Source organism: Callorhinchus milii, unplaced genomic scaffold, assembly GCF_018977255.1.
Source record: "Callorhinchus milii isolate IMCB2004 unplaced genomic scaffold, IMCB_Cmil_1.0 Scaffold85, whole genome shotgun sequence".
In the NCBI taxonomy this organism is placed as follows: Eukaryota; Metazoa; Chordata; class Chondrichthyes; order Chimaeriformes; family Callorhinchidae; genus Callorhinchus; species Callorhinchus milii.
In genome coordinates, this window is record NW_024704826.1 from 5,919 (window position 1) to 76,702 (window position 70,784).

The 70,784-nt window shown below is 48.9% G+C and overlaps 3 protein-coding genes across 5 annotated transcripts; 1 reads left to right on the forward strand and 2 right to left on the reverse strand.

Annotated features, from left to right (window-relative positions):
* Window positions 1–3,095: 3,095 nt before the first annotated feature.
* LOC121851660 (homeobox-containing protein 1-like) lies at window positions 3,096–28,536 on the reverse strand. Of its 3 annotated transcripts, none has more exons than XM_042345732.1 (9): window positions 28,277–28,536; window positions 21,330–21,799; window positions 17,376–17,461; window positions 15,857–15,967; window positions 14,594–14,747; window positions 9,607–9,689; window positions 8,236–8,331; window positions 7,197–7,285; window positions 3,096–4,262 (listed from the first exon to the last, which is right to left on the reverse strand). In XM_042345732.1, exons 2-9 carry the CDS (start codon window positions 21,779–21,781, stop codon window positions 4,146–4,148), a joined length of 1,188 nt encoding a protein of 395 aa, XP_042201666.1. In that variant the 5' UTR covers window positions 21,782–21,799; window positions 28,277–28,536; the 3' UTR covers window positions 3,096–4,145. The 3 variants fall into 3 exon arrangements, with proteins under 3 accessions (XP_042201666.1, XP_042201665.1, XP_042201664.1); XM_042345731.1 differs by having other exon boundaries at window positions 7,197–7,288; XM_042345730.1 differs by having other exon boundaries at window positions 7,197–7,291.
* Window positions 28,537–29,064: 528 nt separating this feature from the next.
* Window positions 29,065–45,754, forward strand: LOC121851659 (integrator complex subunit 9). Its single transcript, XM_042345729.1, has 17 exons — window positions 29,065–29,122; window positions 30,766–30,893; window positions 31,307–31,367; window positions 31,849–31,911; window positions 32,398–32,537; window positions 33,008–33,094; window positions 33,769–33,889; window positions 35,787–35,921; window positions 36,063–36,174; window positions 37,764–37,944; window positions 38,411–38,471; window positions 39,504–39,675; window positions 40,480–40,604; window positions 41,081–41,248; window positions 42,222–42,320; window positions 42,969–43,106; window positions 45,530–45,754. The coding sequence occupies exons 1-17, from the start codon at window positions 29,114–29,116 to the stop codon at window positions 45,704–45,706; spliced, it is 1,977 nt and encodes a 658-aa protein (XP_042201663.1). The 5' UTR covers window positions 29,065–29,113; the 3' UTR covers window positions 45,707–45,754.
* A 7,308-nt stretch (window positions 45,755–53,062) lies between these two features.
* On the reverse strand, window positions 53,063–63,425 carry LOC103188516 (exostosin-like glycosyltransferase 3). The gene is made up of 7 exons (XM_007908550.2): window positions 62,758–63,425; window positions 62,118–62,498; window positions 60,574–61,683; window positions 58,512–58,639; window positions 56,090–56,234; window positions 55,156–55,284; window positions 53,063–53,402 (listed from the first exon to the last, which is right to left on the reverse strand). Exons 1-7 carry the CDS (start codon window positions 63,412–63,414, stop codon window positions 53,193–53,195), a joined length of 2,760 nt encoding a protein of 919 aa, XP_007906741.1. The 5' UTR covers window positions 63,415–63,425; the 3' UTR covers window positions 53,063–53,192.
* Between the last annotated feature and the right edge of the window lie 7,359 nt (window positions 63,426–70,784).

The window sequence follows — 70,784 nt, forward strand, 5'->3', positions numbered from 1 at the left end:
CACGACAGGGGGGGAGTGAGGGGGGAGATGCTGACAACCTGAGCTACTGTTTTTATATTAGATTTTACTCGGTAACCTGGCAGGAAGCTGGAATGACACTTCTCCTAATAGGCTTGTGAGATATTGCAAACTAATGTACATTGTAATTAATGACCTTTTCTGATTCACACAAGGCTTTTATATATATATATTATACCAGAATCTAAATCTATATATGTGTATATCAGGACAATGTGATTTTCTGACTCGATCGGAAGGGAAATATGCTAACAGCGGGTGATTAAACATTATCATTGATTTACTGTTGTTCACAGCGACTTTTAATCAGGTGGAAATCGATGGGGTAATTTAAATTTTTTATTTAAAAAAAACAAGTGTCTGTCTTTTGTTCTCGCTGCGGATCTGGTTTGTGAAATTTCAGTGTCTACTGAGCTTTGGGCTGTCGAGTATAAACATTGGTACGGACTGACTGGGCTGAATGGCCTGTTTCGGTGCTGTACCCGGGATAGTCCCCACGAGGATGGTGGTCTGTCCCTGGGTCCAAATTTGGCCTCGTCTTGAGTTCAGCAACAAACTGGAACAACATTAACATTCTAAACCAGATACACTCATCACAGAAACACAGCTATTAATCCCCACAACACGATTCCTTCCCCGGGAACTCCCAACATCAGCAACCGTGGAATTTTAAATTATACATATATATGTGTGGGATTTGGTTCACGAAACTATGGTCACCTTATCCTGGTCCTCTGTGCTGCTGTTACCGTGGTTTTATGGAGTCCCGTACCGGTAGTGGTTAGACACTTGTGCCTTCGTGGGCCTCGCAGGCAAGAGGACCTGGGTTTGATTCCCGGGTAGGACGAAACCTTAGGCGAGTTTCCTTACTCCACACATCTCTGTTTATGTAGCAGTAAGTAGGAACTTAAGTCAATTGGCAGATCACTTCCAGGGGTAAAAATAATCCATCAAAAAAAAAATGGTCACTCAATCCACAACTCTTTTGTGGGTCACTGGCTGTGCACAATTGTCTGCTGCGTTTCAGCCACAAAATGAATTAATTTTACAGTATATTCTGTGAAGCGCTTTTGAGACACTGCAATGACATGATAAGACGTTATATCAAATGCAAGAATATTATTATATCGTTAATTATATTAACCGTGAAACCACAGGACTGCCTCAGAGACAGATCAATTTTAAATTAGTTTATTTTTTCCTCTACCTGGAAAGATACAGAGTAATAAACGCAACATTTTTCTTTAAAAAATAAATTTGTTAAAACAAACTGTACAAACGGCATAAAGTAACTTTACATTTGTTTCTGCGAAAAGTCTATGTCAACACAAGCACTAATCCAGAGATCGAGAGGGACCACACCATAGGACCCCAAAGTAACTGCTCGATCCATAGAATTAAAAAAATAATCTAAGGCTTTTTATTTAAATCCCATTCACATTTTCTATTTTAATGTTAAAAAAGTTCCTGTGAGTGGCCTCCCTGATCCAGGCCGCCTTTACTCTGTGCAGTAACCACGACCAGGACATCATGACCTTCCTCAGTGCTAATGCCTTTCCACAGCTGTGGGTTAGGATGTGGATGGAGTGCATTGTGTCTGTGCCTTCGCCTCACTCCTTGCCTTCTCAAGGCATGTCTCAAAACCTCCTTCGAGCATGTCTTCGGCCACCCTCCTCCCTACCCTCCACCCCCAGCTCAGGTCCAAATCCCTGACTGTCTTGAGACATCCTCCTGACGTGAAAGGTGCTCTGTGCTGCCATGACTGAGATCCGCTAAGTCAACCCAACCCGTGACCTACCAGGGCTTTCTTCCCACTCAGCCGGTTAGCACAATGTTAGCCGTTAGCTCGTGGGGAGAAGCCGGTCATTGGTAATGGTGCAGTGGCTCATCAGCTGTGGGAGGGTTCACCTCAATTGATCAGGGTCTCAACTTGCTTCTAAATCTCCGCTGACAGGAGTGGGACATGGATCATGTGACTGCCCCATCCTGAGCACTGAATCAGTCAGCAATAGTGACTGTGGAACCAGGGGCCGTGAAACAAGGAGATCGGATTCCCCTGGTTTATGGCCTGAGTGGGAGGAGCGAGGGCTTCACAGATAAATGTAGTCAAGTATAGTGACTGTAATTTGTGTGCATATAAGAACAGAAAAGCCAACTTTCATTAAGACTCAATTCAGCGCAGTCATACATCTTAAGCGCCTGTTTGAGATGACCAACAGCTCGACATTTGGGGATTGAAGCGAAGGGGTATGAAGCTCCCCTTCTCTCTCCTCCCAACACTTCCCAGTCTCTGCTTTCTAATCAACTTTTACCTTGAGTTTTTTTTTGGTCGGCCAGGTGTCTGACACAGAAACCAATCACCGAGCTTAAGAGTATCCAAACCAAGCTGAGAATTCCCCGCTTCCCGCCTACACATGGAAATCCCAGAGATAGATTGTTGGAATGGAAAGCGCTCTCTCTCCCTGGAGGGATGCATCCTGGCTTACCTAATTCCGGAAAATATTAAGCGCAGGTTGGCAAGAGCCAATGCTTGGGCACTCCAGAGTGTGCGTTGGGGGGTAACTGCTGATATCACTGTCTGCAAGCTTTCCCGCTGCTTGTCCAGATGGGACCACCCTACCCATTAGTAGGGTTTACAGGAGCTGAGTGGGATGACTTCCTGCCCCCAGTGACTGGTCGGCCCTTCCAGGTCCTGCTGTGCTGTCATGAGCAGTGCCCTGGAATACTGTGGACCTGCCTGGCTCAGGAACCGGACTGGGAGACCGTCACAGATCGATCACTCCCTCACTGAGATTCCTGCACATTGTGGGAGTTGTGTGTAAGGCGTGTAAACAAACCCTTGTGCAACCGAGTGTTTTGTTGATTGTAAAGCTAAATTAAGGGCATTTTGCAATTCCCTTTGTACAAACCAGTTTACACAGCACATAACCTCCCGCTTTACACAGCTGTGTAATATGCCTGTGTTTACACAAGGCACATGATTCACGACAAATGATACTCCTACATTTACACATGGTTTACATACACACAATATACCCAGGTTTACTCGTGGTTTACACTGGCACACCACTAGCCCCAATGCTGCTGGACAAGGACTACAGAAAGCTGTCAGGGTTGGGCTGGCAAGATTAAGATTGTGTCCAGCCTGGCACCTGCCTCCACCAGCACCCAGGGAGGGAGCCCCATCACCACCCGGTAAAGGCACGGCCCATGCCGGTTACCAGACTTCACGGCTGGAATGCTGAAGCTGCGGCTACCAGGCAATGTTACCTGAATGATTGGGAGGGCATCGGATACAACAAAGTGGTGATGCTGAGAGTTCTCTAAAAATAACTCACCTCATCTACACACACTACAGTCACTCACTTCATCCCTTAACTGGTGAACAGTCCTAACTCACTGAGGACAACAGTTAGTGCGTTCGCTGTCCTGGATGCCTGCTGACTGGAGACCGTTGGGAGGCTGCCGTAGGCTACTAAATGGATTTAGTTTATCCCCCCCACCCCACCCAAGGAGCCAGGCTATCTCTCCACTCCACAATCCCAGCCATTCCGAAGGACATCTTTCCGTGATCCTCACCCCACCCAGATCATTCTCATTTCTTCGTTCGAAAGTCCTTGAGCCCAGACTGAGGGAGCACAAGCCAACGTTACTGGGCTGCTGATGGTGAGCGTCACTGGAGTGTGGGGTGAGGAAGGGTGTGAACTCGGGTAATAGCACTGTGCCAGTATTGGGTACAGCTTCATGGTTAGGAAACAGGTTCAAGTGTTTCACAGACATCGCTGTCTGCTGAAATCTTGAACACTGAGGAATGAAGAGCCAAAGCTTCAGGAAGCATTGCATCAAGACTGGCCTCAGGCGTTGGGCTGAAGACATCAGGTCCCCACTAATGTTTGACAATAAGACAAGCAGCTTCTTTGGCCAGAACCCCAGCCCTAGGGGACATGAGGCACATCCTCCCGTCCAAGGCACTGACTGTCACGAGTGGATGAGGAGAAGCTAAGCTCGCTGAAAACAAGATCATGTACAGATATATTGGGATTTACATTAAGGTTTGGTCGGTCCCACATTGCACCACATCTTGGTCCTGTCCTCCTCGCCTCAGTTATCCTCAATCACCTCAGTCTTTATCCCGCTGCCGCCCCCTGTCTGGCCAGAGCCAAGATGGTGTGGTTGACAGCAGCCATTTCCACTGCCAGTGAGATGGGATCCTGCTGGAGGTCACTGGGACTTGTGTTATCGTCCTGCGGTTGGGGAGAAGGGTTGGAGCGTTAGGAAAACAGCAACTTTCTCACCATGAACAATGCTACCAATGGTGCTCGCTCCCCCACTGGAGCTCTCTAATCTAACCCCATTTTCTGCTCTTTCCCCCATCGTGTCTGTGTAGCTACCTCACTCCCAGAAGCACTCTCTCCTGAACCTGAAGACTCCTATCTCTTTCTCAGTATTTTGTCACATTCTTCCTTTCCAAACGTTGATCTATCTTGAATGACAAAAATGGCCACCTCCAGGTCATCAAATCACCCAGGACATCACTTCCTGTGTGAACATCACACACTTCCCGTGGGTACCCTGTAGACCGACAGGAGTTGCAGTGCACATCTGATCTCTGGTGTGTATCACAGGTTCATGCCTCAGTCCACTAAATGGGACGTGGAGTCCTGCAGCTCAGTGGTTAGAGCACTCGCTTTGCAAGTGAGAGACCTAAGTTCAATCCCCGGGGGGTCAGGGCCAAACCTTGGGCAAGTTTCCTTACTCCACACAGAGCCTAATAATAATCCCTCCAAACAACAATAATAAATTGGTCATTTTCAATCCATGACTGTTTGTGGGACATTGCTGTGTGCAATTGACTGCCGCGTTTCACCCACAAATATACAGTCAACTCACTTTACAGCATATTTTGTGAAGCGCTTTGAGGTGTCGAGAAGACGTGAAAAGTGCTATATCAAATGCAAGGATTATTATTATTAAATGCTGAAAACGCTGGTGAGAATGGTTGCCGGCTTCTCGTGCTATTCGTGGCAAAACCATTGGGAACCTGTGATCCCAGAAGAGCCGCCTCACAGCCACACCGCAGACCCTGCACAGCACAGAGTCTGATCATATGGAGGAGCCAAAGTACAACACTTTACCACAGGGTCCCAACCCCTAATATAGGGAGCATTGCTGACCACCTCATCTCCAGCATTGAGAAGGAGTGGAATCCTGGGGTATAGTGGTTAGAGCACTCGCCTCGCAAGCGAGTGTACCTGGGTTCGATTCCCGGGCAGGGAGAAACCTTGGCATGTGGAATAACAACAAGCAAACAAATTACAATTATATAGTGCCTTTCACATCAGGAGGACGTTCCAAGTTTCCTTACTCCACAGGCCTCTGGTTACCTCGCAGTAAGTAGGAATCTGGTTGTTACAATTTGGTCATTCAATCCACGACTGTTTGTGGGACATCACTGCACAGTTGGCTGCCACATTTCACCCACAAAATATACAGTCAATTCACTTACAACATATTCTATGAAGCACTTTGAGACGTCTGAACAAAGTGATCAGGCGGTATGTCAAACGCACGGATTATTATTATTAGTGTCCTAAAGGATGTTGACATGGTTTGTTCTCCTCTTTGTAAATCCACTCAGGTTCTTATGTGCAGTATTTAAAAGGTGAGGGATTTAATGAGATAAATAAGGAGAAGCTATTTGCACTGGTCGGTGATGAGAGGGTGTAAATGTAAGATCATTATCATTTCCAATCAGACACGCAACACTCTAAAGGCACTGGTTGAAGCAGAATCCATTACAACAACAACATTAGAGTTCAAACAAAAATTGGGCAGATATTTTAAAAAGAAAAATATAAATGGAGTGTGGGGGAGAAGGGAAGGCCAGGGGAGTGGGACTAAACAAGAAGATCTTTCAGAGCACTGGCACAGGCACAATAGGCCGAATGGCCTCCTTTTGTGCTTCTAACATTGTATGATTCTTAATTGATTGAAACTGTTGGTTGAAGTCTGGAGATTGTCAGGACAATGTTTTTTTTACCGGGCGAGTGTGTTTGACACATGCGGAAACCCATCACCGGGGCTTAAGAGCATCCAAACCAAACCGAGAATTCCATGTATCCCACCAACACATGGAAATCCCAGAGTCAGAATGTTGGGATGGAATGTGCATTATTTCTCTCTCTCGTAAGACGAAAGGAAGACTGAAGGAAGTGAGGAGACCCATCCACTTAAGGGACAGTGAAAGGAGACTGAGTTTTGGGTTCAACAGTCAGTCTGTAGTACAGAGTAATAGTCTGTAAAATGCATAAACTTGGTCTCTATTTGGAGTTTAGAGGTTGAGGGCTGTTAGTTGTTAATCCGACTGAGGATCTTAAAATAATAAAGGGATTTGATAGGGCAGTTACAGAGAAACTATTTCCCCTGGCGGGGGAATCCAGAACAAGGGGCATCATTAAAATTAGAGCCATTTAGGAGTGAAACCAGGAGATAGTTTTCACAAAAAGGTTAGTGGAAATCTGTAACTCTCTCTCCCAAAAGATTGTGGATCCTCGATCCATTTATACCTTCAAGATTGAGGTGGTGAGCTATTTGTTAGGAAAGGGTATTAAGAGACACGGGGCAAAGGCAGGTAAATGGACTTGCGGTACAGATCAGCCATTAAAGAATGGTGGAACAGGCTCGAGGGGCTGAAAGGTCTACTCCTGTTCCTCTGTTACAGAGAGAGAGGGAGCACGGACTGGAGAAAGGACAGGGAGTGTGACTGGAGGGAGAGCTCTTTCGGAGTTAGAGAGAGAGAGAGAGCGGGCACAGACATGATGGGCTGAACGGCCTTCTGTGCTGTAAAGTTGTCTGATTAGATGTGATTGTGGCTGAGGGCAGGGAGATGGGGATGTGCTGTTAACTGCTTTCCCCCACCTCCTGACACTCACCAACATTCTGGCCTAGCCAGTGCGGGACGGGCGGGTTGGCCTATTTGGGCGAGGTCCCGCCGGGCTGGTAGAGCCCCTGGCACCAAGCGCCAGCGGGAGTGACCGCCCTGGGGACAGGAGGAGAGAAGAGAGAAGAAAACGGTGAAGAATAAATCTTGGCAGGAACCGCGAGGCAGAAAAGAAAGCGGTTCTTTTATAAAGTGCTCCAGAGAGTTTCACCCAAAGCCACACATCAACAGCCCTCACCTGCTCCAAGAAATCACTCCCATCAATGTCGTCGCTGTTGGAATGAGCTCCCGGGCTCTGCACATCGATGCCATGCGTTTCCAGGATTGCTGCTTCTTTGAAAAAGCAGAAACATCCATTAAAAATACATAATAATTAATAATTATCCTTGCATTTGATACAGCACCACATCACGTTGTTGAGACGTCTCAAAACACATCACCGAATATACTGCAAAGTAGATTGACTGTATTTCGTGGGCAAAACATGGCAGCCAATTGCACACAGCAGCGTCCCACAAACAGTCGTGGATTGAGTGACTAAATTGAAAAAAATGAACATGCAAAAGAACAACCTCTACTCAAAAGGGCAGACATCTTTTAGATTCTTTTCTTGCTCAAAAAAACATCTAAAAATTGTGATAGAAGTTCAGGAAACATAGGCCCCCTTTCTCGTCTCCGTCTCAAGACCTTCCTCTTTGACCGTGCCTTTGATCATCCTCTCATCCCCACTCCCATTGCCCTCCACCCCTTTTAATCCTAATCCCCAGCTCGGGTGCCAACCCTACACTGGCCAGCGCCATGGGATATTAATGGCTCCAGCACAGACACGATGGGGAGAGAGAGAGAGCAGGGAATGGGGTTAGAGTAGGGAATTCCGGCACAGACACGTTGATCTGAATAATAATGATAATAATCCTTGCATTTGATATAGCGCTTTTCACGTCGGGAGGACGTCCCAAAGCGCTTCACAGAACACACTGTAAAGCGAATTGACTATAGTTGTGGGCAAAACGCGGCAGCCAATTGCGCACAGCAATGTCCACAAACAGTCATGGATTGAGTGACCAATTTATTATTTTTTTCTTCTTGAGGAATTATTATCCGACGTGTGGAGTAAGGAAACTTGCCTAAGGTTTTTCCCTGCTGGGAATCAAACCCAGGTCTCTCACTTGCGAGGCGAGTGCTCTAACCACTGAGCTACAGGTCTACCACCACATTGAATAGACTCGTTCTGTCCTGTAAACGGTCTGTGATTCTACAACTTCCTTAAACATTACCAATGTTTGCTCTCTTCTTGATCTCCTTCCTGCGGTTGGCAAACCAGTTGTACACCTTCAGTGGGGTCACTCGCTCGGTCTCCGTTAGCTTCTTACCTACAGACAGAAAACCACACAGTAGCAGATCATGTCAGGTTTAGCCGCCAAAGCCCTGGGTTTGTGGTGATACCCGACAATGTGGACAGGCAATGATCCACTGCCGTGTGCCCATAAACATTGCTCTATGAAGAGACTTGCAATCCCTTCATGCCCTGGAACCTCCCTACCTTTCTGACCTGCTTTCTCCCCACTCCACTACCTGCTGCCTCTGCTCGGCTGGCTCTGACCTTCTGCTTGTCCCTCATCCCTTCCACTCCACCATCAAGCTTCTTGTTGTACTGGCTGAAAGCGTGGCCGCCGATGGTGAAGAGGAGGGCATGCAGAAGGCCCGAGCTGGCTGAGTGACGGAGTGGGTGCGAGCAGAAGGAGGCAGGGAGGTGCTACCCAGTGAGCGGGGCTGGCATTCTGTAAGTCAATCCCACCTGTTAGATTATAGAAGTTGTAGTCTAATAATAATGAACATTAAACAAATGTAGAATGGAGAAAGTACTGACGGTCATGGGATAGGACACATCTGGTTTGCTCTGTTTCTGAAGGAGTAACAAGGCAGCTGTGGAAAAGGGCAGAGGATTACCACTTATCAGTAAATAACAACAAGCCCACAGAGGTAACGGTCCAAGGTACCGGTCGACACAGGATCTCAGCTCAGCAATAAGCCGTTAGATTCTGACAGGCCCCGCATATACCATAGCAACAAATGAGCAAGTTGGTCAAACTGGAGGACTTTGGTACCATCCCAGGAATGTACTAATGGTTACACATAATAAAGTAACGAGCACCAGATACAGCCCTAAACCGATCAATCTCCTATCTTAGACAGGACAAAGGGAAGACCTCGTGGAGACTCGGTCAGGCTGGCACCAAGCCAAACGATTGATTAACCTGAGCACGTGACAGTATCAGAAGTGGGTAGAGGGGCCCTAGGAAGGACACTTGGAGAAAGGGTATAACTAGCCCACCTCTAGGTGAGAACAGTTAGAAGAACAGGAAGACTCCAGAGAGAGAGAGAGAGAGAGAGAGACGGAGTGTGGAGAGGTCCCTTTAAGAATCACAAGGAAGGTGTTCCATGATGTTGTGTGACTATCTTCAAATATAATTTGTTAGACAGTTTCAGTAACTTGTTAATGCATGTTGTGTTCACTCTGTTCATAATAAACCTGACTGCACCATATTTGGACTGTCGAGTCACATTTCGAACTATGGGATCGGAAATCCCAACACACTCCTGAAAGCTATCCCACCAGCTGTGTTTTATTTAAAGTTATGCCTCACCTGGCTTCTGTACCACTGCGTTGCAGGCGTTAGAGATCTCCTCCCTCTTGGCTTCATCGGGATATTGATTTTCATGGAAATAACTAAGTGAAGAAAAGCACACAAGATATTCCATCAGGTGACACCGCACAGCACAGGCCAGTCCAGAGCTGGCCATCAGTCAAACCTGCCTTAGAGAGAAATCACCTCATCACATCGAAAGGTCTCGTAAAAGCTTTATAGTCCAGTAAAACTCACATACGTCGTATCCCTCGGGTTTTATAACATTTAATATGACTTGCATGAAGTCCGAGTTGTAGACAAACTGTATAAGTCGTTGAAAATCTGATTTAATCAATGAACTACTCTGTGCACGTGTAATTCAATGCAGCTGGTAAGTGCGCATGTGGTGATAGATTAAGACTACATTTCCCGTGATTCAATGAGTCTTCACCCGTCACCACATGTGCACTTATCAGCAAGTGTTGGAATCGCAGGATATCAAGTTCTTTCTGCTCATGCGTCGACGGTCAGGGCTATGATTGCCATAATTCAGCGCAGCCGGTAAGTGCGGGAGTAATGGAAGGCAGGGGAGTGGCATTATGAGTTAGGAGGTGATTGATACAAGTAGTTTAAATCCGATGGCCTGGTCAAAGAGGAGAGTCTTGAGGCAGGACTTGAAGGAGGCTAAGGAGGGGGCGAGGCGGAGTGACTGGGGGATGGAATTCCAGAGGTTAGGGGGCAGAGTTGCTGAAGGCTCTCCCGCCAATGGTGGGGCGGGTGGGTCGGGGGACAACAACAACAACTTGCATTTATATAGCGCCCTTCCCCCAGGGTAGCGTCCCAGACCGCTATAAGCAAGGACAGGATATTTGAGGGTTTGCCTAAAAATAAGCAGTCACCACACTTTACAGAAAAACTATGAAGCGCTTTGAGACACTGACGTTATAGAGCCACTTCAAGTGCCGGGATTATTATTATATGGGCAGATTCAGGATTTGGGCAGATACATGTTATTCAAATTTAATGTAGAAACGGCAGGGGAGTGAGAGCCCACAGACAGGTTTTTATAATAATAAAATAATAATCCTTGCATTTGGTACAGTGCCTTATCGCATCGTTAAGAGGTCTCAAAGCGCTTCACACAATATATCGTAACAAGATAGATGAATTAGTTGCACAAATAGAGGTAAAAACCGGTATGATCTAGTAGCCATCACCGAGACATGGTTTGCAGGGTGATCAGGGATGGGAACTGAATATTCCCGGCTACGTGGTATATAGGAAAGATAAGCGATGTGGTAAACGAGGAGGGGGCGTGGCCCTGCTAATAAAGGATGGGATAAAAACAGTAGAGAGGAAAGATTTTAAATCTGAAAAGCAAGATGTAGAGTCAGTATGGGTAGATAATGTAACTTCAAGGGGCAGAAAACTATAGTGGGAGTAATAATAATAATCCTTGCATTTGATATAGCGCTTTTCACGTCGGGAGGACGTCCCAAAGCGCTTCACAGACCACACTGTAAAGTGAATTGACTGTATATTTGTGGGCGAACGCGGCAGCCAATTGCGCACAGTAATGTCCCACAAACAGTCGTAGATTGAAAATGACCAATTTATTATTGTTTTGTTTTGGAGGGATTATTATTGGGCTCTGTGTGGAGTAAGGAAACTTGCCCAAGGTTTCGCCCTCTGCCTGGAATTGAACTCAGGTCTCTCACTTGCGAAGCGAGTGCTCTAACCACTGAGCTACAGGACTCCACAGTAGTTTATAGACCCCCAAACAGTGGTCAAAGTATCGCTCAAGGTATAAATCAAGAGATTAGTGGAGCATGTAGCAAAGGAAAGACACTAATTGTGGGTGATTTTAACCTGCACAGAGACTGGGACAACCAAATTGTGAAAGGTAACATAGAAGAGGAGTTTATAGAATGTATTAGAGATAATTTTCTGGATCAATATGCTGAGGAGCCGACCAGGGAACAAGCCATATTAGACCTTGTTTTGTGTAATGAAATAGGGCTGATCAGCAAACTGGAACTTAAGGCTCCTCTCGGGCAAAGCGATCATAATATGATGGAATTTAGCGTTATGTTAGAGAGGGAAGTAGTTAAGTCTGAAGCAAAAGTCTTCAATTTAAATTGAGCCAACTTTGCTGGTATGAGAGAGGATTTAGCCAGAATAAACTGGGAGACTAAACTTTGACGGTAGACCAGCAATGGCAGACATTCAAGGAGATAGTGCAAAATTCCCAACGAGCACATATTCCTTTGAGGAATAAGAATGCCACGGGAAAGGTGGTGCAGCCGTGGCTAACGAGAGCAGTTAGGGACAGTATCAAATCAAAAGAAAAAGCCTATAAAACAGCGAAGATGAGTAGTAAACCCGAGGATTGAGAGAACTTTAGGGAACAACAGAGGAGGACCAAAAAGTTGATCAAGAGGGAGAAAATAGATTACGAGGGCAAACTAGCAAACATAAAAGCAGACTCCAAGAGTTTTTACAAATATATAAAGAGGAAAAGGCTAGCGAGGGTGAATGTGGGTCCATTACAGGTAGAGACCGGAGGAATTATAATAGGGACAAAGACTCACCATTAAAGTCATTAAACAAGTATTTTTCTACAGTCTTCACCGTGGAAGACACTGGAAACATACCAAAAATAGAGGACCAAGAAGACAATGTTAGCGAGCAACTGAGGGAGATTAACATTAGTAAAGAGATGGTTCTCGGTAAATTGTCGGGTCTTAAAACCGATAAATCCCCTGGACCGGATGTCCTGCATTCGAGAGTTTTAAAGGAGGCGGCTACTGAGATAGTGGATGGCATGTCTATAATCTTCCAAAAGTCTGTGGATACTGGAAAAGTTCCCATTGATTGGAAGATTGCAAACGAAATTCCACTATTTAAGAAGGGTGGGAGAGAAAATAGGGAAAACTATAGACCAGTTAGTTTGACGTCAGTTGTAGGGAAAATTCTTGAGTCCTTAATAAAAGACGTAGTTATGGGATACCTGGAAGACCATGAAAAGATTAGGCAGAGTCAACATGGCTTTACAAAAGGGAAGTCATGCTTGACTAACCTTTTAGAATTTTTTGAGGATGTATCCAGGAGGTTGGATAAGGGGGAACCAGTAGATGTGGTATATTTGGATCTTAGGAAGGCATTTGACAAGGTCACACAAAAGGCTGTTACTGAAGATCAAGGCCCACGGGATTAATGGGAAAATATTAACATGGATAGAAGAGTGGCTATCGGGTAGAAAGCAGAGAGTAGTGATAAACGGATCATTCTCGAATTGGCAGGAGATGTAACTAGTGTAGTGCCACAAGGATCAGTGCCTCGGCCTCAGCTATTTACCATTTACATCAATGATCTGGATAAGGACATTGAATGTAATGTGTCTAAATTCGCGGATGACACTACATTAGGTAGCAGAGTGAGCTCTCGGGATGATGCAAAAAGATTGCAACAAGATATAGATGGGCTCGGGGAGTGGGTGAGTAGGTGGCAGATGGAATTCAATGTTAGCAAGTGTGAAGTTATTCACCTAGGTAGCAAGAATAAAAGAACAGATTATTTTCTGAAAGGGGAGAAGTTAGATAGTGTTAGCATTCAAAGCGATTTGGGTGTCCTTGTACACCAGTCCCAAAAAGTTAGTTTGCAGGTTCAGCAGCAACTAAGTAGGCGAACGGCAGTTAGCGTTCATTGCCAAAGGTTTATAATATAAGAGTAGGGAAGTCTCGCTGCAACTGTATAGGGCTTTGGTGAGACCGCACCGAGAGTATTGTGTGCAGTTGTGGTCCTTATTTAAAAAAGGACATACTTGCCCTCGAGGGGGTACAGCGTAGATTCACTCGGTTAGTTCCTGGGATGAGGGGACTGACCTATGAGGAGAGGCTGAATAAACTGGGGCTGTATTCTCTATAGAGTACAGAAGAATTAGGGGAGATCTTATTGAAACATATAAGATTCTTAAAGGGCGGATAAAGTAGACACTGAGAGACTGTTTCCCCTGGAAGGAGAATCTATAACCAGGGGTCACAGTCTGAAAATAAAGGGTCAGCTTTTTAGAACAGAGTTGAGGAAACATTTCTTCACTCAGAGGGCAGTGACTTTATGGAATTCACTCCCCCAGAAGGCTGTAGATGTCAGTCCTTCAACATCTTCAAGGCTGAGACTGATAGATTCTTGAAAAATAGAGGGATTAGGGGATATGGGGAGAGGGCGGGTAATCAGAGTTAGGTGAGAAGCCATGGTCTTATCAAATGGTGGGGCACAGGCTCGAGGGGCTGAATGGCCGACTCCTGCTCCTAATTCTTATGTTCTTATACTGTAAACTGAATTTACTGTATACTTTGTGGGTGAAACACGGCAGCCAATTGCGCACAGTAGCGTCCCACAAACAGTTATGGATTGACTGACCACATTATTATATTATATAATAAAATATATATATTAGGCAGAGGAGATTGAGGAGATCACAGATGGAGGTGAGGAGATATTGTTGGGAGTTGAGGAGAAAAGCTTCCGTCTTGTTCATATTGAGCTAAATAGCACACACCTGTATCTGGGCAAAGCACATTATACACTATGTGTATCCACAGTTTACCACAACAACAACAAATTACGTGTATAGCACCTTTCAAGTCAGGAGGACATCCCAAGGCGCTGGACAGTTAAGGATTTGGATCCGAGCTGGCGGTGGGTGCGGGTTTGGTGGTGTTGGAATCAGGGGGGTTTGGGGCAGGGAGGGTTGGAGGGTGGTCGAATGCGTAGTTGAGAAGGAGGGTCTTGAGACGTAATTTGTGGAGGTGGAGGAGGGGGCCAAGATCAAGGGCCTGGGGGATAGAGTTCCAAAGGGTAGAGCAGAGAGGTTGCTGGCCCGACTGCTGATGGTGGAGAGATCCGGGCGGGGGACGTGGAGAAGGCCGGAGCCTGCGGGGCTAAGGGGGAGGCAGTCACCGGTGCGCTAGCATTTACATGCGGTTTACACCTGAAGCCGTACCTTTCCATGACGGTCAGACACTCCTTGCGCCAGGTGAAACGGCTGCCCCTCCGCAGGCGAAAGCTGCCAAAGCCGGTGCCCAAAGGTGTTGACGTCTGTTTCCACTCCAGCTCCTCGGTGGTGGAGGAGGCCAGCCTCATGCTCAGTGTGGCTCCTCAACAAACACAAAAGAAACCCTCACTCAGGCTCAACCAGAGGAGAACTGTAAACTCCTGATAACTCGTCACTCCAGGCCTTGGTCACACAGTGACCAGTTATCAGGAGCGGTGAGTCAGGCTCAGGCCATATTTTTTGGCCCAAATCATTTCCGACATCATTGTCCGAAGAGCAAATCCAGGCTACATGCAGGCCAGGCCCCGAGCCAATCAAGAGGCGGTCACCAGGGACTCAGGCACTGCCCGGCAATGGGACTGGCCAATCAAGAGGCGGTCACCAGGGGCTCAGGACTGCCCGGCAATGGGACTGGCCAATCAGGAGACGGTCACCGGGGTGTCAGGCACTGCCCGGCAATGGGACTGGCCAATCAGGAGGCGGTCACCGGGGTGTCAGGCACTGCCCGGCAATGGGACTGGCCAATCAGGAGACGGTCACCGGGGTGTCAGGCACTGCCCCGGCAATGGGACTGGCCAATCAGGAGACGGTCACCGGGGTGTCAGGCACTGCCCGGCAGTGGGACTGGCCAATCAGGAGACGGTCACCGGGTGCTCAGGCACTGCCCGGCAATGGGACTGGCCAATCAGGAGACGGTCACCGGGGTGTCAGGCACTGCCCGGCAATGGGACTGGCCAATCAGGAGACGGTCACCAGGGGCTCAGGCACTGCCCGGCAATGGGACTGGCCAATCAGGAGAAGGTCACCAGGGGCTCAGGCACTGCCCGGCAATGGGACTGGCCAATCAGGATAAAATATTGGTCTTGTGGCCGGTGGACATTTCTTATATCCGACGTCTCAAAGCCCTTCACAGAATATACTGTACAATGGATTGACTGTAATTTGTGGGCAAAACGCAGCAGCCAATTGTGCACAGCAGTGACCCACACACTGCCGTGGATTGAATGACCAGTTTTTTGGGGGAAAGCAATCCGCCAATCAACGAACAGCCGGGTTCCTACTGACTGCTGGTAAACAGCGGCGTGTGGAGTGAGGGGATGTGCTCATTGCAGGAGCTGAGCAAATAGGCTGATCATCGCTGTCAGCAGACAGTGGAGATAATGATCTAAATTGGAGTTTCCTACACCCAAGCCAAGCCGCTGGCCGTATTACCTGGGCTGGTCTTCTCCAAGAGGTACCACCTGTACAAGGCTCTCTTCTTAAGTTCACTCATATCAAGTCCCTGCTGCAACAGCCACTGCGAGATGAAGCTTCGGCTCATACCTGTAACCACACACACACACACACAGATACACAGAGACACATACACACACACACAGAGCAGCGATCAGGTCAGGCTGTGCCGCTCCACAACACGCGCTGGTCATACAATCGCTGGAAGACGTTCACTGCGCCGGTGCCGGCTCTCAGATAGAGCTCTCCCTACATCCCACTCCACATGCCCTTCAGCCGACAATCACCTGCGTGGAGAGATTAACTGTGGTGTCAGCCTGACTGAGCCGGCAAGACTTTCACCTCTGGGTGCTAAGCACTGAAGGTTTAAGGCACCCGTGGGGTATTCAAATTCAGTTTTGGCCGACAGACTTAACAGGGCGTCTGATTAAACCTGTGCCTTTGTAAGAGGGCATATGTTCAGCGGTGTGAATAATAATCCTTGCATTTGATATAGCACCTTATCATGTCATTGAGACAACTCTAAGAGCTTCACAGAGTGTACTGAAAAGTGGATTGACTGCATTTTGTGGGCAAAGTGTGGCAGCCAATTGTTTGCAGATGTGTCCCAGAAACTGTCTGGGATTGAGCGACCAAATTATTATTATTAAATTTTATTTTTGACGGGATATTAACTCTGGATAATGATCTAACAACCAGGTTGCCACTGAATGCTAGGCAAGCAGAGGTGTAGGGAGTAAGGAACTTGCCTAAGGTTTGGCCCTGCCCAGGAATCAAACCCGGATCCACTCGAGTGAGTGCTCTAACCACTATGGTACAGAGCTCCACAACTGAAATTGTTCAGACGATTTCAGATCAGACACCAGGAAGTATTTATTTAAACCCAAAGGGAGAACTAACAGCTGGAACAGGGTTACTAGGAAGGCTGGTTGAAGGGTCTAAGAAACAGTTCGATGTTGTAACAGGAGGATGGGATGGCGGGAACAATGAGCTCAATGGGCCAAAGGGACATTTTAGTTGTGATTAACCCAACACCCAGTGACAATCTAACTTCAGTTTAGACATTGAATCACGGTAACAGGAGGAAGCCATTCAGCCCCTCGAGCTTGTTCCGCTATTCCGTAAGATCATGGCTGATCTGTACCTCAAGTTCAATTTCCTGCCTTTACCCCATATCCCTTGATACTGTGATCTAACAAATGTCTATCCACCTCAGTCTTGAATATGTGAATGGATCCAACATCCACAGCCTTTTGGGAGAGAGAGCTCCAGATTTCCACTACCCTTTGGGTGAGAAACTGCTTCCTGGTTTCACTCCTAAAAGGCCTGGCTCTAATTTTAAGATTATGCCCCTTGTTCTGGAGGAAATAGTCTCTCTGTAGCTACCCTATCAAATCACTTTACTATTTTAAAAACCTCTCAACTAATAGCACTTTAGTCAAAGAATTGCGCTTGTATAAATGAGCTGTAAAGTCTGGTCTCGCCGGGGGACACTCACCTGTGACTTGTCCCACGATGTTCTGGGAAATCATCCGATTAGAGAGAAAAGCCTTGATCTCTTCCTTTACTGCAACGTTGTCCCTCCTGCAGGGCAGAAGAGACAAGGAACATCACTCCCATCATACACTGAGCTACAGGGCTTTCAGTAGTGAAAGGTGTTATAATTATTACCTGCTGTGGATATTAGAGCATTGAAAAACGCAATTAATATTAGTAAAGAAATGGTTTTAGGTAAATTATCAGGTCTTAAAACTGATAAATGCCCTGGACCTGATGGCCTACATCCTAGGGTTTTAAAAGAGGTGACTACTGAGATAGTTTGTCTTTGAACTTCCAAAATTCTGTGGATTCTGGAATGGTTCCCAGTGATTGGAAGATTGCAAACGTAACACCACTATTTAAGAAGGATGGGAGAGAAAAGATGGGGAACTATAGACCAGTTATTTTGACATCAGTCATCAGTACACCAGTCTCAGTTTGCAGGTGCAGCAGCAACTAAGAAGGCGAACGGCATGTTAGCGTTCTTTGCAAAAGGTTTAGAGTACAAGAGTAGGGAAGTCTTACTGCAACTGTATAGGGAACTTGGTGAGACCGCACCTAGAGGATTGTGTGCAGTTTTAGTCTCCTTATTTAAAAAAAAACATACTTGCCCTAGAGGGGGTGCAGAGTAGATTCACTAGATTACTGGATTACCAGATTCACTTGATCCTCCAGATTAAGCAGTTATTCATTTCATTGCTTTTTGAACAGAGAGCCCAGCAGAGTGAGGAGGGAACTGAGTGAGGGGGAACAGAGTGAGAATTCTGTTAAGGAATTTGGTGAGAATGGGAATTCTTGAGCAAGAGAGAACTAGAAACCAAGAGAGAACTCTTTCTTTTCGTAAAAGAGTAGGAATTGTTTCTTGAACAAGAGAGAACTTTTCAAGCAAAACAGGTAAACAAGCCAATTGGCAGTAAGTCACAGGCCGGGTGTTAGGGATCAGTTAATTAGTTAATTATTTGCTTACCAGTTCTTCTGTCAAGAGGAATTTGGTGGGAGTGGGAATTCAGTGCAGAGGGGGAAGGAGGTGCAGGTGAGAAAACCTTTTTCCCTCATATAATGTATATAACAATGGAATACTTTGTGCGTTGCAGAAGTTGTGAGATATTTGCCTTCCAGGCCCAGGTTTTGAATGAATTCATCTGCAGTAACTTCAAGCTGGTAGATTCACTCAAGGTGGTCAGCCTTTGCGAGCGACTGCACACACACCAAAGTATTAGGAAGGGAGAAGTATTTATTGATGATGTATTAGAGCAGACCTTACTAGGAGTAGACAGTAGGAGAGGAGTCCCTGTACCTAAAGGAGGAGATTAGGTCTCTGTTAGAAAAGGGGCCAGAAGTTGTGGTCGGCAAATGGACCAAGAACAGACATCCCTGAAGCTCTCCAACAGTTTCTCTCTGGAGAGCGATGTATGTCAACCCAAGTGATGGCTGAGACAGGCACGGTAATGCCGTGCACCAAGACAATCCAGCAGCCTGCCAGGTCTGCTATAGACCTCCAAGCCAGGTTGAAAGCCTCGATCTGGAACTGTGGGATGAGATAAGGAAGGCTATTAGTTAGAGATTTCAACTTACCCAAAATAGATTGGGATAATAATGTGTAAGACAAGGAAGGGGTTTTCTAGAGTTAAAGCAAGACTGTTTCATGACTCAGTAAAAGAGCCAATAAGAGGAGATAATATCTCGGAGTGGGCCTGGCAATGGGAATGGAGGACGTATTGAGTTCCATCAACGAGCTGATTATGAAGGCAATGGAACAATATTTACCCACGCGAAGCAAAGGTACCAAGCTTAAAGGCAAAGCAAATCATAAGTGTAAAAAAAAAGGCCATGAAGGAAAATGGCATGGAAATAATGCAGACTCCATACCGGAAGGCATGCCAGGACTGCAAAAAAGGCATCAAAATGGCAAAGAAAAGCTTTGAATTGAACATGGCAAGAGATGTGAAGGATAATAAAACTTTTTTTTTAGTTACATTAGGAGTAGAAGAGAAACAAGCAATGGAATAGGGCCACTGAAGTTGGGTTCGGGAGACAACATGACAAATAATGCTGCACAGGCTGCAATAATGCTAAATAAGTTTTTTTGCATCAGTTTTTACCACAAGGAGGAGATGTGTAACCTATCTGATCTGGAAAGAGAATTCAAGGATGTCACAGAGAAAAGTTGCAACACTATTCATATCACTACCAGCATGGTTGCCAAACAGCTGTGTGAACTTAAGATAAATAAATGATAATAATAATACTTGCATTTGATATAGCGCTTTTCACGTCTTCTCGACATCCCAAAGCGCATCACAGAATATACTGTAAAGTGAATTGACTGTATATTTGTGGGCGAACGCGGCAGCCAATTGCGCACAGCAATGTCCCACAAACAGTCGTGGATTTAAAATGACCAATTTATTATTGTTTTGTTTTTTGGAGGGATTATTATTAGGCTCTGTGTGGAGTAAGGAAACTTGCCAAAGGTTTCGTCTTGCGGGGAATTGAACTCAGGTCTCTCGCTTGCAAAGCGAGTGCTCTAACCACTGAGCTACAGGACTCCACCAGGGACCGGATAAATTGGATCTGAGGATTCTTAAGGAACTAAGGGAGGAAGTCGCAGAGACGCTGACACAAATCTTTCAAAAATCACTCAGTACTACAGATGTGCCGGGGGACTGGAGAAAGGCAGATGTTACTCCTATTTTTAGGAAAGGTAACCCAGGAAACTGCAGACTAGTAAGTTTGATATCCATTACGGGTAAAATTATGGAGACTCTTAAGCATAAAATCATGGAGCATCTGTACAGAAATAAAACCATAAATAATAGCCAATATGAGTTCATAAGGAAGGTCTTGCCAATCTAATTTACTGCTGTTCTTTGATGGTGTGACAAGGGAGCTTGATAAGGTTAAGGCTGTGGATGTTGTATGTCTGGATTTCAGTAAGGCCTTTGGTATAGTTCCTCTTGAGAGACTGGTTCCGAGAGTAAAGAAAGCGGGAGGTGCATTACAATGGATATGCAATTGATTGACCGGAAGAACCCAGAGGGTGGTGGTACAGGGAATGTCATCAGACTGAGAAAATGTTACCAGTGGAGGACACGGCCTGCGATTGAAGGGGATAAATTCAGAACAAATCCACGCAAACAATCTTTCAGTGAGCGAATAGTGAACCTGTGGAACAGGCTCCCTCGGGAGACGGTTGAAGCAGGAATGTTGATTCTTTCAAACACAGATTAGATAATTTTAGTTAGGAAATAACATTATGGGATACAGTACATAGGTAGTTTGGGACATATGTACTTGCAACTGCCAGGAAGGTGAAAGGTGAACTAGCTGGACCTTGATCTTTTTTCGGACAGCATTTGTTATATTCTTATGATATTGCTGTTCTTAAAATGGCTGCTATGTTGACCGATAAATACATTGACGACATCTGACCTCATTACAGCAAAGCACTTAAGAATTATCAAGTCCACAAGTACTTTATATAACCAACCGCTCGATGATCAAAGAACAGCTCAGGATAAATAGTATTTTCCAGGAATGGGTGTCTTTACTGGTGCTCGTCTCCCTCACTCCGTGTCTGTGATTCTCCCCACCCCATCACCGCCAGTGTCTGTGCCAATGCTCGACCCCCGCGCGCTCCTCCATCGTGCATGTGCTGGTGCGCGCTCCCCCATCGTGCATGTGCTGGTGCGCGCTCCCCCATCGTGCCTGTGCTGGTGCGCGCTCCCCCCATCGTGCCTGTGCTGGTGCGCGCTCCCCCATCGTGCCTGTGCTGGTGCGCGCTCCCCCATCGTGCCTGTGCTGGTGCGCGCTCCCCCATCGTGCCTGTGCTGGTGCGCGCTCCCCCATCGTGCCTGTGCTGGTGCGCGCTCCTCCACTTGCATCCAGGGATGAAACCTCTGCTGCCGCTCACCTCATCAGATCCTCCATCCTGTCCTCAATGTCAGCCTCGTCCTCAGGTGTCAGGTAACTGAAGACTCTGGGGACACAGTTACTGTGGGGACGGTTTGGTGACAGTGTGCCATTGGTGATGGCCAGACGCTCCCCACCCACACTATCCCGGCCATTCAGGTTGTTGGGGTAGAGCAGTGGGGGGGGTGGGGATGTGTCATGACTGTTGCTGGGGGAGGGGGAAGTCCCGCTGTACGGGGTCTGTGTGGAGGTGCTCACTGTGGAGGATACGGCTGTGGGAATGTTGCTGTAGCTTTGCCGACGCCCAAACTTTTCGGAGTGCTCCTGCTCCAGCCTCTCGAGCGTGTCCAGCGCGTGCAGCATATCACGCTTGCTCATCCTTGTCCGGCGTAGCCGCTGAAGCAAGTCAATCTGCTCGATGGTGAACCGCGGCTCGTCCGTGTAGTGAGACATGGCACCGCCAGGCCGGCGCTGTGAGCAAAACACACAAACAGTCACTACACTGGACAGTAACTGCCCACAGGTGGAGTCCTGTATCTTATAGCACTCGCCTCGCAAGCGAGGGGGCCCGGGTTCTTAAGTTATGGGAGTTATGATGAACCTTTATATAAAGCACTGGTTAGGCCACATCGAGAGACTGTGTTCAGTTCTGGGCCCCACACGTTAGGAAGGATGTCAAGGCATTGGAGAGGGAGCAAAGGAGATTGACCAGAATGGCACCAGGAATGAGGGACTTCAGTTATCAGGAGAGGATGGAGAAGCCGGGATTATTCTCCTTGGAGCGGAGAAGGTTAAGAGGAGACTCAATAGAAGTTTTCAAATTTATGAGGGGATTCGATAGGGTGAACCAAGAGAAACTATTTCCACTGGCGGGTGGGTCGGTAACGCGAGGACACAGAGTTAAAATAGTTGTTAAGAGAAATTTTTTCACACAACGAGTTGTTCGGATTTGGAATGCATTGCCTTCATGAAAGGATGGTGGAAGCCGATTCGATAACCACTTTTATGAGAGAAGTGGATAATTATTTGGGGAGGACAAGTTCGCAGGGTTATGGGGAGAGATCGGGGGAGTGGCATTGATTTGGATGGCTCTTTTCAATGAGCCGGCACAGACACAATGGGACGAATGGCCTCCTTCTGCGCTGTGTGATTATCCAGTGTTATACCATTGTAGACTGATGAAACTTTAAGTCAACCACAAAATTCACTTTACAGTATATTGTGTGAAACGCCTTGAGATGTCTCGGAGATGTGATAAGGCGCTATACCAGTAGGACAAGGAGGCAGAGGGAGCCCCGGTCACAGATAGAGAGGATGTCGTGTGTGACGTTCACAAGCGCAGTCTCTGTACTGTGGGCGGAAACCGGACTGGAGGGGTTCGAGGAGAGGTGTGCGCGGAGTTGATTTGCAACAACGCGTTCGAAGACTTTTGCGAGGTGGGCAGAAAGGAATGTAGGATGGGGGTCGTGGTAGGAGCTGATGATGGGGAGGGGGACAGAGAGGGGGTAGTGGTGGGTGACAACGGGCAGGTGGAGGAGGCTGCCTGGCAGATGTAGTGAATTTTACATGAAAAGAAGTCCATGACCTCCTCGCACTTGGCATTTAATATGAAGATTGAGGAGGCCTGAGGGGGTCACGGAGGAGGTAGTGGGTGGTGGAAAAAAGGATTTTAGGGTATGCGTTTAGCCTCCAAGTCCTGTAGCTCAGTGGTTAGAGCACTCGCTTTGCAAGTGAGAGACCTGAGTTCAGTCCCCGGGGGGTCAGGGCCAAACCTTGGGCAAGTTTCCTTACTCCACACAGAGCCTAATAATAATCCTCCAAAACCAAAACAATAATAAATGGGTCATTTTCAATCCACGACTGTTTGTGGGACATTGCTGTGCGCAATTGGCTGCCGCGTTCGCCCACAAATATACAGTTAATTCACTTTACAGTGTGTTCTATGGGAAGTGCTTTGGGAAGTCCTCCCGACGTGAAAAGCGCTATATCAAATGCAAGGATTATTATTATTATTAAGATGGTGTTGGAGTAGAAGCCGTTTTTTGCTCGTGTCAAAGAACGCCGGTAGCTATGGAGATGCTGGAGCCCCAGTTGGCGGTGGACTGTAAGGCCGGTTTTCCACCACCTGCGCTCAAGCAGCCGGGTTTGGGTTTTTAGGCGGCGGAGATGTTTGTTATACCGGGGGATCGGGTGGGTTTGGAGATGGTCCTGAGTTTCAGGGGAACGAGGGAGTTGAAGGTGGAGGAGAGGCGATCATGGAGCAGCTGGACGGCTGCTTCAGGATCTCCGCGGGTGGAAGGCCAGACGGATAGGATGTCTGATGATTTGATATCAGGGGGTAGCCTTTTCCAAGGGCGGTAGAGAATGGTTGAGGGCTTGGTAGAGGAGAGAGGGATGTGAGAGGAGAAGGAGATGAGGAAGTGGGCCGAGATGGCCTTGTCCACTATGCTAAGGTGGGAAATGTGAAGGCCCTGGGTGATAATGAGGTCGAGGGCATGACCACGATTGTGGGTGAGTGAATTTATATGAAGAGTGAGGTTTAGGGAGGAGAGAAGTGCAGTGAAGTCGGCAGAAGTGATGCACAGGGAGTTTAGGTGGAGGTTGAAATCACCCATTATGAGTAGGGTGACAGGGAAGAGAGGAGAGTAGAGATATCTGTGTGGAAGGGGCTGGGGGGCTGGTGGGGGGGCGGTAGATCAGGAGGATTTTCAGTGGGAGAGAGGGATGGAAGAGGGTGAGGTGCTTGAAGGAGGAGAAGCAGCCAGAGGAGTAGGGGGAAAGACCAAGGGAGGCTTTGGAGATGAGGGCCACCCCGCCGCCATATTGGTCTTCTATCCGAGGTCTGTTATAAAATCAGCAGCTACAATAGCTACATTTATACCTAAATTGCTTACATAGCCTTTCCTTCAACTCCAACTATTTAATTGGTCTCACAGATGCCACGTTCTTGTTTATCCAACTTCACCCAACAAAGACTATCTCATTTGAACATTCCTTCCCCCAAGTGACTGCATTGGTAACACAAGGACATTAGATAAGGAGCCTTTGCTTTCTTTCAACCATGGACAGTAAGGCCACAGAGTTATCATACACAGACACAGCCTCCGTGTCTCACACAAGACAAAGCTATCTCTTCTTCACTACTGTACCAAACCGAGCTCACAGGCATTAATCAGATCAAACAAGGTTACAAAGTTAACAACATAACCTCACTTAAAAGTACAGCGGAACAAATGCCCAGTCATTTTCCAGCGGCGCAAAATGCACAGCAGTATAACAGCACCCGCCTAAAGCATCAGAAAAAAAAGTGTGAAGTACCACACTTTATGCCGCCACAACTCACCCAAAACGCTTCAAAGTAAAAAAAAAATAAGGAAGGTTTAGTAAGAACAATTCAGGCAGGGAGTAAAAACACAACAGTTAAGCTGTGGAGAAGGAATGCAAATTTAGAGGAATATAAATTTAGAGGGACAAGACACCTGGTCCAGATGGACTGCGCACAGGGATTATTAGGGAAACTGGGGAGGAGATAGCTGAGGCAGTAAGATATATAGGGTGACCAAAAAGTTGTGATAATTACCCTATTTAAAAAAAACAAATATCATCATTTCTTTAAGAGTTATTAGACATTATAATGGTAATGTGATTTTTTTGGTCACCCTGTTATGTAAGAATGCTGCAGCAAAAGAAATCTGCTACAGTGCCTTTCATATTCCCCCCAAAGTGCTCCACAACAATATCCTGTAAATATCTTCTAACAAGTTCTCCTCCAGCCATCGCACCATCGTGTGCAGTGTTCCCCAGGGCTCAGTAAGTCAGTAAGCGCGCGGGTGAAGACTTGTGTAGCTGGTTGGCTGAATGTTCTGTTTCCGTGCTACACATCCTTTGTAAATCTTTAACTGAAGGAAGTTATGAATGTAGTAAACAAGTTGAGTATAAACGTAGCTGTTGATTTTTTTGGAACAGATCCGGGAGAAGAACAGAATGATAGAAGATTAAGCACACAGAAGCCACTGGTATCTCTGTTCTCTCGGTTGCTTATTCCTTTTCTGTAAATGTTTTATGCTGCAATAAAGTTTTGAAAACATATTTCCATCTCTGTGAACTTGATTCCCTGGTGTCTGAGACTTATCAACTCCCAAGCCAACAGTGGCCAGGAGAAGCTCCCTTCTCTTTTTGAGTAGTGCCATGGATTATAACATCCACTTGACCAGGCAGATAGGACCTCACGTTAAACATCTCATTTGAAGGACGGCACCTCTGACAACGCAGCACACTCCCATTGGAGTGTCAGTTTAGACTATATGAGTTCTAAGTCTGAATGTGGGGCTTGAAACCACCATCTTCTGACTCAGAGGATACACTGAGCCTGGCTGACACACAAGACGCAGCCCTCTGGGGAGCGAGCACACATTCCATTCCAAAACACAGGAATCTCCATGTGCGAGTTCATGTGGAGTGTGGTCCTGATGCTCTTAAGTATGGTGATGGGTTACCACATGCATCAGACACCCGAATGATCCAAACAAAAGCAAGGATTACAAAACGCTTCTTCAGCCCTCGGAAATTAGATCACAAGTACTGATAGCAAATTCCCCTGTGCATAAGGCAAGTTCTTTACACATAAATACACGGTCACTACAATAACAACCACGAATTACATTTGCATAGCACCTTTCACGTCGGGAGGATGTCCCAAGGTGCTGGACAGTCAAGGTTTGGCACTCGAGCTGGGGGTTGGGATCAGGAGAGGTGGAAGGCAGGGAGGGAAAGAGTAAGAGAGTGGCCAAAGGCACGATCGAAGAGAAAGGTCTTGAGATGAGCCTTGAAGGAGGCAAGGGAGGGAGCAAGGCGAAGGAACTGTTGGATGGTTACAAAGGATGGGGCAGAAAGGTTGAAGGCCCGACCGCCAATGGTGGGGCAGGCATTGTGGGGGATGTGGAGGAGACCAGAGTCCGCTGAGTGAAGGGAGTGGACAGGTTGGTATGGGGTTAGTAGGTCACAGAGGTAGGGAGGAGCAAGGCCATGGAGGGCTTTAAAACTACACCAAAGAAACTTTAAACCATTTATATTCAACAAGAGCAGCGCAAACTCATAGGAACAGGAGTAGGCCATTCAGGACCTCAAGCCGGTTCCCCCATTCTATTAGATCATGGCTGATCTGTACCTCAACTCCAATTACCCGCCTTTGCCCCATATCCGTTGATACTGACCTAACAAATGTCTATCCACCTCAATCTTGAAGATGTGAATGGATCCAGAATCCACAGCCTTTTGGGGGAAAGAGTTCCAGATTTCCACTAACCTTTGGGTGAAAACCTGCCCCTGATTTCTCTCCTAAATGGCCAAGCTTTAATTTTAAGATGATGCCCCTTGTCCTGGATTCCCCACCAGAGGAAAGAGTTTCTCTGTAGCTATTCTATCGAATTTCTTTATTGTTTAAAAAACCTCAATCAGATCACCGCTCAACCTTCTAAACTCGAGGGAATACAGACCGTGTTTATGCACTTGGTCTCATAATCAAACCCTCCCAAGTCCTGGTATCATTCTGATGAATCTACGGCACACAGTCAATACATGAACACATAGCAAGTGGCCTCTGAAGGTTTTTGTGTCAGTCATTAACATTATAGCCCCTGTATTCAACACAAGGACTTTTATTACCTCAAATCCCAACCCCCTTCCTATTCCCCAATGCACAACCAAATACCCCCTCCTCCCTATCATGGCTATTAAATCCCCAGTTAAGATTCGACCATTCATTTTATCGTCTGACATACTTAACAGCAGGATACACAGTCACTACACTTTATAGTGAATCCTGTGAGATGCTGTACCAAAAGTAAGTGGTATTTACCCCCTCCCCTTCTGCCTCTCCCCTTCCTTCCTCCTCCAGTCATTCCTTCCCTTCTCCACCCCTCTTGCTTCTCCCCCTCCTCTCTTCCCACTCTCTTTCCCTCTTCTTCTCTCTCCTCCCCCCCCCCCCCCTCACTCTCTTCTCTCCATTTCTTTTCCTACTATGCACTCTCTCTTCCCTCCTCTCCCTCTCCTCCTTCCCTCTCTCCTCCCCCACTCCCCGTCTCCCCTCTCTCTTCTCCGTTCTTCTCCCTCTCCCCCCTTTCTCTCCTCTTTCTCTCCTCCCCACCACCCTCTCTTCTCTACCCCCCCACCAACCCCCCCAACCCCTTCTCCTTCCTTCACCTTCTTCTCCCTCTCTCCCCCTTCTCCTCCCTCTTCCCCCTCCTTCCCTTCTTCTCCCCACGCGATCTCTTTTCTTTTCTCTCCCACCTTCTCCCCTTCTCTCCGCGCGATCTCTTTTCTCTTTCCCCTTCTTCCTCTCCTTCTCTCCCCACCTCTCTTCCCCCCCCCTTTCCCCTTCTCTCCCCCCTTCTCCCTCTCCTTCTCTCTCCCCTCTTCCCCCCTCTCTCCTTCTCTCCCCCTTCTCCCTCTCCTTCTCTCGCCCCTCTCTTCCCCCCTTTCCCCTTCTCTCCCCCTTCTCCCTCTCCTTCTCTCCCCCCCTCTATCCTTCTCTCCCCCTTCTCCCTCTCCTCTTCCCCCCCTCTCTCCTTCTCTCCCCCCTTCTCCCTCTCCTTCTCTCGCCCCTCTCTTCCCCTTCTCTCCCCCCCTTTCCCCTTCTCTCCCCCTTCTCCCTCTCCTTCTCTCCCCACCTCTCCCCCCCTCTCTCCCCACCCTCTCCTTCTCCCTCCCTTCTATCGCCCCTCTCTCCCTTCTCTCCCCCTCTCTTCCCCCTTCTCTCCCCCCTCTCCTCTCCTCCCCCCTCTCCCCCCTCTCTCCCCCCCTCTCCTTCTCCCCTCCTTCTTCCCCCTCTTCCCCTCTCTCCCCCTCTCTTCCCCCCTTTCCCCTTCTCTCCCCCCTTCTCCCTCTCCTTTCTCCCCCCTCCCCCCCCTCCCCCCCCTCTCCCCCACCCCTCAGGTTACAGTCACTCACCTGCTAATCGCCTTTTTTTTGGCCTTTTTGCTCTAAACCATTGACACGTTGGTGTTAAACTCGGCGCTGCGGCGACTGTTGTTGTGGTTGTCCTTCTTTCTCCATCAGCGGAAAAGGAGGGGGAAAAGAGGGCGAACTCCCCCTCAAAAAAATACCTAAACAAATGGAAACGGGTACAGAGAGGGCGGTGAGAAGCTCCAAACTTCTGCTGCGGCGCCTTCATGTCGGAGCGACACCCGCCATGACTCCCGCCACCCAGTCACCGGGGGCCCGGGGGGGGGAGGGAAACACCGACACACCGGGGGGGGGGAGGGGGGGAGGGAAACACCGACACACCGGGGGGGGGGGGGAGGGAAACACCGACACACCGGGGGGGGGGAAACACCGACACACACACACACACAGGGGGAAGGTAAACACCACACACACCAGGGGGGGGAAAAAACACCGACACACACACACACAGGGGGGAAGGTAAACACCGACACACACAGCGGTGGGTTTGGGGGGAAGCAAAACACCGACACACAGCCGCGCCACCTCGAGCACGACGGGAAGTGTAGTTCCTCCCCCCCTCTCTCCCCCTCATTCGCACACGGACACACTCACGCGTGCGCACATCTTGGACCGGGAGTGCGCATGCGCGGCCTTCACACACGCACACACACACACAAACACCGCGCGCGCGGCCTCAACGGCGGACTGCATCTCCCGCCGTGCACCGCGGCTGGGCCTGCGCGTTGCTCCTCTCTCCTTCCCGGCAGCCTCTGCCCTCTGACCTCTGACCTCGCCCTGCGGTTGGCATAGTAACAGCGGCGGTGCGGCCTGGGGGTCAGGATGAAGCTGGTGAGATGTCTCCTCTCTCTCTCTCTCTTCCTTTCTCTCTCTCTTTCTCTCTCTCTTTCTCTTTCTTCCCCTCTCTCTTTCGCTCTCTCTTTCTTCCCTTCACTCTCTCTCTTTCTCTTTCTTCCTTTCTCTCTCTCTTTCTCCTCTCTCTCTTTCTTCCCTTCTCTCTCTCTCTCTTTCTCTCTCTCTCTCTCTCTCCCTCTCTCTCTCTCTCTCTCTCTCTCTCTCTCTCTCTCTCTCTCTCTCTCTCTCTCTCTCTCTTTCTTCCTTTCTCTCTCTCTCTCTCTCTCCACCATTGGCCTCCTTCCTTTCCTTATCGACACGCGTCCTCTCGGCGATGTGGGGTTCACTTCCACGTGTATGAGGATGACACCCAAATGGACCTTCCCTCCCGCTGCGACGCGCGGTCAGTGCGCTGATGTCCCGTCCTGATTGTCTGACAGAAATCGAGGCCCGGATGAGCGCAAATTTCCTGCAACTTGAACGTCAGCCACGAGAAAGCCACGCGCGTTGGCTCCCGTCCACGTCTTCCCTCCTGCGGGTCTGAACTCCTCAACCTCCCCGGGCTCTCCCGCGCACCCCTCGGGGCATCCGGGTCGATCCCCAGCTTTCCTTCCTGACACACATCCGTTCCCTGACCGGGACCGCTTTTTTTCCCGCCTCGGTTACATTGCCCACCTCGTCCGTCCCTCGTCACCGACACGTCGGGAAACCCCCGGCCACGACTTTTGTCACTTCTCGGCTGGACTGTTCCGACGCCCTCCTCGCGGGTCTCCCCGGCTCCGCCGCACACAACTGTTTGTGGGACATTGCTGTGCGCAATTGGCTGCCGCGTTCGCCCACAAATATACAGTCAATTCACTTTACAGTGTGTTCTGTGAAGCGCTTTGGGACGTCCTCCCGACGTGAAAAGCGCTATATCAAATGCAAGGATTATTATTATTATTATTATTAACAGCCAAGGAATTCAAAACTCCGCCGCCAGATACTCGCCCGCACGGAACTCTGCACCCCCATCGCGCCAGAGTCCGTGCCACTGGATCCCAATCACCGAACGGATCGACTTCAAGATCTTCTCACTCGTTTTCAAGTCACTTCATTCCCGCGCACCTCCCCACCTATCCGACCAGCTTACCCCCCACTCCACCACCTGCTGCCTCCGCTCGGCTGTCACTGACTTCCTATTTGTTCCTCGTGCCCTCTGTTCCACCATCAGCCACTTTGCCCTGAAATTCTAGAACTCTCTTCCTCAATCTCTCCCATCCGCCTTCCTCCCCACCTTCAAATCCCGCTTAAAGACCTTCCTTTCTGATCGTGCTTATGAACACCTCTCCTTCCCTCTCCCGTGGTACCATTGGAATAGGAAGGAAGTTCTCCTCCCGGTGCCCTGGCCAACAATCCTCCAGATAAAATTGGTCAGTTGCTTGGGACATTCTCCCGACGTGAAAGGCACTATACAAATGTAATTTTGTTGTTGTTACTGATTGTGAATCGGCTGCTATGTTTACCTACAAAATCACTACCGTTAACAATAATTACTGTAAAACTTTGAGTTGCTTCAATGCTATTTCAAATGTGAATTATTATTAACAATATTATTGTTAATAATAAGAATAACCACGTTTTACCCTTGTTTTTCTCAGTACTGCCTGTCTGGTCACCCGACACTGCCTTGCAATGTCCTCAAATTCAAGTCAACCACGATCATGTTGGACTGCGGGCTGGACATGACCTCTGCCTTGCACTTCCTTCCTCTCCCACTTGTGCACAGGTAAGTCACAACTTATAATCCTTGCATTTGATGTAGAGGCTTATCATTGAGACGTCTCAAAGCGCTTCACAGAATATATTCTAAAGTGGAATGACTGTATTTTGTGGGTGAAATTTAGGAACAGGAGGAGGGTATTCGGCCTGTCCACTCCACCAACGATGGCCGAACTTTCAGGAACTACACTCCTACCTTCTTGTGCTCCCTCTCCCTATCCCTCCATATCACCCTCCACCTTTATCTATCTTTTAATCCCACCTACAAACCCATCTCTTCGATCGAGTTTACACTCATCCCATAACTCAGCATTCAACACCATCCCTATGAATGTATGATTCCTCAGTAAAGTGTAGTGACTGTGTATTTTGTAGGCGAGTATCTGAACTGGACTAAAACGTGCTTCCTTTTCCCTACAGCCCAAGGCTGTCTAAACTCCCAGGCTGGATATTGAAAGACGGGAACAATGTGCTGGAAAAGGTAAGAGACGGAGAATCGAGTCCGGTCCTGACCGTTTAGTTCTTCACAGCTTCCTGTTGCTATGAATAATATTCTCACTTGTGTTTTACTCTGTTGTATTGCATTTGCTCAGCTGGTTCGGGTCTTCTGCACATCCCTCATCTCCTCTGCTCCACCATTGGGGGTTGTGCTTTCAGCCACTATATCCTGAATCTCCAGCAAATCTGTCTCAATCCCTGTATCTTGATCCCTTTCTGCTCGTCATCAAATCACACCTGATGACTTGCCTTCGCGATCGTAGCTACGGTCACCCCACTGTAAAGCACTCCATTACACCACCCCCCTCCCCCACCCCACTGTGAAGGGCTCTATTGAAATGTGAGATGTTGCTGTTGTTGTTTATTGTGTATGATTCTACCTCATGTGCTGTTAATGCCGACTCTCTTACCGCATGCATTTGTACTTGTACTATAGGAACTAATGATCTGCTTATGTTCTACAGGAGCTGAAGGAATGTGCTGGCCGGGTGTTTGTTGACTCTGTCCCAGAGTTCTGCCTGCCTGAGGTAAGAATAAATCAGACCATCAGTTCGGAGTCTCCGTAGCGTATTGGTTAGAGCTCCTGCCTCGCAATCAAGAGGACCCAGGGTTGATTCCTGGGCAAGTTTCCTTACTCCACACCTCTGTTTACCTAGCAGTAAGGAACCCTACTTACTGGATGGCTTTCTGGGGGAAACCATTTCCCAGGATTTTTACTGTGAAATGTAGGGACTGTGTAGACGAGACCTTAGTTCAACATCACAGCTAAAAGTTGGCACCTGTGACCATGCAGCTCTCTCCTATCCTGCACTGGAGCATCAGCCTAGTCTGTGAGCTCCAGGTTCCAACATGGGGCTTGAACCCACAATCGTCCGACTCTGAGGTGAGAGTCCCTACTTACACAGCCAGTGTGACACCTAACTAAGATAGTGAGAAACGAGGAGACCAGAGTGGGGTGTAGGGAGTTGGTTGATGAGTGCAGCTGGTGATGTTGTTTGTTGCCTTCTCTGCAGACTGAGCTGCTGGATCTGTCCACGGTCGATGTGATCCTCATATCGAACTACCATTGTATGATGGCCTTGCCCTACATCACGGAGCACACGGGCTTCACTGGCACAGTGTACGCCACAGAGCCCACCATGCAGATCGGCAGGTAAGCAGCTCACACGCCTACTTAACTACTCTCACCTTTCACATTGTGTATTTGATTAAAAAGCCTGGTGTGCATTCCTGACGGTCAGTGGTCCCAAGCGATAGGACCCGAGTTTGATTCCCATGTGCGGCGAAACTTCAGGCATGTTTTCTTACTCCACACGCCTCTGTTTGTTCACCTAGCAGTAACTAGGAACCCGCTTGTCAGTCGAATGATGGATCAGTTTTCGTGGGGTAATAATCCCTTCAAAAAAAAATTAATAACCATTTGGCCACTTTTTCTGTTTTTGTTTGTGGGACACTGCTGTGCGCAATTGGCTGCCGCGTTTCGCACACAAAATACCCACAACCTTCTGACTCGGGGGTGAGAGCGCTACCATTGAGCCAATGTACAGTGTGACCTTGTGTAAGGTGTTAGATACTGATATGTGTTATACGCTGTGGCCCTGTGTAAGTGTGTTGTTGTTGCAGGCTGCTGATGGAAGAGCTGGTGAAGTTTATCGAGAGGGTTCCCAAGGCACAGGCAGCCACCAACTGGAAGTCCCGGGAAATGCTCAGGTAATGGCGACAGTGTTAATCCTGGTTGAGACTCTGTGTGAGAACTCAGAATGTTGTCTTTTCGACTCACACGGGTAGGGGGCAAATCAGCTTCATGACGTGGCTCTTGTACCCTGTATGGCGAGGGGTGGGTTAAAAAAGCCACAAACTTCACTGCTTTATTCCGGTGCGGAGTGACGCAGGGATACGTTTTAATCGCTCGGTTTGGTTAAATATGTTTGGTTATTTTGTTCTGCCCAGGAGTCAACATGTCTCACCAGGTTCCACTGGCTCACCATCCCCGAGTATCAACACCAAGATCCTCACCCCCTCACACAAATCCCTTCAGGCCCGAGCACCTCCTTACCTCTCTGACCTGCGTTGGAGTAAGGAAACTTGGCCTGCCTGGGATCAATGCCTCTTAGACCGTGGTCAGCCACTGTGCCCCACCACCTTAACCCCTCCTTCGCCATCTTCAGGTTGCGCCTGAAAACCTTCCTCTTGGACTGTGCCTACGGTCACCTCCCCCTGGCTCAGCGTCAAGCGCTCTGGGATGCTACCCTGCGTGAGGGGCGCTATATAAATGCAAGTTGTTTTTGCTCGGCATCCAACCCCGCTACTGTGCAGCACTCTGAGACCCTACCCGTGTGAAGGGTGCTGTGTAAATGTACACTATTGTTGTTGTGCTATGACAGGCTGCTGCCTGGGGGCCTGAAGGACGCGGTGGAAGTTACCACATGGAAACGCTGTTATTCGCTGCAGGAGGTGAACCTGGCCCTCAGCAAAGTCCAGCTAGTCGGCTACTCCCAGAAAATAGTAAGTCTGACTCCCCTCCTGCTGCTCACCACACTCACTGATCTGCGCTGCTGCTCACACACACTGATCTGTGCTGATGTCAGTATCACACACACTGATCTGTGCTGGTGCTCACACACACTGACATGTCCAGCTCCCAGGCTGTCACTCATGTTGATGTTGTGATGGAAGTCCACATGTTGTACCTGCCTCCCTCTCCTCCACCTCTGGCCTCCTGCTCGTTCCTCACTCCCTCTGTCACACAAGGTTTTGCTCAGCTGTAGATAGTGTAGAGAAACTATTTCCTCTGGCCAGTGATTCAGTAGCCAAGGGAACAGATTTAATTTAATTCGCAAAAGAACCAGGGGGGAGACGAGAGGACTATTTTTTTTTACCCAGAGAATTGTTACGGTCTGGAATGCACTGCCTGAAAGGGTGGTGGAAGCCGATTTGATGGTAGCTTTCAAAAGGGATTTAGATAGGTACTTAAAAAGGAAAACTTTGCAGGGCTGTGGGGTAAAAGCGGGGGAGTGGGACGACTCGGCAGCTCTTTCAAAGAACCAACAAAGGCACGATGGGCCAAATGGCCTCTGTTCTGTAAGGTTCTATAATGTTTGACACACAGAAAAGCTTAAGATTCTCCAAATTAATAGATTCTTTATTGAGATTCTTTACTGAGAGTTCCACATCTGTATGGTTTCGTCTGGAATGGAGCACGCTCTCTCCCCTGAGGGGCAAACCCTGCTTGCCTGATCCCAACTTGCATAGCGCCCTTCATGCAGGGTAGCATCTCGGAGTGCTTAAAAGTGGCGGAGCCTGACCCCGAGCCAGGGAAATGGGGAGGTGACCGTAGGTGTGGTCAAAGAGGAAGATGTTCAGGCGTGATCTAAAAATGGGGAAGGATCGAGCAAGGCGGAGGGATTGAGGGAGAGAATTCCAACGTTTGGGTTCAGGTTGGCAAGAGCCAGGGCTTAGTATCCCAGAGGGTGCATTAGTATACTCTTAGTTTTACAGGCTATAACCATATGGAGTCCTGTGGAGTCCTGTAGCTCAGTGGTTTGAGCACTCGCTTTGCAACCGAGAGATCTGAGTTCATTTCCAGGCAGAGGGCGAAACCTTGGGCAAGTTTCCTTACTCCACACAGAGCCTAATAATAATCCCTCCAAAACCAAAAACAATATTAAATTGGTCATTTTCAATCCACGACTGTTTGTGGGACATTGCTGTGCGCAATTGGCTGCCGCGTTCGCCCACAAATATACAGTCAATTCACTTTACAGTGTGTTCTGTGAAGCGCTTTGGGACGTCCTCCCGACGTGAAAAGCGCTATATCAAATGCAAGGATTATTATTATTATAAGGCTTACCTTTGCAAACACTGGCAACCTTTCCCGATGCTAGTCCACGTTAAGACCAACCTATCTTTAGGGGTTTGGCTTGCAGGGTTAACGGGCTGAGTGGGAGTGACTGGTCTTCCCTTCCAAGGCTATGCTGTCATCAGCAGTGCCCTGGAATACTGTAGACCCCTCTGTCTCAAGAACAACAGTCATATCAGCTGTAAGCTGACCCCACTTACCTCCACCCCCAAAGAGAACAGTCACTAGTTAGTAATTTGACATCCGACAAGTGTGGGTTTGATCCTCACTGGGTGGACGGTAGGTACCAGTTTCCTGGTGGGGAACACATTTCAGCATGAAATGCGTGAGGGCATTGCCACCATCTTCCTGCCCACAGCTCGGACACACGCCCCTTTCCATTGAGCGACGACCACATTAGGGTTGACTGGACTCTGACATTCTGTGGCCAAACCATATCACGTTGGAGTAAGGAGAGCCCGCTGATCTCCCCGGAGGATAGAGAGGATAATAAACCGTGGACCATGTTGAAGTGCTGACTGTGTTCTCTCTCTGGGATGTCAGGAGCTGTTCGGGGCTGTGCAGGTTACTCCACTCAGCTCCGGCTACTGTCTGGGCAGCTCTAATTGGATCATCCAGTCGCACTATGAGAAAGTGGCCTACGTGTCGGGGTCCTCCCTGCTCACCACCCACCCCCAGGTACGTGGCACATGTTATAATGGAGTCCTGTAGCTCAGTGGTTAGAGCACTTGCCTCGCAGTGACAGAACCTGGGTTCGATTCCTGGGCAGGGTGACTATTTAATAAACTGGGAGAAAAATGTCTCTTTTTTTTCTTTCAGCCCATGGAACAGACATCACTGAAGAACAGTGATGTGCTAATCCTGACCGGACTAACACAGATTCCCACCGCCAACCCTGATGGCATGCTGGGGGAGTTCTGCAGTAACTTAGGTGACGGGGATGGGGGAGGGCATTGAGCTTTCTCAAGTTTAATCAGAAGTATAATCAGTCTGGCTCAGTCGGTAACACTGGAGTCCTGTAGAGTAGTGGTTAGTGTGCTCGCCTCGCAAGCAAGAGGACCTGGGTTTGATTCCTGGGCAGGGCGAAACCTGAGGCAATAATATATTGGTCACTCAATCCACTACTGTTTGTGGGATACAGCTGTGTGCAATTGGCTTCCGTGTTTCACCCACAAAATATACAATCAATTCACTTTACAGTATAGTCTGTGAAGCGTTTTGAGGCGTCTCGATGACATGATAAGGCGCTATATCAAATGCAAGGATTATTATTATTAACACTCGCCCCCGAGACTGAAGGTTGTGGGTTCAAGCCCCAAATTGGGGACTATGAGCCCGCAGTCCAGGCTGAGCAATGCAGCACTTTGATGTGGAAGATGCCTTTCGGAACATACGTTAAACTGAGGTCGCGTCTGCCTGTTCAGGTGGATATTAACACTCCTGTGGCTTGAAAAGGGAAGGGAGTTTCTCTCCTGGTTTCCTGGCCAACCATCTTCCCAAGTAAATTAGTCATCACTTCATGGCTGTCTGTGCAGCATTGCTGTGCACAAATTGGGTACAGCGTTTGCCTATAAACTACGGTCATTACGCTTCACAGTAAAATCCTGTCAAGCTTTCAGAGTTGCCTTCCTGACATGAAAGATGCTGTATTAGATACAAGGGTTACTTACTATTTATCTAAAGTGGCAATCAGACTCTGGGGTCTGCGGAGAATTAAGGGAGGGAAGGAGGGAGGGAGAGAGGTTAGAAAGATTTTGCTCACACAGAATATTGTTAGCAGTTCTTCTCACTCTTAGAGTATTTAAGAAGTGGCGTCGGTAGTGATCTGACAATAATAACCTTATAGAACATTTCACATCAGCAGAATGTCTCAAAGCAAGCCTTGACCAGGTCCTTTTCGCACTTTATAAGGCAGTTCTGAGATATTGAACCCAGAAGATGGTGTTTCAATGAGTCAACCCTGGCTTAGGGAGGGGCGAGATGTGAAGGGTCAGGCCGTGGGGTTGTGCTGGGGTCTCTTGAGTTTAGAAGGTTGAGGGGTGATCTGATTGAGGTGTTTAAGATAATAACAGGATAGGGCAGCTACAGAGAACTATTTCCTCTGGTGGGGGAATCCAGAACAAGGGGCATCATCTTAAAATCAAGGCAATTTTAGGAGTGAAATCAGGACGTATTTTTTCATGCAAAGGGTAGAGGAAATCTGGAACTGTCTCCCTCAAAAGGCTGTGGATGTTGGATCCATTCACATCTTCAAGACTGAGCTGGACAGATTTTTGTTAGGTCAGGGTATCAAGGGATATGGGGCAAAGGCGGGTAATTGGAGTTTGAGGTCCAGATCAGCCATGGTCTAATAGATTAGTGGAACAGGCTTGAGGGGCTGCATGACCTCCTCCTGTTTCTATGTCCAGCGCTGTTCAGTGAACTGAGTGTTATATTTGATGTTGTCAGACTAAACAATGTGGGTTCACATTATAATTCACAGCCACACTGATTCAAATCCCTCTTCTGCTCCTCCCTCAGCTGTGACCATCCGGAGTGGTGGGAACGTGCTGGTTCCATGCTACCCCTCAGGGGTAATCTATGACCTGCTGGAGTGTCTGTACCAGTACATCGACTCCGCCGGCCTGTCCAGCGTCCCCTTCTACTTCATCTCACCTGTTGCCAACAGCTCACTCGAATTTTCACAGATCTTTGCAGAATGGTAAATGGGGGTGGTGGGGACGCTCCACGTACTCAGACTGTGCTCAGGGGGTGAGAAGTGGAGAGGTTAGAGTCTTTCTGGAGCCAGCCTGACTCATCAGCAGGACTTAGGGTGGTCCTCGCTGAAGAAGCAGCGGAAAGTTTGGCAGACAGTGCTCTCAATGACAAGCTATGTTTTAGTTTTATCTGTTAGACTCCAACAGTTACCCTGACGCACACTCTGGGGTCCCCAAGCCTTGGTGACCTACTTATGTGCAGCTCTCGGTCTGGTGTGAGTACTTGGTGATGGGTTTGGTCTGTGTCAGACACTTCACTGACCAGAATAAGATCCTATGGTGATGGCTGTTCTGCAAGAGATTAATACCTAACTGCAGGTCTTATTGTCTAACAATAGGGGGCGATAGGCATTAATTTTGTGACCTCTGAGCTAATAGCCCTGTTCTTCTCCTCTTTCCCTCCATCACAAGGCTCTGTCACAATAAGCAATCAAAGGTCTATCTGCCGGAACCCCCATTCCCACACGCGGAGGTAAGACATTGCTTTTTTATAGGCGCCTTCTCCCATTGAAGAGTGTCAGCCTGGCTCAGTCCGTAGCAGTATCTCCTCTGAGTCACAAGGTCGTGGGTTGAAGCCTCACGTTCGGAACTCATATAATCTAAGCCGACACTCCAGTGCAGCACTGGGGGAGCAAAGCATTGTCAGAGGTGCCATCCTTCACATGAGATGTTAAATAGAGGTCCCGTCTACCTGTTCAGGTGGACAGTAAAGCTCCTGTGGTGCAGTCCTGGCCAACAATCCCCCAGATAACACTGCTCATTCACTCCATGGCTATTTGTGTGGGTGTTTGTTTTACGGCTGTTTGTGTGTGTGTTTACTCTATGGCTGGTTGTGTGTCTGTCTGTGTGTGTTTGCTTCATGGCTGTTGGTGGAATGTTGCTGTGTGTAAATTGGCAGCTACGTTTGCCCATAAAATATATGAAGTGAATGGCCAATTGTATCCGAGGCTTTGTTGGCAAAGGAAGAGACTGCCTTCTGTTTTAGAACAGTGGCTTGGGATCTTCACGGTAGGTGGATGTTAAAGATCCCAGGGCACTATTCAAAATGGTACGGTTCCCGCCATCCAAAGGATGGCACCGCCAACAATACAGGGTATGAGATACGCACACAGCGTGAGACACACACACACGCGCACACACAGAGTGACAGAGAGTCACCCGCGCACCCACACAGAGTGAGAGCGCGGCAGAGAGACACACACATACAAAAAGTGAGAGAGAGAGAGACCATACACACAGAGAGAAACGCACTCAGAGATAGTTTCACACATACAGAGTGAGAGAGAAATACACGCAGAGTGACACACACACACACACACAGAGTGAGAGACAGAGTGAGAGAACACACAGTGAGTGTGAGAGTGAGAGAGACAGAGAGAGATGCACACAGAGTGAGAGCGCGAGAAGGGGTAAAATATTCAGTAGCTCAGACTCGCTGTGTCCTGCTGGCTCTATCTCACGCTGCTTGCTCGGCTTCCTTTCAACTCGGCTTCCTTTCCTACAGCTAATCCAGACCAACAAGCTCAAGCACTACCCCAGCATCCATGGGGATTTCAGCAACGACTTCAAGCAGCCGTGTGTGGTGTTCACCGGCCACCCCTCCCTACGCTTCGGAGATGTGGTACACTTCCTGGAGCTCTGGGGCAAGTCCAGCCTCAACACCATCATCTTCACAGGCAAGAGCAAGAGCACAGGGGTCAGATCATACAGGAACCCTTCTCTTTATGGTTTTCAGCACCTTATTACATCACTGAAACATTTCAACACACTTCACAGCCTTTACTATCAAATCTAGTAACTGTATCGTCCCACAGCTGTGTGAGGTAGCTTATCCTCCGGTGGGGGGGTGGGAGATGAACTGGCTCCAAGGTGACATGTTTGGTACTGGAATATCGGAATCACACCAGCCCTCTAACGGTCTCTCATTCGGTTCCTGAGCCTGGAAGATCCACAATACGCCAATACATTGCTCAGCTCCTGTTAACCCTACAAACCAAAGCCCTAATGTAGGGTGCTCCAAACTGGACAAGCAGCGGGAAACCTTGCCAGGCAGTGCTCTCAATAGCAACAGCAATGGGAAGCTATGCAGTTTTAGCTGGGCTAAAACATGGCAGACAGTTGCGCACAGCAGCGTCCCACAAACAGTCATGGATTGAAGTGACCAATTTATTATTGTTTTTTTGAGGGATTATTATCAGGCGTGTGGAGCAAGGAAACTTGGCCAAGGTTTCACACTGCAGGGAATCAAACCCAGGTTTCTCGTTTGCGAGGCAAGTGCCCTAACCACTGAGCTACAGGACTCCACATTCCTGCACATTCACACTCCACAGGTTTCCTCGTGTGTCAGACACCCGGCTGCTCCCCAAAAATGAAGCACTTTAAGATGTCCTCCGCACATGACAGCGCTACGTAAAGTGTATTGCTTTGCTCCATGCTGGGCATCTTAAATTGATCTTGTTCTCTCTTCCACCCCTTTCCAGAGCCAGATTTCTCCTACCTTGATGCATTGGCACCTTACCAGCCACTGGCTATGAAGTGTGTTTACTGTCCCATTGACACTCGACTAAACTTTATACAAGTTTCTAAGTTACTGAAGGAGGTGCAGGTAAGTAGGGAGAGTGAATGAGGCTCTTTGCTGAGTGTGTATCGTTATCAGCCTGGCTCAGTTAGTAGTACTCTCGCCTTTGAGTCAGAAGATTATGGAACTTAAATAGTCTAAGCTGACAGTCCAATGCAGTGCTGAATTGTCAGAGGTGCTGTCCTCTGGATGAGATGTTAAACTGAGGGCCCATCTGCTTGTTTAGATGGACACTAAAGATTTTTGGTGTAATTTGTAAAGAGAAGGTAGTTTCTCTCTCCTGGTGTCCTGGCCAACAATTGCCCAGGTAAAACTGGTTACTCACTCCATGGCTGTTTGTGGGCACTGCTGAGCACAGATTGGCTTCTGCTTTTGCCCACAAAGTACATAGCCACTAACTTTAGAGTAAAGCGCTCGAAGACGCCCTCCTTACGTGAGGTTTACTGTATGAATATTTTGAGTGTTTGGCACAGTTTAGTGACTTGTGTTTGTTTCCCCTCCAGCCCTTACACGTTGTGTGCCCGGAGCAGTACACACAGCCCCCCCCAGCACAGTCCCACCGCACAGACCTGATGATTGACTGTCAGCCGGCAGCCATGGCCTATCGCAGGGCAGAGGTCCTCACCCTCCCCTTCAAACGTCGTTTCGAGAGGATCGAGCTCATGCGTGACGTAAGTGACCGCGTCTTGTCACCTGGGATGAGAGGAGAGACTGGCCAGTGCTTCATGGTCTATACTGACGCTACAGTGTAGTGCTGGAGGAGCGGTGCATTGTCAGAGGTGCCGTCCTTCGAGTGAGACGTTAAACCGAGGTCCTGACTGTGGCTGTTCAGCGCCTTGGGACGTCCTCCTGATGTGAAAGGCGCTTTATAAATGGAATCTTGTTGTTGTTGTTGTTGTTGTTCAGATGGATGTTAAAGATTCCATGACATAATTTGAAAAGTGAAGGGAGTTTCTGTCTCCGTGTCCTGGCCAACAATACTCCAGATAAAATTAGTCGCTCACTTCATGGGTGTTTCTGCGTCTCTAACCTCTGCAACTCCCGCACCACTCTGTCTCGCTCCCTCTTTCTGTCTTAAAGGTCTGCCTCAAATCCTGCCGCGTTAAATGGGTTTAATGCCAAACCCCCCCATCCCACTTGACATTGAACCCTATCCCTGTAAAGAGCCCAGAGACATTACCCTGCATGGAGGACACTATATAAAAACAAGCTATTGTTACTGATGCCACACAGATTGGATGGAATGCAATACAGTACATTAATGAGATGAGTGGGTAGGTTACTTGGATGGGTAGGAATATAGGAACAGGAGGAGGCCATTCAGCCCCTCGAGCCTGTCCCATCATTCTATGAGATCATGGCTGATCTGCACCTCAACTTCAATTACGTGCCTTTGTCCCATATCCCTTGATACCCTGACTAACAAATATCTACCCACCTCAGGCTTGAAAATGTGAATAGATCCACCATCCGCAGCCTTTTGGGGGAGAGAGTTCCAGATTAAGTGGGTGGGTTGGTAGGATGGGATGTTGGTTGGGTCGGGTGAGGGTCGGGGTGGGGGTAAAGGTTGGATGGGTGGGGACGGGGAAGGGTAAAATGGCTCTTAATCCAGGTAATGACTTGCACAATGTGCTTCCCTGACAGTTGGCTGAATCACTGGTGCCCTCTGAGATCAAGCCCGGTGTTTGCATGGCCACAGTCTCAGCCGTGCTACAGACCAAGGACAACAAACATGTTCTACAGGTGAGAGCAGGCGGAAGGCCCTGGTCACACCAGGACAGAAACAGCAAAAACTGGCTTCTCATCACATTGTGATGCCTCAATCAGCTTCCCAAGGAATTACTGTCAAGTGTAGTGACTGTTTTCTATGTAGGTTCCATAATAATAATTCTCGCATTTGATATAATGTCTCATCGCTTCATCAAGACATCTCAAAGCGCTTCGCAGAATATATTGGAAAGTGAATTGACTATCTATTTTGTGGGAGAAACACGGCAACCAATTGTGGACAGTAGTGTCCCACAGACAGTCGCGCTTTGAGACTTCCCAACAGCGTGATAAGATGCTTTATCGAATGCAAGGATTCTTCTTATTATTAATATTATTATTATTATTATCACGTGGGTATAAAACGCCCTCCAAATCTGTCTTTAGTTACTGACAGGGTTGGGAATGATCTCTGCCCTGACACTGAGTGGCATAAACAAAGACGGTGGTACGTGGAAGGGAAATGGTAGTCATAGCTTCAAACTAAATACACCCACAGTAAATCCTGTGAAGGGCTTTGAGACGTCTCGACGACATGCAATAATGTGCGATATCAAATAAAAGGATGATTATTGTTGATGTGTTACTGTTGGTGACTGACGCGCGTGCTGATCTTCTCCTCAGTCACTGCCGAAGCCAGCGCCCCCTGTAACGGGGAAGAAGAGGAAACGGGTGATGGAGTGCACCCCGGAATTCAAACCTCCCAAACCACTGCTCTGCGGCTCCATCAGCATCGAGCAGTTTGTGCAGAGTCTGGAGAAGGTGAGCAGCCCTGTGGCCTGTACCTGTGGGATCCTCAATACCTCCTGCCCCTCACACCAACATCACAGGCTATCACATCCCTCACCACGGCGCTCTGCGTGTGTGTCCTCCTGATATGAGAGGTGCTATACAAATGAAATTTGTTGTTGTTGTGTGTGGGGCACCGTGTGTGTGTCTGTGGCTTACTGTGTGTGTTTCCCTGTGGCTCTATGGTTGTGTGTGTCCCTGTGGCTCTGTATGTGTGTGTATCTGTGGTTGTGTGTGTGTATGTCCCTGTGGCTCTATCGGTGTTCGCGTGTGGTTGTGCACTCTGTGTGTGACTGACTCTGTAATCCCTACAGCTCTCTGATGCCGTCTAAAATCTTTGCCTTCTGGTTACGGCTGGCGCAGTGGTAGCACTCTCACTTCTGAGTCAGAAGTTTGTGGGTTCACGTCATACATTGGGATTTATCATCACACATTAGTGTCTAAGCTGACACTCCAGGGCAGTGCTGGGGGGAGGTGTTGCCGTTCTGCAAATGAGATGTTAAGCACAGACCCCGTCTGCCTGTTCAGGTGGATGTTTAAGGATCTCATGGCATTGTTTGAAAAGAGAAGGGATTTTCACTCTCCTGGCCAACAGTCCCCCAAATAAAATTGGCCATTCACTTAGTGGCTGTTGTGGGACCTTACAAAGCGCCCACAAAATACACAGTCACTCCATTTCACAGTAAATCCTGTGAGCGCTTTGAGATGTGCTTCCGACGTGATAGGACACTGTATCAAATGCAAGAATTATTATTAAAACAGCCCAAGTCTCTCAGCCCGGGGTATGTTCCTACCTCCTCTCACAGTCGTTCCCACAGGACATTGAAAGATGATTAGCAGATCCTCTTACGAATAGTACTACTTGCAACTGATTCACATCTCTAACAGGGAATTACTGTGAAGTGTAGTGACTGTGAGTTTGCAGGCTGGTGCTTTAGTGAAGTGTGTGGAAGCAAAACCAGCGAAGTATTGGATCTAACCAACAGAGACAGAGTTAGTCGAGTCCTGTAGCTCAGTGGTTAGAATATTTGCCTCGCAAGCGAGAGGACCCCGGTTCGATTCCCAGGCGGGTGAAAACCTTAGGCAAGTTTCCTTACTCCACACGCCTCTGTGTTACCCAGCAATAAATAGGAACCCGGTTATTAGTTGTTTGGCGGATCACTTTCTGGGAGAAATAATCCCTTCATAATAAATAAAATAACAATAATATGGTCACTCAATCCGTAACTGTTTGTGGAAAGCTACTGTGTGCAATTGGCTGCTGCGTTTTGCCGACAAAATACATACTCGACTCATTTTACGGTTTATTCTGTGAGGCATTTCAGACATCTCAATGATGTGATAAGTCACTATATCAAATGCAATTACAGTATCTCTTTGTTACTGGTTGCAGATGCCTCCTGTTGGGACCAGATTAAGCCGAGGACATCTTGTTAATATATATAGCTGATAGTTTCCTGTGTACTACATAGTAATGCTGTTAATCAACAAATTGTTACTTAGTCGCTAGCAGGTTGTAGTTTATATTAGAATAATAAATCCTGCATTTGATACAGCGCCTTGTCATGTTGTTGGGACATCTGATGGCTCTTCACAGAATTTCTACTGTGATGTTTAGTGACTGTATATTTTTAGGCGGACGTGACAACCGGATTGTGCGCAGCAAACAGCCATGAAATGAATGATCAATTTTATTTGGGGGATTGTTGGCCAGGCCACAGGGAGAGAGAACCTCCCTTCTCTTTTCAAATAGAGCCGCGGGATCTTTAACGTCTTTAACAAGACGAGAGCTCAATTCGGCTTCTCATCCGAAGGACGGCATCTCCGACAATGCAACATCCCCCAACCCTGCACTGGAGCGTCAGCGTTACCAAGTCCTGATGTGGGGGTTGAACCCACAACCTTCTGACTCGCTGACGAGAGCTGCCACTGAGCCAGGCTGCAATTTGCTTTAAATTGTTCCATTGATTTTCCATTCTCCTACCGCAGGACTGGATATTATATTACATCACATCACCTTCCTGCCGAGGTTTATTGTGGCCCATTAGTAACCCTACCCTCGTGTACACGCTCCTTGCCCCGTCTTCTCTGTGTGAGCGACAGGTGTGAGGGACAGACAGACAGACAGACGGGCAGAAAGGCAGGCAGAGGGTGCAAGGCACGTCTCAAGACCCTCCTCTTCGAAAGCGTCTTCACCCATCCTATTACCCCCCCCACCCTCCCTGGCCTCCCCCCTGCTGATCCCAAACCCCAGCTCGGGTCCAAATCACTGCCTGTCCTGTGCCTTGGGACGTCCTCCCGATGTGAAAGGCCCTGTGTAAATGTAAATGTAATTGCTGTTGGTTGTGTTATTGCTGCTGCTGAGCTGTGCCCTCTCTCCGCTCCCTGTCACACAGCATGGCATCGCAGACATTAAGGTTGAGGACACCCCTGAGGGCCACATCATCCACCTGCAGGCAGAGGACACCCTGATCCAGATCGACGAGGATTCCACGCACATCATCTGTGACAACAACGAACCTCTCCGCACCAAGCTGCGAGATGTGGTGCTCAAATTCCTACAGAAACTGTAACCTGCCAGGAACTCAGCCACCAGACACCACAGCCACCAGACACCACAGCCTCCAGACACCACAGCCTCCAGACACCACAGCCTCCAGACACCACAGCCACCAGACACCACAGCCACCAGACACCACAGCCTCCAGACACCACAGCCACCAGACACCACAGCCACCAGACACCACAGCCACCAGACCCACAGCCTCCAGACACCACAGCCACCAGACACCACAGCCACCAGACACCACAGCCACCAGACACCACAGCCTCCAGACACCACAGCCACCAGACACCACAGCCACCAGACACCACAGCCTCCAGACACCACAGCCACCAGACACCACAGCCACCAGACACCACAGCCACCAGACACCACAGCCTCCAGACACCACAGCCACCAGACACCACAGCCTCCAGACACCACAGCCACCAGACACCACAGCCACCAGACACCACAGCCCAGACACCACAGCCACCAGACACCACAGCCACCAGACCCACCCCAGACACCACAGCCACCAGACACCACAGCCCCAGACACCACAGCCACCAGACACCACAGCCTCCAGACACCACAGCCCCCAGACACCACAGCCTCCAGACACCCAGCCCCCCAGCCACCACAGCCACCAGACGCCACAGCCACCAGACACCACAGCCACCAAATAACATGGCGAGAGGAAGCTGGGGCACTGGTTATACAGACAATAAGGCAGATTATTGTTAATTCTCACTGTGTTCTTATCCACGTGCCGCTTTACCCGTATCAGGTTCAGATGCGAAAGTCAAATCCAGCAGCGATTTCAGTGAAAATCTTCAGTTTTATAATACTTAAATTTTTTGATAATCCTCGCATTTGATAAAGTGTCTCAAAGAGCTTCACACGATATACTGTAAAGTGAAACAAAAAAACAGAAGTCGCTGGGAGCACTCAGCAGGTCAGGCAGCAGCTATGGAGAAAGGAATGTGAGTCAACGTTTTGGGTCCATGATCTCTCCGTCTCTCGCTCACCTTACCCTGTGCCTCTCTCTCTCTCTCTCTCTCTCTCACACACCGTGTGCTGTACCTCTATTACACTCTCCCAGCCTCTGATGCAGGTCCAGACACACAGTGCAATCACTCTGTCAATGAGCACAATTAAAGGCACTTGAGAAAGCACAGTCTCCCGCAGCAGATATGTAGGTACAGTAGAGAGTGTGGAGTGTAGATATGGACCTGTGGATATGTGGCGTGTATCTATCTGGGTTGCAGATATGCGGTACTTGTACAAGGATATGGGATGTATCTTTGCAGTGTTCAGATATGCAGTTGGCAGACATAATAATTATCTTTGCATTTGATATAGCGCTTTATCATGTCGTCGAGACATCTCAAAGTGCTTCACAGGATATATTGCAAAGTGAATTGACTGCATTTTGTGGATGAAGAGCGCAGATGTATGGAGTGCACATAAACTGCTTTGAACTACGGTTCAGATTTGACAATGTCACTTTAGCACCACAATAGGGAAGGTTCGGGATATTTAGTGAACTGGAATCAGGAAATTAGCTCAGATATTCAACACCATTTCCTTTCCCACCGCCCGAGTGCCCTCTCCTCACACAGTTTCTCTTGTCCCATTACTATTGTTGGGTCTGGTTTAACCCCTCGAGTGCCATTCGGTATTTTTAAAAACTTGTAATAAAATAGCACACATGTAAATACAGTAACTGAGTCCCTGGGTTTTTATCTCCATTAAAAGCAGCTTCAGATGTGACAGTGCAACGTCTTTCTTCGCTCTGGATTTTATTGAAGAAATGTAATTACTTAAATAATAACTGCAACAACAACTTGCGTTTATATCGCCCCCTTCACAAGGTGGAGCATCTCAGAGAACTTAACATTGGCGGAGCCTGATGCCGAGCCAGGGGGAGGTGGCGGTAAGCACTGTCGAAGAGGAAGGTCTTCAGGCTTGATCTGAAGACGGACAAAGAGCGGGCAAGGCGGAGAGATTGAAAAGTTCCAGAGTTTCGGTGCATAGTGACTGAAAAAAACGGCCACCGATGGTGGATGCAAGGGACAAGCAGGAGGCCAGAGTCAGCTGAGTGAGGGGACAGGCAGAGAGTGAGGAGTAAGCAGAGGTAGGGAAGTGACAGAGGGTATGAAGAGTGGGGGAAAATAAAATTTTATTTCACATCAGATTAGTGGAATCCCACAGAGATGCTGTTCTAGATTGTGCGCCTCATTCAGATAAAGACTACTCCCGGGAAACCTGTATGGTAATGGTTGCAACTCATTGCTGTTGGGCTGTGCTGTACGTCTATGCTCCTCTCTGTTTATCATCAGCATCAAAGCTGTTCCCGATGTGGGAGCCCTTCCCCTCTCCGGTTCAATCACATCTTACACCAGAGACCTGGATCACCTGTACACTGTGTTGTCAATTACAGAATTACATTGATTGTAAAGCACTGTAAATGTTCATCCCAACTACTCCATTGGTGTTGTTTGTTAGGACACTAAACAGCCTTCATCTCTCTTTATCCCACACTCCTTCCCCCACTCCCACACCTGATATCCCCCCATTCTCACCCCGAAGCTCGGGTGCCCAGCCAGCAATGTAAAGCTCTTTCCCACGTGAAAGCTGCTAAATAAATGTAATTTGTATTGTCCATCTCCCTGATGTATGCATCAATTTCCTCTAAAACATACCATCGAAGCTGATGCTCCAGGACAGTGCTCCACCACCCTTTCACGCAGTGTATTCCAGACCATAACAACTCGCTGTGTAAAAATATGTCGCCTCGTCTTCCCTCTAGTTCTTTTGCCAATTATTTTAAATCTATGTGACTTGGTTACTGACCCACCTGCCAGTGGCAACATTTTCTCCCTCTTTATCAAAACCCTTCATAATTTTAAGGACCTCTATTAAATCTCCCCTCAACCTTCTCCGCTCTGAGGAGAAGAATTCCAACTCTTCTGGTCTCTCCACATTACTAAAATCCCTCACCCCAGGTACATTCTGATAAATCTCCTCTGCACCATCTCCAAGGTCTTGATATCCTTCCTAAAGTGTGATGCCCAGAATTGGACACCATACTCCAGCTGAGGCCTAACCAGTGACTTATAAAGGTTTAGCAGAACGTCTTTGCTTTTGTACTCTATGCCTCTATTCATAAAGCCAAATGTTTTTTTAATAGCTCCTTCAACCTGTCCTGCCACCTTCAAAAGCCTGTGATCCCCAGCTCTCTGCTCCCGAATCCCCTTTACCATTTACCAATCCAACTGTACCATTTATTGTATATTGTCTCTCTTCATTCTTCCTCCCAAAATGCAGCACCTCACTCTTCTCCACATAAAACTTCATCTGCCATGTGTCTGCCCATTTCACCAGTCTGTCTATGTCCTCCTGCAGTCTGCCATCCTCCTCCTCACTGTTTACCACATCCCCAAGTTTTGTGTCATCTGCAAACTTTAAAATGTTGCCCTTTATACCCAAGTCTAAGTAATTTAAGTGACCAAAAAAGAGCAGTGGACCTAATATCGACCCCTGGGAGACACCACTGTATACTTCCCTCCAGTCTGGAAAAAAAACATTCACCACTATCCTCTGCTTTTTGTCTTCCAGATAATTTTGTATCCATGCTCCCAAACTTCCTGTTAGATCTGTTACCTGATGACTTATATTGATGCCCTCGAGTTTTGGGCTCATCAACATGTGGAAACAACCTATTAACATTCACATTATCAAATGCTTTCATAATTTTAACCATCTCCATCAGGTGCCCCCTCAGTCCTTTCATTTTCTGAGAGAGAAGCTGGAACCTCCTCCAATCTTCCTTGATATCCACTCAGCCCTGGTCACATCCTTGTAAATCTGTACTGTCCTCTCTCTAATGCTACATCTTACCTGTGCAGGTTGCCAAGAGCCAAGGATTGGGGACCCCAGAGTGTGTGTTGGGGTCTAATCAGCTAAAACTGCATAGTTTGCCATTGATATCGCCGCCTGGCCAAGCTTTCCTGCTGATTGTCCAGCTGGGACCACCCTACCCGTTTGGGCTTTGGCTTGCAGGGTTAACAGTAGCTGGGTGGAATGACTCTGTGCCCCCAGTGACTGGTCTGCCCTTCCAGGTCCTGCCGATGATCCAGGCCGGGCTGTCATCAGCAGTGCCCTGGAATACTACTGACCTGCCTGGCTCAGGAACTAGACTGGAGACCGCCACAGAGGACTGGCTGGATTCCGACATTCAAACATGTCACCTTGGAGCCACTTCAGCTCTAAGAGACCCCACTTATTTCCACCAAGGAGGATAATCACTAGTTTGATGTTACCTGTAATAGAGCAACTAAAATCCAGGGACAGAGCACATTCCATTCCACAGAAATGTCCATGTGTGGGTGACGTACATATATGGAACTCTTGGTCTAGTTTGGATATTTTGAAGCACGCTGATGTGTCAGACACCTGGCTGGACAAAAAAATGAGGACTAATAACATTTGATGCAGTGCTTTCCATGTCTGGAGGACGTCTCAAAGCACTTCACAGGATAACACTGCAAAATGTAGTGACTGTGTGTTTGTGGGCGAACGCAGCAGCCAATTTGCATCCAGCAAAGTCCCACAAACAGCCATGGAGTGGGTGAGTCATTTTTATTCGGGGGATTGTTGGCCATGACACGGTGGTGGGGGAAAGAGGAAGCGGGCAGAGGGCCTGGATGGGTGACGCCCAAAATCCTGTGTTCCTGTTGTAACACGCTCAGCACTTGATCAAAACGGTGCTTTCACCTCCTCAAAGCAGATGCACACACATCTTGTCCCGGCTTTGTTTTGTTCAGATGTTTGTGTTCTGCTCATTTCACGTCAGACAAGAAGTTGGTTTACTGAGCTCAGAGTTCGGTGCGGGAGGGGGGGGTGGGAACACCAGCTCAGCTTTGATCTGAAACCTAAACCACAGCACGAATGACACCCGGCAGTGTCCCACACCAGCCTCCGCACACAGCACCTCTCCTGCTCGGGGTGGGCTATGTTGTGGGAGTGTTGTGCTTTGGATGAGATGTTAAGCCGAGGTCCCGGGTACCTGTTCACTTCGATGTTATAGATTCCGCGGCACTGTGTGAAAAGAGAAGGGGGGTTCTCTCTCCCGCTGTCCTGGTGACAACTGTTCAGATAAAATTGACCAGATGAAATTGTTAATTTACTTAATGTCTGTGGGACATTGCTGTGCGCAAATACATATCCCCGGAAACCAATCCACAAATCGATTTAACAACCGGGTTCCTCCTTGTTGCTGTGTAAGCGGTGGTGTGGAGTAAGGAAACTTGTCTAAGGTTTGGCCCTGCCCGGGAATCGAACACGGGTCCTTTTGCCTGCGAGGTGAGCACGGTAACCACTACACTACAGGACTCCACTAAAGTGGAGGAGAGAGGAAGAGACAATCTAATCTGTCGCATACAGAGAGCAGTTCAGGGAGGATGAAGGGCTTAGATATCTATTTATAGTGAACGCTGGGAATCATCACTGCAGTAAATTGATGGATAATATCCCAAAAGGTTGCAAACAGCCAGAATGTGGTCAGGGAGCGCGCAGTGAGCTGCTGACTGTCATCTGTCACCACTGAACTATTATCCTCTGAAAAACTCTCCCATCTGTTCCATTTCTGACTGTTTCTGATCCCGATTATGAGTGAGAAAACACATCCACCCAAACTTTAGGAGGATGCGCAAAGAGCAGTGAGGCTGATCCCAGTGTTAGAGACAGAGGAGAGCAGTGAGGCTGATCCCAGTGTTAGAGACAGAGGAGAGTAACGAGGGCTGATCCCAGTGTTAGAGAGAGAGAGGGGCAGTGAGGCTGATCCCAGTGTTAGAGGAGGGAGCAGGGGGGGGAGGAGGAGGCAGTGAGGCTGATCCAGTGTTAGAGACAGAGGAGAGCAGTGAGGCTGATCCCAGTGTTAGAGACAGAGGAGAGCAGTGAGGCTGATCCCAGTGTTAGAGACAGAGGAGAGCAGTGAGGCTGATCCCAGTGTTAGAACAGAGAGAGCAGAGGTGATCAGTGTTAGAGACAGAGGAGAGCAGTGAGGCTGATCCCAGGGTTAGAGACAGAGGTTCAGTCTATTGCACTGACAACTGAATCCAAACTGGTATCCTCACCTGTACTGAACTCTGCCCCCATCACACCAGTCCTCTCTGGGCTCCATTTGCTCTGTCGCAGAACAGATCAATTTCAAGATCCTCACTCTCATGTACAAATCCCTTCACGGCTTGGCTCCTCCCTGCCTTTCCAGCCTTACTCCTCAACCCATGACCCGCTGCTCTCCGCTCGTCTGGCTCCAGTGTCCTGCTTGTCCCTTGTGTCCTCTGCTCCACCATTGGCAGCCGTGCTTTCACACACTACGCCTCGAAACTCTGGAACTCTCCCTCAACCCCCTCCTTCCCCATTTTCAGATCAGACATGAAGACCTTCCTCTTTGACCGGTGCTGATGGTCTCCTCCCCCTCGGCTGGGTGAGTGCTCCGCCAATCCCTCCGAGACGCTGCACGGTGTGAAGGGCTGCGTTGTTGTTGCATTCACATTGAGAAAAAAAAACTCCCCAAAATGTTGTAAATAAAACCCAAAGTTTAATACTTTTGGGGGGGGGAAAAAAAACCTGTTGTAATGTAGCTGATCACACAGTGGCTCCTGATCGCCTGACCTGCTCCCCGGCCTCCGAATGGTTACCTCTGCACGGGGAGGGTGGGGGGGACAGTCAGTCACTGAGCTCCTCTGTAAAGTGCTGCTCGACTCCCTCCCGATCAAGGTGTCTGTGAGATGTGTCTCTGGTGCTCTCAGCCGGGGTCAGTCATGGGTTTTGGCAATTGGGGAACATCCACCTCCCATCTCGTTGTGTTGTCCCATCTTTTATTCTCGCCTCCCTCCCCAACCCTCTTCCCCCCCCACCACCCCCACACACACCTTTCACACTCACCCCCGAGCTTCCTGTCTGGCAACCGTTGACGTTTTGGGGATGGGTTTACAGATATTCCTCTCTTCTTCTCTCTCATTCACTCTCTCGCATTTTCTCTTTCTCTCTCGTTCTTTCTCTCGTTTTCTCCGTCATCCGTTTTCTCTTTCTTTCATTCTCTTTTGTGCTCATTCGCTCTTTAATTCTCTTTCTCTCTCATTCTTGTTTTCTCTCTCATTTTGTTTGTTCTCTTTCTCATTCTCTCTCTCTCGTTCTCTCTCTCACACCGCACCGTTTGCCTCCGCTTACAGGCATCACAAAGTATGAATTAAATATGAGCAGCGAGATGGAGGCTGGTTAGAAGATGAGGTGAACATAAAAGTGAGCGAGTGGGGGTGGTGGGGGGAGAGGGAGAAGAATGGGGGAGGAGAATGGGGTGAATGCAGTGTTTTTACCCTCTTCCCCCCTGACTCATAAAGTTTTGGCAACGAATTGTCCAGTATGTGCGAGTGAGAGCCCACCTCCCTCATGTGTGGGTGCGCTCTCTCGCTCCCTCTCTCTCTCTCTCTCTCTCACTCTCCTCCTCAGATGAACTTGAAGCACTTGGTCTTGTCGTGAGGCAGTCGGGTTTTGAAGAGCACTGAGTCCACGCGGAACTGTGTGTAGAGCAGCGGCATGTAGCCGTACACCTTCACAAAGAAGTTGATACACTTGTGACGCTCGTGAAAGTGAGAGTCATCGTGAGACAGAGCCTGTGGGCAGCCCGGGCAGCGGAACGTCCAGCGAGACGTCACCTGGGAGGCAGAGAGAGAGAGAGAGGGGTATCACTGTAATATAACTATATAGATTCATTTATATCAGACTATATAGAGGTCTCACTGTTAATATCAGACTATATAGAGGTGTCACTGTTAATATCAGACTATATAGAGGTGTCACTGTTAATATCAGACTATATAGAGGTTCTCACTGGTTAATATCAGACTATATAGAGGCTCTCACTATTAATATCAGACTATATAGAGGTTCTCACTGTTAATATCAGACTATATAGAGGTCTACCCAACTAGTTAGATATCAGACTATATAGAGGTTCTCACTGTTAATATCAGACTATATAGAGGCTCTCACTGTTAATATCAGACTATATAGAGGTTCTCACTGTTAATATCAGACTATATAGAGGTCTCACTGTTAATTATTATCAGACTATATAGAGGGTGCTCACTGTTAATATCAGACTATATAAGAGGCTCTCCACCGTTAATATCAGACTATATAGAGGTTCTCACCGTTAATATCAGACTATATAGAGGTTCTCACTGTTAATATCAGACTATAAGAGGTCTCATTAATATCGACTATATGAGGTGCTCACTGTTAATATCAGACTATATAGAGGTCTCACTGTTAATATCAGACTATATAGAGGTGCTCACTGTTAATATCAGACTATATAGAGGTGCTCACTGTTAATATCAAGACTATATAGAGGTGCTCACTAAATATCAGACTATATAGGGTGTCACTGTTAATATCGACTATATAGAGGTCTCACTGTTAATATCAGACTATATTGATGTTTTACCTGTTAATATCAGACTATATGAGGTGTCACTAATAATATCAGACTATATAGGTGTCACTGTTAATATCAGACTATATAGAGGTGTCACTGTTAATATCAGACTATATAGAGGTGTTCACTGTTAATATCAGACTATATAGAGGTGCTCACTGTTAATATCAGACTATATAGAGGTGCTCACTGTTAATCAGACTATAACGAGGTGTCACTGTTAATATCAGACTATATAGAGGTGTCACTGTTAATATCAGACTATATAGAGGTGTTCACTGTTAATATCAGACTATATTGATGTGCTCACTGTTAATATCAGACTATATAGAGGTGTTCACTGTTAATATCAGACTATATAGAGGTCTCACTGTTAATATCAGACTATATTGATGTGTTCACTGTTAATATCAGACTATATAGAGGTGCTCACTGTTAATATCAGACTATATAGAGGTTCTCACCGTTAATATCAGACTATATAGAAATGTCACTGTTGATATAGGGAGCTCATTGCTGTATAAAGAATTGCTTGAGTTTTAACCAACTAAAACAACAACAATTTACACAGCGCCTTTCCCATCAAGAGGACGTACCAAGGCGCTGGACAGTCGGGGATTTGGACGTGAGCTGGGGGTTGGGATCAGGAGGAGTCTAGGGCAGGGAGGGTAGGAGGGTGACCGAAGGTGAGGTTGAAGAGGGACTTGAAGACGGAGGGAGCCAGGCAAAGCGGGTGGGGGGATCCAGGCAAAGGGACTGTGAGATGGAGTTCCAAAGGGTAGGGGCAGAGTAAAACAGCACAAGCTTTGTACTGCTGGTTCAGCCAAGACCAACTGGACCTTTGGCTTGCAAGGATTAACAGGATCTGAATGGGAAAAATCGCAACCTGGAAGAGGAGCTCCACCACTGGTGCTAACACCCGGTGTTTTATTGTGTGAGGGGCCGGGCTGTGCCGTGATCACAGTCACCTTGATGGGGGGCTTCCTGGTGATGTGGGAGACGAGGAAGTTCATGGCGATGTCCTCACAGTTGATGTACTCGTCCACCATGTCGCGGATGGCCTGGGGCATGACGTAGGAGTACAGGTAGGCGTAATACTACAGAGAGCAGAAAGACAGTCACACACACAGCATAGAGCACAACCCCACCCAGCACCACAGCCACTCCATCCCAATGCACACAATCTTAAAATAAACCCCGAAACACTCTCTGGGTTCCCCAAGCCTCAGCTCTCACCAGCCTGCGCCTAATACGCTCTGGGATTAGGTAATCAGGATGTGTCCCTCCAAAGAGAGAGGGTGCACATTACATTCTCAATACACAGGGAAATTTTCATGTGTCGGTGGTGTTATGTAAGTGGCAACAACAACAATGAATGACTTCAGGAGCACGTCCCAGGGTGCTGGACAGTTAAGAGTTTGCACCCGAGATGGGGATTGGAATTATGAGGGGTGTAGTATAGGGGGAATGGGGGTGGGAATGTGGCAGAAGGCACAATCGAAGAGGAAGGTCTTGAGACGGATCTTGAAGGAGGTAAGGGAGGCGGCTAGGTGGAGAGGGTGGGGGCAGAGACGCTGGAGGCCTGACCGGCGATGTTGAAGCGGGCAGGATGGGGGATGTAGATCAGGCAGAATGGAGAGAGACACAGGTTGTTAAGTGGTCAGAGTGACAAGTGGGGAGGCACGACCATGGAGAGCTTTAAAAGTGAGGACAAGTATCTTAAACTCAGTCTGTGTTGTACACTGTAAAGCACAGTGACCAGAAGTCAAAGACTCTCAAAACCTTGCGACTCGGAGGCAGGGAAACCAATGAGGAGCTGATGATTGTCACTAGAATAAAAGACAACAGGAACGCTTGGTAATGAACCCCCTCCCCACCCACCACTTGACGGGGTCTCCAAACCTTGTGGAAGAAGGCGGCTCCTGTCAGTACCATGGAGAGCTCACAGGAATAATTGGAGTTGTAGAGCCACGACTGGTGGTTCATGTCCCAGGCGTGGTATCTGCCCGGAAACCCCACGATTCGGTCCCTGGCCTCGCGCCACACTCTGGGGGGGCAATTCATAACAATAGGAATTAATCATTTGATATCACAACAACAACTTGCATTTACATAGCGCCCCTCACCTTGGGTAGTATCCCAGAGCACTTGACACTAAGCCGGGGGGGTGACGGGGGGGGTCGAAGAGGAAGGACGTCAGGCACGACCTGAAGATGGAGAAGGAAGGGGCAAAGTGGAGGGATACGGGAAGAGTGTTCCAGAGTTTAGCGGGTGGGGTAGTGGGTGAAAGCAAATCACCAATGGTTGAATGGAGGGCACGAGGGACAAGCAGGAGGCCAGAGCCAGTCGAAACAGAGGGCAGTGGGTTGGGGGTAAGCAGGTTGGAGGGGTAGTGAGGTGCCAGGGCATGAAGGGATTTGAAGACAAGTGTGAGGATCTTTAAATCGATCCGTTCGGTGATAGGGGAGGGGAGAAACCTTAGGCAAGTTTCCTTACTCTGTTTACGTAGCAGTAAGCAGGAACCTGGTTGTTAGTCGATTGCCAGATCGCTTTCCAGGGGTAATAATCCCTCCCAAAAAAATGTGGTCATTCAATCTATAACTATTTGTGGGACACTGTTATTTACAATTGGCTACCGCTTTTCACCCACAAAATACACAGTATATTCTGTGAAAAGATGTCTCAACTACATGATAAGGCGCTATATCAAGTCCAAGGATTATTATAAATTATAGATGTAAAAAACAGCTGGTATGAACATCAACCAGCAAAAGTGACATCAAAAAATAACATCACTATAATCTGGGATTTACGAGTACATACAGCCAGAACAGTAATCTGTAACAAAACAGATATTATCATTAAGACCCAACTAGATTGTGTACGTAGTATTATAGATGTGGCTATTCCAAGGGATTAATTACAATGTAAAAACTAGAGAAGATCAGGAAATATAGCAATCTACAAACTGAATGTGGGCGAACGTGACAGTATTAAACTTGGTTATTATAATGATCGGTGTAACTGGGGCTGTTAATGAGATTATTCAGAAATAGCGGACAAAATACCTGGTGAACAAAATATCAACCTGCAAAACGTAGCTAGTTTAGGAAGCTCAGACACAGTAAGAAAAGTAATGTCCATTTATATGTAATGTGGCAGTGTTATTGGTCACTGAAAACCACTCATAAATTACAACCACAGAGTGATTTAAACTGTAATAACATGATAATAATAATAATAATCATCTTTGCATTTGATACAGCACCTTATCACATTGAGATATCTCAAAACACGTCACAGGATTCTTACTGAAACGTACCACATAGTGACTGTGTGTTTTGTGGGTGAACACAACAATCAGTCTGCGCATCGCAGTGTCCCCCAACCAGCCAGGAAGTGACTGACTGATTTTTTTGGCGGGGGTGAGGGGGACGTCAGCTGAATAATCCCAGATTGTCAGGACAGGCCAGACATTCTCTCTTTGAACAGGCCGCAGGATCTTTAAAGTCCACCTGACCAGGCAGACGGATTTAAGGTCTTATCTGATCCCTATCGGGTAATAATAATCCTAGACAAGCAGTGCGATACCAATGGCAAGCTATGTGGGTTTAGGTGGTTAGGCTCCAGCAGTCACCCCAATTCATACTCTGTAGTTCCCAAACCTTGGCTCTCGCCGACCTGCCTAATACTCTCCGGAATTAGGTAAACAGGATGTGTCCTTCAAGGGAAAGAGTGCGCATTCCACTCCTATAATCTCTCTGGGATTTCCATGTGTAGGTGGCAGTATATATGTGGAACTCTCAGTCCAAATTGGATACTTAAGCACGGTGACGGGTTTCCGCACTAGGCTGACCCAAAACTATATTTCTAATAGCATCACACGGTCTTTAACATCCACCTGAACTGGGGAATTGGGCATCAGTTTCCACATTGCATCTGAAGGACGGCTCCTCCGACAATGCAGCGTTCCAGAGAGCAGGGCAGAACGGGTTAAAGCTCGCTCACTGATGGTGGGGATGTGTTGTATGGGGGTTGTGAAGGAGGCCATGTTTGATAAGCGAAGGGAGTGGGTGGGTTGGCAGGAGGTTTGTGACTGTGGGGGGGGGGGGAGACTGTGGAGGAATTTAAAAGTGAGAACGAGAATTCTCTGGGGGTTGGGGAGTCAGTGGAGCCGGGGGAAGATGTGACAGGATCACGGAGCCTGGTGTGGGAGAGGACACAAGCTGCAAAATTTTGGATGGTTTTCAGCTTATGGAGGGCAGAGCCAGACTTATTTGCTCTCTGGGGGAGGGGAGGACAACAGCAACCAGGAAGTGCTCACCGGAAGCCAAACATGATCTCGTCATGGCGGAGGTGGGCGTCGTCATCGATGGACAGAATGGCCTCGGTCTCGATGACATCCCAGGGCAGGAAGCGGTTGTTCAGGCTGTTCTTCTCAGTGTGAACCACCTGGCGGGGAAACAACAACAACAGTGACCCAGAGTGGGAGTCGAGACCTGCTCCTCACAAACTGCCTACATTCATCCCGACCCCCCACACACGACCCCCCACACACTGACCCCCCCCCCCACACACTGACCCCCCCCCCCACACACTGGACCCACCCCCCCCCCCACACACTGACACACCCCCACACACTGACCCCCCCCCCACACACTGACACACCCCCACACACTGACCCCCCCACACACTGAGCCCCCCCACACTGACCCCCCCCCCCCCACACACACTGACCCCCCCCCACACACTGACACACTCCACACACTGACAACCCCCCCACACACTGACCCCCCACACACTGACCCCCCCACACACTGACCCCCCCCACACACTGGACCCCCCCCACCACACTGACCCCCCCCACACACTGACACACCCCCACACAGACACACCCCCACACACACTGACCACCCCCCACACACACTGACCACCCCCCACACACCACTGACCACCCCCCACACACTGAACACCCCCCACACACACTGACCCCACCCCCCCCCACACACACACACTGAACCACCCCACACACACTGCCCCCACACACACCGACACCCCCACCACACACACACTGAACCCACCCCACACACATTGACACCCCCACACACCACTGACACCCCCCCACACACACTGACCTCCCCCCCACACACACTGACCTCCCCCCCACACACACTGACCTCCCCCACACACACTACCCCCCCACACAACACACTGACCCCCTCCACCCCCACACACACACACATACTGACCACCCCACCCCCCCCCACACACACACACACACACTGACTACAAAGCTCTTGGGTTGGAGGCAGGCGGGTGGGTGAATGTGAGGAGATGAACGACGCCACATCGAAATCTAACATACAATTCTTTCCATTATTTCAAATACCTCAATTGAATCTTAACCTTGACTTCCTCTTTACTGAGGACTTAACCCGAGTCTACACGGCCTCTCACTACAACAACAATCACTAGGATTTATATAGCGTCCTCCACGCCGGACAGAGCGCTTAAACACCCTCTAAGGCTGGGATACCTTCAACACAGAGGTCTGCCACTAAAGGAGGTTTGTACCCATCACACCAGTCCTTGCCAGGCTCCACTGGCTCTCTATCACTGAACGGATCAATTTCAAGATCCTCTCACTCGTCTATAAATCCCTTGACCCCCTGGCACCTCCCGACTGCTCTGATCTTCTTGCTCCCTCATCATCCACCGCCTCCGCTCTGCTTGCTCTGGCCTCATGTTTGTCCCTTGTCCTCTCCGCTCCACCATCAGTCACTACCCTCAAAAACTCTGCGACTCCCTCCGTCGATCTCCGAGTTGCCCCTCCTTCCCCCTTTTCAGATCACACCCGAAGGCCTTCCTCTTTGATCGTGCTTATGGTCAACGCCCCCTTCTCCCCGGCGTGGCGTTGGGCTCCGCCACTGTTAAGCGCTCTAAGACGCTGCCCTGCATGAAGGGCGCTATAAAAGCAAGTTGTTGTTGTCTGACTGGATTAACCAGAGGAAATAATAATTTTGTTTATGACACAGTAACGATAAAATCAAAACAACTCATAGCACTTCACGGGGAATTGTCGTGAGTGTATTTGGTCACCAAGAGTAGTTTGACCACAGCATTGTCCCACACACAGCCGCGGAGTGAGTGATTCATTTTATTTGGGAGATTGTTGCTCTAACCACTACATTATGGGATTCTCATCTGAAGGATGGCACCTCTGACAATGCAGTGACCCTCCACTCCCCCCAGCATTGTGCTGGAATGTCAGCCTGAACTGTGGGCTCCCTGTGTGCTTGAACCCATGAGCTTCTGATGAGGTGAGAGTGCGGGTGACTGCGCCAGGCTGGGACCTGGTTGTTGAAATCTACAGGTTACATCCTTACCACGATGGGGACTCCTATGTCAGGCCACAAGAGGTCTTCGGAGGGTGATTTGGGGGAGTTCCACACCACCAGGACCTTGTTTAAGTAGGGAAGTCCATTCAGTCTCTCCAGGGAGTTCATGAGGACTTCCTCTCGTTCGTAGGTCAGCATGACCACAGTGAACTGTTCCCTGGGAACGTTCCCTCCCAGCGCTGCCTGGAATTCCCTCCCGGAGCCTCCAGCCCCCGCCCCGATGGGCCTGAACCCTGTGCCGGAGCCCAGGAACTTGGCCTCGGAGGGCAGCACTGGGTCGAAGGGGGTGTGGGGGAAGAGGTGGAAGGGCCCCGGGGCTCTGTTCCAGGTCCTGTACATGTCGAGGACGGTGACGGTGAAGTTCCTCAGGTATTTGGGGGAGGCGTAGGGCGGCTCCGTCTCCACCGGCCCCAGGTCCAGGTCCCCGGTGTCGGCCATGTTGGGGTCGGTGCCCGCAGCTTTGCCCGACTTGTGTGGGATCTCGCTGGACCTCTCCTCGGCGATGGGGGCGGCCGGGATCTGCAGCCTGGTCCTCACCGTGGCCAGGACGGTGTTGAGGACGCTGTCGGAGGTGGAGAAGTAGGTCTCCCACAGGAAGCGGCCCTGACGTCTCATGTTCAGGAGGTCGTTGTCAGAGAGGCTCCTCAGCAGGAAGTGAAGCTCAGTGATGCGCGGTTTGGGCACCACCAGCGCGGCCTCACTCCACCGCACGGTGTCTTGATAGGGCAGTTCAGCGTGCTCGCCCAGCACCACAGGGATAGCACCCGCCTCCAACGCCTCAAACAGCCTGAAGGCACAGCCCGCGGAGGCCAGCAGCCTGCTGTCGCCCGGGGTGACGATCAGCACGAAGGTGGACAGTTTCAGCAGCTCCAGCCGGTGGTCTCGCTCCCCGCACAGCGCCCACTCGGTGGGCAGGCTGGGACGTGCGGGGCTCTTGCAGGTGAACTCCACCAGCACCAGGTCCAGCTTACTGTCCTGCACGGCCTTCAGCGTGGCGATGATCCTGTCGTCATAGTCCGCAGGCGCGTTGCCCTCCATCTCCTCCTCGAATGACCGGGCCTCCTGTAGGCTGGAGCGCAGCGACTCGATCTTCTCCCCCTGCAGAGAAACAGCAACCAGATCAGGTCAGCTATAACAAGCTTCAGTACAGCTCCCAGCGCGGGTCAGCCCACACCACGGACATCAGCCACACGTCCTGCACAGAGGACATGGGACGTGACATCCACAGCACTTCCTGCATAAATGCACATCAATGACATCAGTGGCTCTTCAAATGCAGAACACACTGTAAGTCAACCTCAGGGAAAATCCCGAGACTCTGCCTCGACCGCCCTGTGTTAACCGTCCTCGCAAACCGCCCGCCCTCACACGCAAAACACCGCCCGCCCTCACGGGCAAACACACCACCCGCTATAACAGGCAAACACACCGCCCGCCCTCACAGGCAAACACACCGCCCGCCCTCACAGGCAAACACACCGCCCGCCCTCACAGGCAAACACACCGCCCGCCCACTCCGTGGCTTCTGGCACCTGGAAGCTGAAGAGATATTTCCTCTTGACAGGAACCTGCGGTGGGATCTCCAGGAAGTTGGGCTCGGACATGGCGTGGACGAGAGGAGAGGCCACCACGTCAAATCCGGGCCTGTACTGAGCCTGGTAGAAGGTGGACTGTGCTACCATGGCTCTGCCCGTGCTGACGTTATACAGCAGGTTCTGGGTCTGTGAGCGCTTGGACAGGTTCAGGAGGATGTGGTTGCGTCCGTCCGCTCTCCAGTACGGCAACGAGTGCAGCTGCTTCTCCAGCTCGCCAGGCGTCATCGAGGTGGCTTCCAGCAGTTCCCCCACCAACACCACGTACACACAGGCTATCTCAGCATTGTCCGTCACATAGGCATTAGTCTGTACACTGGCCTGGGGTCAGAGACCAACAGCAACATTAATACATATATCATATTAATAATAACAATCCTTGCCTTCAATAAAGCGCCTCATCACGTCAGTTTCAGCCACAATACAGTCAATACAGATTATTAATTGTATTATTAAATATTATTAATTGTACTCTTGCCTGGAGTCAGGGAATAAGAGGAACATTATTAAATAATAAATAATTATATTAATATTATTCATCCCTATAAATCTAGCCCCCACCACAGCCCCCTTGATTTACCTGCAAGGCCTGCCTGAGGGCGGGGTCGATGGCGGGGGTGAGGGGGTTCTGCTCAGGGGAGTAGACGTAGACGGGAAAGGCGGAGGTCAAGGGGCAGCGAGAGTAATCGAAGCAGGTGTGGAGGCGGCAGGAGGCGGGGTTCCGGGGTGGGGGCATGTCCACCTCGTCCTTGGCCGGGAGCAGCCGGACGGGGAGTGAGAGGCGAGGCTGGTTCTGGGCTACCAGCTCCTTGTAGGAATGCTCGGTCTGGCTGATGACGTTCTTGAGCTGGAGCAGGTCCTGTTTGGCGTTCTCGATGCTCTTCTTACAGGAGTCGATCTTGGTGTTGAGCCGTGCGATCTCGCTGTTCAGCTCCTGTCTCTTGGCCTCCAGCTGGAGCAGCTCCTCGCTCACCGACTCCCGGATGCGGCACAGGTCGTGGACGTGCCTGACCTCGCACAGCGACCCCCCGGCTCGAGCCTCGAAGATACGGGGTCCAGCCTCGTCCAGCCCCCCGTCAATAGTGGTCAGGTAATAGTGGGCGATCAGCGGGAAAAAAACCAGGATGATGAACAGCGTGAAGCTGAGCCATGTCAGCCGGATGCGGTTGGACCATCTCAGCATACACGGCTGCCCTCCATTCCCAACACCTCCGTTACGCAGCATGATACAGACCATGAGGTTAGACACCCGGGGGATGAGGGAGAGAGAGAGGGGGGGAGAGAGAGGGATATTGAATGGAAGATACAGAATTGGAATGAATGTAGGAGAGAGTGGGATGGAGAAGAGTGAGATGGAGGAGAGTGGGATGGATGGAGAGAAGAATGGAGGGCTGGAGGAGAGGGATGGATGGAGAGAGGGATAGAGGGCTGGAAGAGAGAGGGATGGATGGAGAGAGGGATGGAGGAATGGAAGGAGGAACAAAGACTAACGTGTATAAGTAGATGGTATATAAACACCAAAAAAAGGGAAGAAAAAAAATTCCCGCTGGGAATCAGGTGAGCTCAGTATCCATGGCAACCAAATGTCCCATTATATTCGAGGGTCCAAAGGTTTAACATATTCTGCTTTTCCTTCTTTCCGGCCTCTCGCCTCGAGGTCGGGAGTAAACGTGCATCAGGGCCAGTAGAACGGGAATTTCATCTTCAACCCAACAGCTCCCTCCCCTCCTCCCTCCACTGCGGAGCGAGGTTAAAGGTCGCTCGCTAACACCGTTGCCATGATGAAGGGCGTCCTCGTGGGGTGGGTGGGTTCTCAGGCTGCAGTCCTCCTGCTCCCCGCCATCGGGCTCCCTCAGCGTCCCAAGGCCACCTCACCCACCATCATGGCGGCCAGCGGGGAGGGGCTGGCGTCAGCGTTAGACAGTCCAGCCGTCTGTCACCGGATGGTCACAGCCTGAGCTCAATCCAACAGCGGCCACACCTTGAGACACACAGACAGGGGACAGTTAGTTACTTGGTCAAGTTGAGCTAAGTGTAGTGACTGTGCTTTTTTATGGAGGAGAGAGAGATGGAGGGATGGAGGGAAGAACAGAGACTAACGTGTATAACTATATGGCATACAAAGTATTAAGAGTCTCCAACCCAAGCTGAGAATTCCACGCATCCCACCCACACATGGAAATCCCAGAGGTAGAGTTGGAATGGAATGCACTCTCTCTCTCTCTGGAGGGACACATCCTGCTTACCTCATTCCGGAAAGTATTAGGCGCAGGAGCCGGGAGGAAAGAGTACATGTGTATACGTTGGGGTTTGCAACTCGGGTGTTTAGTGGACGAAAAGCGACAGCCAATTTGCGCCCAGCAACGTCTCACAAACAGCCATAAAGTGAGTGACTGGTTTTATTTAAGGGAGATTGTTGGTTAGGCATTGGGAGAGAGAGAGAGTCTGTTTTGGCTGAGTGACTGACTGCCTGGAGATAAAATGTGGGAACTCCCCTCCCCTTTACCACTCTGACTATCTGATATCCCATGTCTCACCCTGTTGTTCAGGGAGAGGAAATGGACGACAAACATCATCAGCCAACTTCTGGCAATTTAAACAAAATACATCAAGTTAATTCATATTTTCAGTTTTGATATGAAATAAGAGACGTCGAGAAAATGTCGGAGTTAAAGGGGTTGGCTTGGCAATGCTGTGGCAAGTTGGCGGACAGGTGGAACGGAGATGATCCCTTTAATGTACAGCCGTTTAATGTTAATCCTCACCAATCAACCAACAGCTGGTGGGAGGAGAGAGCAAGAGGTTCCCACGCTCTACACAGCTGCTGTTATTAGTGCAGATCCTCACACTCCCAGCACAGGCTCTGCTGTTAATATACACAGGACATACAGAGGACACACATATAATATATGTAACTGCAACTTGCAATTAAAAGTGAGGATGAGGATCTTGAACGTGATCTCCTGGGGGAGGGGGAAGACAGTAAAGTCAGGGTGATAGGCCCTCGGAGCTCAGTATACGATAGGGTTGGAGGAGACAAGAGAGAGAAGGGGAGAGGGGAGCAGACGGAGGGATTTGTAGGCAAGGGCGAGGAGCTTGATATCGATTCTGTGGGAGACAGGGAGGCAGTGAAGCCTAGCGAGGATTGGGTTGATGGGGGTGTGGAGTTTGGTGGAGGTAAGAGTGAGGATGCGGGAGATGTAGGATTGGATGAGTTGTGGCTTGGAGACAGAGGAGCGAGGGAGACTAGTGAGGAGTGTGATGGACAAGTCTGAGCGAGAGGTGATGAAGGGGTGAACAAGAGTTTGGGCAACATTTTACCAGCGATGTGAACAAGCGTGGGAATGCTGAAGCCTGCTCGGCCCCTGTGCTGGGCTCCCTCAGCCGTGTGAGAGCTTAAATAAACTCCTCATCCATTATACATCCACAACCATTGTCACAGGAACCCAAACTGCCAGTCACAGGTATGCCTCTCAGTCACACCCTCACTGTCAGGGTAGCGAGGAAGCTCAACACAGCACAAGACAAAGAGGGAGTGTATTGTCGAGTCCTGTAGCTCGGTGGTTAAAGCGCTCGCCTCGCAAGCGAGGGGGCCCAGGCTCGATTCCCGGGCCGGGCGAAACCTTAGGCAAGTTCCCTTACTCCACACTCCTGTTTACCGGCAGTAAATAGGAACCCGGATGTTAGTCATTTGGCAGATCGCTTTCCAGGAGTAATAATCCCTCCAAAAAAAATTAAAATAATTTGGTCACTCAATCTACAACTGTTTGTGTGACCCTGTTGTGCGCAAATAGCTGCCGTGTTTCGCCCACAAAATACACAGTCACTACACTTAACAGTATTCTCCGTGAAGCACATTGAGACGTCTGATTGACGTGATAAGGTGCTATATCAAATGCAAACATTATTAATATAGAGCGAGAGAAAGGGGGGGGAAGTGTAGTGACTGTTTTTGGTAAGTAAATATTCGGCACACAGCGCCACCCACTATTTTATATTATTAATAATATCCCTGACATCTGATATAGTGCCTTTCATGTGGGAGGAAATCTCAAAGCGCTTCACAGGATATACTGTAACCTGCAGTGACTGTGTGTTTTGTGGGCGATACGTGGCAGTCAAATTGAGATTGTCAGCGAGAACACTGCGAGAAACTCCATTCTCTTTTCGAATAGTGCAGCAGGATCTTTAACATCAAACTAAACAGCCAGACAGTTAGTTTAATGTCTTATGTGAAGGAATGTGGTTAGAGTAGAGAGCTCCAGTGGGGGAGCGAACACCAGCACAGACACGATGGGGAGAGAGAGAGCGGGGAATGGGATTAGAGTAGAGAGACAAGAAAGGTAACAAAGTCGAATCTTCCCCAGTGGATGTCCTCTGATGTAAAGTTGTAGCAGGTGTTGAGAAGGGGCTTGAAGGAGCCAAGGGAAGGGGTGCGATGCCTAGCTGCTCTGTCACTGAACTCGTGATAGCCCTCGGCTGCCTCAAACACTTTATTTAAAGTTACCGTCCATAATATATGAGCACAAAGCAGTGAGCAGTAACTGGAGCCTGTGACATTTCCCTCAACAGTAACCAACACGAGCTGACAAGCATCCGAGTCAACAGGCATCACATGGGGCAACAACAAATTATGTTTATATAGCGCCTCTCACGAAGGGTAGCGTCCCAGAGCACTTGACCGTGGCGGAGCCTGACGCGGAGCCGGGAGGAGGTGACCGTAAGCACGGTCGAGAGGAAGATCTTTGGGCGCGACATGAAAATGGGGAAGGAGGGGGCAAGGCAGAGGGGGAGAGAGTTCCAGAGTTTTGGGGGCGTAGTGGCTGAAAGCGCGGCGGCCGGCTGACCGAGTGGAGCAGAGTATTGGCCCGAGCAGAGGCAAGCGGGGTGGTGGAGTGAGGGGGTGAGTAGGAGACTCTGCGGTGTCCCTCTCCATCCCATGTTGGCGGGTGTGACGTGTCATTGCTAACTACACCAGTGACAGCACTGATTACACTGCACTCCAGCCCAGCAGAGAAAATAGATAGGGCGCGGGGGGGGGGGGGGGGGGGGGAGGTGGGGGGGAGAGGGAACAGGAAGAAGAGAGATACAGGTTAGGTGGGAGATGCTTTTTAGCATCAATGATGTTACATTTAATACAGCATCTCATCAAGTTATCGAGACGTCTGAAAGCGCTTTACAGGGACTCTGTACAACACGAGCTGACAAGCATCCGAGTCAGCAGGCATCACATTCACTGGGGAAGATCAGACTTAGCTTTCCAAAGGGAACTAGACAGATATCCAGACAGAATCAGCTTCAGGGGTATGAGAGTGTGGGTGGTGGGGAGGGGGGGGCGGGTGTGGAGCCAAGGATTGCTTTTCAAAGAGCACAGACACAATGCGCCAAATGGCCCTGTGTCATATAAATCCTGTAGCTCAGTGGTTAGAGCACTCGCATTGCAAGCGAGAGACCTGGATTTGATTCCCAGACAGAGCAAAACGTTGGGCAAGTTTCCTTACTCCACACCCCTCTGTTTGCCTTGCAGTAAGTAGGAACCCATTTGTTAGTCGATTGGTGGATCGCTTTCCGGCGGTAATAATCCTTCAAAAAAAATATTATTTTAAATAATAAATTGTCATTCAATCCAGGACTGTTTGTGGGACACTGCTGCGTGCAATTGGCTGCCGCGTTTTGCCCACAAAATACAGTTACATCACTTAACAGTATATTCTGTGAAGCTCTTTGAGGCGTCTCAACGACATAAGGCGCTGTATCAAATGCAAGGATTCTTATTATTCTTTTACACCAGTCGGTGCCTCCGGAGAGAAACTCGTGATTTAATAATAATAATAATCCTTGCATTTGATGTCACGCCTTATCACATCTTCGAGACGTCTTAAAGTGCTTCACAGAGTACACTGTGGAGTGACTGTGTATTTTGTAATTGGGACCTGCAGTTTACTAGCCCCAGAGATGGCTGGGGAGAATCCTGTGAGGAAGTGAGAAGCTGTGAGCTGGGATTTAGAGCAACAGCAGACATCCCTGCCTGGAGGGCAAGGACGGGTGTGAAATAACAAGAGGCCTTGTGTGGGGGTCTGTGTTGACCACAGCTGGCACACGCCCAGCCCAGCTCCAACCCCAACCCCAGCTCCCAGCCCAGCTCGGCCTGAGAGGGTCTCCGCTAAAGTACAGCCTTTCTTCCCTTTTCTCTTCCTTCTCCCTATCTATCCTCTTTCTATTCCTACACACACACACAAACACACACTCTCTCTTTCTGTCTCTCGCTCTGACCTTGCCCTCTGTCCTCTCTCTCTCTCTATGTGCTTTCTCATTCTCTCTCTGCCCTGGCTCGCGCGCCCTGCCCTGGCTCGCGCGCCCTGCCCTCAATCGCGCGCCCTGCCCTGGCTCGCGCGCCCTGCCCTGGCTCGCGCGCCCTGCCCTGGCTCGCGCGCCCTGCCCTGGCTCGCGCGCCCTGCCCTGGCTCGCGCGCCCTGCCCTGGCTCGCGCGCCCTGCCCTGGCTCGCGCGCCCTGCCCTGGCTCGCGCGCCCTGCCCTGGCTCGCGCGCCCTGCCCTGGCTCGCGCGCCCTGCCCTCGCGCGCCCTGCCCTCGCTCGCGCGCCCTGCCCTCGCTCGCGCGCCCTGCCCTCGCTCGCGCGCCCTGCCCTCGCTCGCGCGCTCTGCCCTCGCTCGCGCGCTCTGCCCTCGCTCGCGCGCTCTGCCCTCGCTCGCGCGCTCTGCCCTCGCTCGCGCGCTCTCTCTCTCCTTCCTCTGTGTCTGTGTTTTCTCTGTCTCTGTCCTCAACTTCCACTTGATCTCATCCTTTACAACACAGGTTCGTCAGGATTTAACCTCACACAGAATGGCGGGAAACTGTTTAATTTGGTATCAATCTGGGGAGTTGCATCACTCACAAACAGCGCCCACACCACTGAATGCCCCTTTCACCTCAATGCCCTGCGCCGTCCACATCACCAAGTAATACAAATCTTGCATTGGATGCAACGCGTGTCTCTGGTAATCATGGCATCTCCTACATTCACTGACAGTCACTACACTTTACACTGTATCCTGTGAAACGCTCTGAGACTCCTCCCGACATGAAAGTGCTGTATCAAATGAAGAAATCAGTATTTGATTATTATATAACAGCCTCCACTGTGATCACTAGCAGATGGCACATTAGAAATTTTAGGCAAACATAGCGGACAACTTGGTATAAACACAGAAGTCGCTGGGAACACGCAGCATCCATGGTGAATCCTCCCGACGTGAAAGATGATGTGTAAATGTATATTGTATTGTCTAACTGTTGGTCTTAGCTGATTCCTCTAACACTGGGGATCATCCTTGTTGGTCTCCTCTGCACTGTCTCTGCGACGCTACCCTGTGTTAGTAGCGCAATATAAATATAGAAACAGGAGTAGGCCATTCAGCCCCACTCAAGCCTGTTCCGCCATTCAATAAGATCATGGCTGATGTATACCTCAACTCCAATTATCTCCTTTTGCCCCATACCTCTTGATACTCTGACCTAACAAAACTCTATCCACCTCAGTCTGTTGGATCCAACATTCACAGCCTTTTGGGGGAGAGAGTCCCAGGTTTCCACTACCTTCTGAGTGAAAAACTACCTCCTGATTTCACTCCTAAATGGCCTGGCTCTAATTTTAAGATTATGCCCCTTGTTCTGGATTCTAGCAGAGGAATAGTTTCTCTGTAGCTACTCTATCGAAGTTGTTTATCATTTTAAATACCTCAATCAGATCACCCTCAACCTTCTAAACTCCAGGGAATACAGACCAAGTTTATCCAACCTGTCCTCTTAATCAAACTCTTTAAATTGAGCCCTGATATTATTCTGGTGAATCTGTGCTGCGTCCCCTTCAGGCCCAATATATATTTCCTGAGGTGCAGTGCCCCAAACTGAATGCAGTCTCCAGATGGGGTCTGACCAAGGCTCTATTTAATTGAATGCAAGTTGTTGTTGTCTGTAAGGCCTGGCAGCCCCTTATGTTACAGTGGTGTCTGCAGTATTCAAGGTGCTGTCTGACCAGAACATTGTACCAGATGTGTAGTAATCTAGTCCAGCTTCCTGTTTGCCTTGTTTATTGCTGCCTCACACTGTTTTGACACAATGAGCAATGAATCTGCTAACCTAGATCTCGCTCAACTTCTCCCTATGGCAAGTTCTATCCCATCCATCCAGTACTTCCTGGGAGTTTGCGAGCTGGAGCCCGAGTCAGTGGTTGTGCTTCAGTTATCTGACAGCCAAGCGATGCGAAGAGACAGAGAGAGAGAGCACACACGGCCATCGCTGACACCTAGATTGTTTGCTTACTGCACTTCTACTTCTGCTGTGTGCATCTGGCTGTCGCGTTTCGCCCACAAAACCAATAGTCACTTTACAGTATATCTTATGAAGCGCTTTGAGACGCCTCGAAGACGTGAAAAGGTGCTTATATCAAATCCAAGGATTATTATTATTAGGCATGGAATTCTCAGTTTCATTTGAATACTCTTAGAAGCACGGTGATGGGTTTCCATATGTGTCAAGACACCCGGTTCACCAAAAACAATGATGTCTTGCACCGAGTTACACACAATGATAGAGCTCAAGCACAGAGA

What these genes read in the sequence shown, in the direction of transcription:
- LOC121851659 (XM_042345729.1), top strand. An exon ending in AAGTCCCGGGAAATGCTCAG is followed by an intron (nt 33,095 to 33,768) that starts GTAATGGCGACA and finishes GTGCTATGACAG; the next exon opens with GCTGCTGCCTGGGGGCCTGA. An exon ending in GGATCGAGCTCATGCGTGAC is followed by an intron (nt 41,249 to 42,221) that starts GTAAGTGACCGC and finishes CTTCCCTGACAG; the next exon opens with TTGGCTGAATCACTGGTGCC.
- LOC121851660 (XM_042345730.1), bottom strand. Translation starts at nt 21,781, where the DNA reads ATGTCTCACTACACGGACGAGCCGCGGTTCACCATCGAGCAGATTGAC. An exon ending in AGGATGGAGGATCTGATGAG is followed by an intron (nt 17,462 to 21,329) that starts GTGAGCGGCAGC and finishes TCTGCCCTGCAG; the next exon opens with GAGGGACAACGTTGCAGTAA. An exon ending in CGCAGTGGTACAGAAGCCAG is followed by an intron (nt 8,332 to 9,606) that starts GTGAGGCATAAC and finishes TTCTGTCTGTAG; the next exon opens with GTAAGAAGCTAACGGAGACC.
- LOC103188516 (XM_007908550.2), bottom strand. Translation starts at nt 63,414, where the DNA reads ATGGTCTGTATCATGCTGCGTAACGGAGGTGTTGGGAATGGAGGGCAG. An exon ending in CCCTCAGGCAGGCCTTGCAG is followed by an intron (nt 62,499 to 62,757) that starts GTAAATCAAGGG and finishes CTCTGACCCCAG; the next exon opens with GCCAGTGTACAGACTAATGC. An exon ending in GAGCCGCCTTCTTCCACAAG is followed by an intron (nt 55,285 to 56,089) that starts GTTTGGAGACCC and finishes TGCTCTCTGTAG; the next exon opens with TATTACGCCTACCTGTACTC.